Genomic DNA, 72,089 nt, shown 5'->3' on the forward strand with positions numbered 1-72,089 from the left:
CTAAACAACAGTGACTTCAACTCAAGCACATCTATCCAATTACAAATAACCTACAAATTACAATAAATTAAAAGAATTACAAATAAAAATTTGTTCGAAATTAAGCCAACAGAAAATCAGGACTTAACATTGTGGCTAAATTAAAAGAAAACCCAGTGTTGAACTTGATGAATATGAGCAACAAGGTATATGTGTTGAGTTTTTTAATGTTCATTAAATGTTAGATCTTTCTGACCCTTATAGCAACTTGGGGGTGTTGTTAAAACCCTCTAGCAAAAAGGGAAAGTCTATTTTGGACATAGGATTTATTTGCCAAACAACTTGAGTTTCTGATTATCAAAAAAAAAACTTGAGGTTCTGGGTGGTGGGATTCATAAGAGATCGGTCTAGTTTAATTTGCACTTCAATCCAAACAAATGAAACAATCTAGTTCAGTTCAGTTTGTGACTATAAAGAGAATTATGTATTTTGGAGCTACTAAATTTGTGGATAACAATCTAGTCAGTTCAGTTTTTTACTATAAAGAGAATATTATGTATTTTGGAGCTTCTAATTTTGTGGATTCGTGATTTTTTTTTTTTTTAGTTGCTAAATATGTGGATTCATGATTGTTAGCATTAATTGTGATGAAACTATTATTTCTTACAAATTCGAGATTGTAATAATAAGTTTTCATTTAGCAAACATATAGACATAGTCTTCATTGTGTCATTGTTAAAAACTCCTCATTGAAATTTGAATAATAATAAAGTTAACCTTCTAAAATGTAGCTAACAACTTATAAATGCATCATGCCAACATTCAAACACGATTGTCTTCCCTTCAAAAGAACTTTCAAAGATGTTATAATTAGGGGGTTATATAATTAGTTATAATTTAATAGTTACAACAGGATATAACATATTTAAATTCTAAATGTTTCATTTGAAAACAATAAGAGATGTCAATCAGTTGAGTTACAAGGCTCTTAGTCGGTTATAATTAGTTCAATTTGATAAAATTTATTGTTGTCAAATTAAAATTATAAAATCAAATCTTTAACAATATTAAAAATAAATTAAAAGTAATCATTATGAAATATACGTAATAAATTCAAATACAATCATGTCTATTAAAAAAAAATATATATATATATATATATATAAATAGTGATCATAGACAATTAAGTGGGCCATCATGTTAAATAAGAGCCCTAGTCTAGTATGAAATTGGGCCCATTAAATGGATAACATACTTTTCACTGCCTGCGTGTCTACTCCATAAACAGAGCATCTAGGTATTTCTAGTTTCTATCATTCATTATTATTATTATTATTATTCATGCACTAAATTAAGGGAGTACAAGGTTTTAAATACCTTTCTTTCTAAACTATAACCTTAATGGGTTGTCTTTTTTTGGTGCACTAAATTATGGGAGTACAAGGTTTTAAATACCTTTCTTTTTAAACTATGGGTCTATTTGGATTGAGTTTATTGTTGTTGAAACTGAAAACTGAAAACTGAAAGTACTGTAGCAAAATAATTTTTAAATGTGTGAATAGTATCGTAGGACCCATTTTTAATATTTTTAATACGTGAACAGTACATAAACAGTATGTTAACAGTACGTGAACAGTGAACCCATGTGAGGTTACTGTTCACGTGCAGGAAAAAAAAAAAAAAAAAAAACGTGGAACTGAAAACGCAAGAATAAGCACAATCCAAACGCTCACTATAACCTTAATGGGTTGTCTTTTTTTGGTAGAGAGGAATAATCATTAAAAACTTGTGGGGCCAAGGAACTTATGATCCGGCCCACGCTCTATTAGGGCTCAGGGCCCATGCCGAGGAGGGTGTGTGCCGAGGACGAATGGGAAAAGACTGAGGTGTCGAGGGGAACAGCTGAGGACGACCCTATCCTCGGCACTCCAGGACTTTAAGGGGAAGAGCAACGTCTCGATGAAGGCTACCCCCAAAAAGCCCCCTGAAGGGGATGCGAGTAGAATGGGACCCACGTGGGGGTACGGTGCAAAACTGGTTCAGGGTAAATACGTCCCCTCCGCATTAAATGCACCCGCCAGCGTCCTGACCATGTTAATGAGAAAAGACGCCTGGACAGGGTGACTTCGATCATCGCAACTAACAGAAAGCAAGGAGGGACAGCTGATGGGACGGGTACAGAAGTAGGCACCTGCCTGACCAACAAGTGGAGGGCTAAGATCAACCAAGAAGGACTATATAATGTGAAGGTTAATGCATCAAAAGAGGCTGGCTGGGAAAAATGGCCAAAAACCAGAGCCTCCCAGCCCGCCTCCAGGAGAAAGACTCCTAGGACGAACACGATTTAATTATGTATAAACACCACGGAAAACTACTATCTTGTGACCAAGGCCTAACCTTTCAAATCCACGCTCTACAAATGATATTATTTGGGCCATTTTACGTGCGAACCCAACAATATTATGGGTCGTTACAAATCATGTCCTCACAAAACTAAACTCTACTTAATTGATTTTTGGAGTTATATGCTAATTTAGTTTTTTATTTTTTATTATTTGGTATTGGTATTGGTAAACATGTTTGAAAGTTTTAACTTCATTGTAATGTACTACAATTTTTTGTTTTTTGTTTTTTTTTTTGGTCTGCTTCAATTAGCATGATTGTTGTTTAATATTACTTTATAATCTGGTTTGATATATTCCAAGTTTTTGGATTTGTTTTGGCAATTTTTCAACTAATTATGGCTGTTACAGTCCAATATCCTTATGTTTTTATTATTTTGTAACATTTTATAGATTTAAAGATTAATTTCTTCTCGAAATCTCTTGAATATCACATATAAATAATGATTTTCCTGGAAAAATGATATTGGATAGAGATTTTGGATTCCACCAAACAAACCAATTTGATAATAGTTCATACTTCAAATCATATGAGTTTTTGGTTTTATTCATTTTTTTAATTAAAGAAACTGCTTTTGGCCTATATCGTTGTCTTGCTATAATTTTGAGTTTTGATTGACTATTCTTGCACACGGGTACATGTTGAGTGACTTGAGTCCTAGTGACAAGGGGATTCAGACAGCCATCAATCCATTCCTTACCTTTGCCTGTCAAATTTGTACGATAAGAAAAAGAGGAATAGGGAGGAAATTGACAATTTACTCAAAGTTGAATCTACTATTAAAAATCTGTATAGCAGTTGTGAATATTTTTGCTTCTATAGACTTTCTCAATTGAATATATGAGTAACCATTTCTATGTGAGAAATATACCTAACAATCTAGGTATTAATTTAGACTCCAAATTTCAAAATTTATGGCTTAATCACTTTTAAGCTACACTAACCATTAACCAATTCAATATGCATGGACATTAATACAAGCAACTAAAGTATACAGAGCAGCAAAAGGAAGCAAACCACAAGATGACATTGAATGTGTTATCAAAGAAGACTAGAAAACTAGAAAACTTGTATTAATAGTTTAAAGTAAAAGAAATATAGTAAGCTCAGTGACCAAAAAATTTACCATACTTAGCTAGGAGTTCTGTGGAATATCCTGAAAGGGCTAAAGGGTAGACCAGAAGCATTCGAATTCTTTATTGAGATTCTGCCTGTGTTAATGTTGCAGTCACTCTTGGTGTCAAAAACTGGCGATACCACTGTCAGTTGTTGCTACATGGATAAGTTCTTTTGCGGTTTGTCTTGTTTATCATGGCATTGTTAGTCTTTGTTTTAGAGTGGTTAATAGTAGGATACTTTATGGCTCTTTTGGTGAGAACCCTTCCACCCTTTCTAGTCTCTCCCTTGATTACATAGATAATTTTAGGACAGATCTCCAGTTGTATCTCACCCCCTCCTTTAAAATAAGTAGTTTCACATCAAAAGAAGCAAAAATTGTGATAGTAGTTCTGTATGAACTTGTGAACATTTGGTAAGATGTTAAAGTATATTCACAATATTTGAACCTTTGGTTTTGTTAGTATTAGATTATGTGCAACGAAAATAGATGAGGTTGTCTGGTGAAATAAGTAATGATGTCCATCTCTACGGAAAGAATTTGTCTTGTCATACCACCTGAATGACATGTACTCTCCATGTTGATGACACCAACCTGGAAATTACATATTCTTAGACAAAACCCCTCTTTAGAAAGAGAAAAGGGAAAAGAAGTAGGTCTTAATATGTTTGTTTGTGTGCCTGTAGATGTGAAACAATATGCAAACTTGATCAAGACTCTTTCCTTTCTTCTCAAAAGTTACAAGCCCAAGGATAACAAAGCAGTTCCACCGATGGATATTGAATCGAACGGTAGTACAGTAATAACAAATCCTGTGCTTATATGTAATAGAGAATGAAATTGATAATCTTGCTGATATTTTTATGCCTACTGGCAGCAGCAGGGATCAGGTTGCCCCGGCCAGCATTTTTAATGAGCTATTCTTCACTGGTTGTGCTGATGTTGGTCTTGAAGCCGAGGATATAGGATCCTGTGTGTATTGATTGCATCAAGCCTAGGCATACAGCTGTTTTGGAGACAATATAAAGTTAGATTTAAAAGCTGATTCTCAGATGAGAAATTACAATTGAACTGAGTTGATAGAGGTCTAGATCAATGCCGTAGTCCATTAACCAGAGAATCCTTCATCAGACTAGGCTAAGGCTGAAATTTGAACGCATATGCTTCTCCTGAGAATTTTAAGAAAAGAAAAAAATTTTCCCCTCAATTATGCAAGTAGAAGATCCCATGGGAGTGTTTTTGCATTTCCTGAATGACCGTCATTTTTGTTAGAATTTTTCGGCTTCATTTTGTATGAACAACCTTGCCACTGTTTTTGCAAAGTTTAACCATCATTAAGGCCACATAAATCTTGTAATGTTTTCTTATGAGAGAGAGAGAGAGAGATAATTGTTGATGGGGATAAGAAACTGTCTGATGGCTAATAAGTTTTTTTTTTTGCCTTTTTTTTTTTTTTAATTTTATGAATTAGAATTTTATTCAAACCAGATGAGACCTGCAAACAGAACACGAGACAAGGCAGCAAGCTGCACCCACTCAAACCAGCAACATAAAAACAACTCACAATGCTAAGAAAAAACACTTAACATAACATGGCAGTACTAGAAGAAAAATCAAAACACAGAATGGGGTACTTTTTCAAATCAGTCAATCTACACCTCTAGTAATTTGTTGAATGTGAGTAATCACATCAGACCAAGCAAGAGCAAATTTCCATGGGTCATTATGCAAAGTTCTTAAACTTTAGCACTACCACATCAAAGTGTACTCTTGTGCCAAAATTAATTGGGCTTATTTGTTCCAGGCCCATAAGGGAAAATAAGATTCGAGTGTCATAAAATGTGTATAAACAATTAAACAGGTAGGATTTGATTCAATTCTCATGTCATACCATTAATAATTTATTGTCTTTGCTCATGGTGGTGTTAAGCTGTTAGCTACTAGAGTAAGAAGCACAAATTTATTGCCTAAGAGCACTTACATTAGTGTTTACAGTTTATATAATAGAAAAAGTACCACATTTTAACCAATCAAGCTCAAAATTCATTCACATCAGATCATGTAAAGTTGTATAAAAATATGTGTTTGCAATAGTAATCGTGTACACTGACATTATTCATTTTGTATTTATTTATTTTTATGTGTGAAGAAAGAGGGAAAAAAATAAAAATAAAAATAAAAAATAAAGAAAATTTGATATTTTAATGAAATGTAGTGTAAAATTGATAATCTGATATATGGTGTTTTGAAAAGTATGTAAAATAGAAAAAGTAGGTTTGTATGCTAAAATAAACCTAAATTTTTGTATGAGTTGATACAAATGTTCTTCACTGAGAGTAGATAGTAGATACAGAAAGAGAGAGAGAAATAGCTTTTCTTCTCTCGCATTTACACATGCACTCTCTCTACCCATTGGACACTCAAACCCTATTTATAGAATTTCACATTGGTAGTTACAAGAAGTTATGTATAGATTGGATCGGACTCGTTGTGGACATACTCATTAGGTTGTTTTGATCTCCAATTCAAAATTTCTTACAGTAATAGATAAGAAATTAAGAATCAAGTAATAACTTCCAACCGATTATAAATTTGATCCAAGCCACCCATAAAAACCCAACCTTAGCAAAAGGTGCCATAGATGCCTCAAGATTGCTTCCTATTCCAATTAACTCCATTTATAATGCCAAAAGGTCCAAAACCACCCCTTTCTTTGGGGAAACAAATTGCCCACCAAGCCACCTTAACATTAAGGAGTTGGTGCATATGTTGTGTTGTGTTGTCTTAGGGCTATATTTTGGGTAAATTACAAAGGTGGTTTCTGTCTTTTATACCATATGTCAATTTGGTCCCTAATTTTTTGATTGGGTCAATTTGATCCATGACATTTTCAGTACCGTGTCAATTTAGTCTATGCCGCTATATCCTTGATGTGTCAAACAGAATAATAAAAAACTAATTTTCATACCACATCAACTGCTAACTTTACTGCCACATCATTTTAAAAAAAAAAAAAAACTCAAATTACCTTAACTTTTCAAATGTTAAGTTTCTTGTTTTGTTTGCCAATTACCATTTTCAGTTTGCTTTTCATATGTCTTTCGAAAAGCAACTGAACTTTTTCTTGTGCAACATGCATGTAGTCATGTAGAGAACTTCAGATTGACCAAAAAGTTGGCTTGAAGTATACTTAGAAAGTGAAAGATTGCCTATTTAGGAACTATGAACTTCTCGAACACACGACAAGATCCACCTGAATGAACTTATATTAATTAAGTTCTGAACCACCAAGTACATCCTGTATGTTTTCATGAGCTTCAATAAATTGGCACATATCAACCATATCATAAGAAACTGTAGGTAATATCTACAAGTTCCAGAAGAAAGAAACATTAACACCCATAGCTTGCTGCAGGCAAAAATGTATGGATCATTGAGCTGTTTTTTCTGTTTATCTTCACACTTTTAAAATAAATAAAAACCTTAGCCCCATACTAAAAGGAAATTTCGTGGAATGAATTGGCTTATTCACATAAGAAACTTTAGGAAAGAAATATTAAAGGCTAAATAAATGGTCAAAACTAGCATTTGTAATAGGATTGAGAAGTTCAGTTATAGTGTGAGCATATTGAAACCTTAAAAATATATTTATAAAGGCAAACTGCCAAACAGTTAAAAGGTATACAAGCTAGCTTTTCAAAATTAAGTCAAAGAAAATAAATATAGACTAAGAAGAGTTTATTCCTCGAATTGAAAATTATCTAACATACTACGAATCAGTGACCAGTTATTTCTAATTTTCTCTTCAGTGAAAACTACTTCAATAGTCAGGTTCTTCATTTCTTCTTCAGATCTAGAAAGAGACTCGGACTGTCTTGACACTTCTTCATTCTGTTGGAGCAGTCCATCCACAAATGCCTTAGCCTCATTCTTTTTCTGAACACATCTATTGACTTTGGCTTGAGCCTTGCAAAGTTCTTGTTCTGCTTGCATCAATTCATTTGATGCAGTGGTCAAATCTTGCAAAGCATCAGCTACTTGAATTTTGAATGCTGCTCTAGGATCTGGAGTGTGAGAGATGATATGATTAAGAGCTTCAATTCTGTCTCTTCTATCTCTGATCTGAGAAAGGTCTTTGACAGAATTCTCATATTGGTCCATGAACATAGAAAGAATTGGACCTTCAATCCCATCTTCTTTATGCATGTAGGGGAGTATGGACTGACAGAGTTCATAGAATCGACCTTGAGCAACATCATCTAGGAGAACTTCATCTACAGAATTGACCAAATAAGAGCGAATGCACAGTAAGGTCTCATTCAGCTTGACGGAATCCATATTTGATGATGCTGAAGGTATGCTTGTTTCGAGATTCTCAAGTACAGCATGAGCCTTGGCAAATATGTCTTCATCATCCCCTTGTTCTTCAGCTTCTTGCACTCTTTTTCCTTCATCTTTTTCTGTCAAATTCATTGAAGCAAAATCCTGAAAAAGGAGAAAATTGATTAGAGAAAAATGTAAACTTGTGAGAAGATTTAATAATAGCTTGACAAAGAAGACATTCTGAGTTGGAACCAACTATTGGTATACTACATAAGGTATCTAGTTCAACATCTATGGAAGGATCCATTGTGGTTTCCTGAGATGTAACTCAACCCCATTAAAGATATATTATTTCTGATAACATCAAAGAAAATATATCTGAAATGATCCTTAAACACTTGGGCCAGGTATCCAACAAGCCTTGAAGTGCTTCAGGGGTGTTATTCAGACCACCTCCAGAACAACTTCAATTTAAAAGATTCTGTTTGAGCTTCATCTTTGGAGTTCAAAACATTGATCTCATCCATTTTTACAGTTCCTCTCTCATGCCAAGGCACATTGCTAGTGACAATAGGTGGGAGAGGAATCAGTTGCTCAAATACAAGTTGGCGAGCAGCAAAAGAGGGATTATAAGCCTCCAATGAACCTTTAACTCCACTATTTACAACCAAATCACGAGCTCTCAGTATACTTGCCCAAATAGCACTGTTCTCTTTGTTGGCATAGTTATCATTCTTGAGATCATGAAATCTTTTGAGCCATAGTCTATACTTTTTTTTATTTTTGTTAAACACATAATTATACAGTTCTCCACCTTAAACCTCTTTCAAACCATGCTGCTACCACTGCAATGTCCTCCACCACTGCTAACTCTATCATCACAGCTGTTATTGTTAATGTAACACTTTATTTACATATGGGCTGACCAACTATGATTTGTTTAATACATTGAAACAAAAGGAAAACAAATAAATATTTGAAGTTTAAAAAATAAATAAATAACCTTTCAAAAGGCTTAACTAATTGATGCTTCACAGAATCTTACCTCTGTGTTCTGTGGTGAATGTGAGAACGTGTTTTGTTCAGGTGATGATTTCATCTGGTGCAGCTTCAATGAAGGTGGGAAAGAGGCCTGAAAATGATTAAAAAAAAAACTCATTTTTGCAAGTCTTATTGCCTTCTTCAAATTAATAAATAATCTCAGTTGCATGTTTTTGTATTATGATAGTCAGCCTAGGTTATTTTAATTTAAGCTTTACATCAGAATCCCTTTAAATATGTTAAATTTTTTTTTTTTTTTGGGGCACTTTTAACATTAATATATCATATCAATATATAATTTCATAATAATTTATGTTATACTTTTCATCATTCCATTAAGACTAAATAAACAGTATTTAAAATTTTATTTAAATAAAAATCTCATGCATTGTATGGGGTTACAAGCTAGTTTATAGAATACCTGTTTGTCTTGAGCTTTAGGCTGATTTTTCTTGTTGTACTGACACTTTTCAGGAAGCAAAAGTTTAGTGCCTTCACGGTTCCTCCTATGCACCCTCTTATCCCTTTCAATTTTTTGTTGCTCTTCCATATCTTTCTTCTTCTTCTTTTCTTCTTCTTGTACGAGCCTGATCTGCTTGGCTCTCAACATTTCAAAACTGCTTCACAAAAAACAAAAAACAAAAAAAAAAAAACTTATGACCAAAATGCACAATGCGCTAAATTTGCATCACCTAAATTCCCAAGGGCTAAGTAAACAACTTGTGTCAACCATACTAAGCCATCATGATACATAATAGAGTTCTTCTTATGAAAGTAAATGCACTGGTAATGTGAACAATGCCTGTAATAACTACTCATTAAAGGCTTCATTTTCTTGCTAATTGAACTGCTAAAATAAATATCTAGCTCACGTCCATTCATGAAACTACTAATATTTTAATACATGAGGCCTACTGATTTAAATCTAATCAAATTGCAATAAATTGAATATCCCTAACCTAATTTATATGTACAGAATTTTCTTGTGCTAGAGGCTTGATACTCAATATTTTTATAAATAAATGAGGCATCAAGTTACTCTTACAGGTATGGCAATGAGCCAATGAGTACAAGTAATTAACCAACAAGAAAATCTTTAACTGAACATAACATAAATCAACTAACTCTTACATCCAGGTGTGTGGAAGTCAGAGACAAAATATAAGCAATTAACATAGAAAATATGGAGAAGTGACACAACAAAAAATAAGAGCCAAGTTGTCATATATCTATAATGATAAATTTTACCTAACCGCACCTATAAAATCTCTACCACAAAGTCGTTACGAATTGAATGCTGTCACCCCTTCTGTTCTGGTCAGGTCATGCAGCAGCAAGCTTCTAATTCTTTTCTGGAACTGAGAGAGTTAGCCACCTCCATACTTGAGTGTGTTACTCAACCTACATCAACAAGTTATTTATTTTCACTAGGCTTTCACAGAAATTTAAAATTTTTAATCATATATTTCACAAGTATTGCAGCTTGTGCTACTCTGGATTGAATTAGAGTCTGCCATAGAGTAGAGATGAAACAGAAAACAAACTTCATTCAAAGATTTTCGGGGGAAATAATCACTATCTTTCATTAAGTAATGAGATTTCTCTCTATCTTTCCACATAATATGAAATGGGTGCCACTGACAATTAGATCTCCTTATCCCAGCCCTTCCTTGCACCAGATTAATGTGAGAATTTCCCTTTTGCTCTTCATGACTGCCTTCATAATCCACCCAAGCCAACACTTTTCACCAATAATCTCCATCTCCATCACAGCAAACCACACTTTAAAATCATCTTTGCCACCACTTACCTCTAGCCACCTACCACTGTCACTGCCAACCTTGTCCTAACTTCAGTCATCACCATTGATGACTCAATAAGCCAATAGAAATTGTAAACACATCACCATCAAGCTCACCAAACCATGCACAAAATCAACACTGAAACAAAGAAAAAACCAATGATTGGAACCAACCCCCACCTTTTGAACTTGATTACTCATCAATATACAGCTCCATATCTAATAAAAAGCAAATCAAGAAAGCGAAGAAAGCCCAAACAGATTCTGTTTCATAATTTCTGACAGTATTTTGTTGGCACTTTTACCATCTGTTTGAATGAGCTTATATTCATGGGTTTATTTGTTTAAAAATAAGTTACATAAAAGTAAAGCTATATCTTAAAAAATGAGGCTTTAAAAATTTGTACCTAGCCAAATAAACAAAATAAGAAAGAACAAAAGAGACCCTTGAATTGCAGAACGACCCTGAAATAGTGCTTTTTACATAATTGCCAAATTGGTGCTTATGTGCAAAGCACTTTTGTCTAATGAGGCCCAAAAGTGATTTTGGGAAAAGGTTACCAAATGCACGCTTGCACCGGCAGGTCTGTGCACTTAAGTGTGCTTGACACTTCTGCCAAGCAACTATGATAGGGGGATAAGGTGGAAAAAGAAACAAGTCAAGAAACTATGGTAGTAAGAAATACTATATTTTCCTAAACCAACTTTTTACTTCCCTTTTTTTTGTGGATAGGTAAGGGGCTGTTTGGATTGAGTTTTTTGATAACTCAATTCTCTGTTTCCATAACTCATAACTCAAAAATGATGGGACCCATAGTAAAAAGGTTGTTTGGCCAAACGATAACTCTGTTTCCATCACTCAATTCTCTGATTTTTGAGTTATGAGTTATGGAAACTGAAAACAACAAAAGGCTGTTTTCAGTTTCCATAACTCATAACTCAATGGCATTTCCGTAAATAAACACACATGAGGGACCCACAGCCGCAACTTTTGACCACCTTTTGACTTTTTTTTTTTTTTTTTCTAGGTTGGCGTTGTTCTTTTTTTTTTCTTTTCTTTTCCTTTTCCTGGGTTGGCTGTTCGGTTTCTGGGTTGCGTTGTTTTTTTTTTTTTTTTTTTTTTTTTTCCTGGGTTGGCTGTTCGGTTTGGTTTTAATATATATATATATATATATATTAGCTTCGGTGAGTTGGGTGCTAAAAAAAAAAAAAAAAAACTGTACTAGCTGACAGGTGTGGGACCCATGAATAGTGTGAAAAAATTGAGTGATGAAAATAAAAGTGATGTTGCCAAATGAGTGTGAAAAAATGAGTGATGAGTGATGAGTGATGAGTTATGAGTTATGAGTGATGAGTGATGAGTGATGGAAATTGAGTGACGGAAATTGAGTGATGAAAAATCATTAACCAAACAGGCCCTAAGCTTTTTGCTCCCCTTCTGTCCTTCACCTTAACAAATTTAAAATTAAATCAGAAAAAGTGGGGAGAGATTGGGGGGGGTTGTGAGGACCGCTTCCTTTCCTTCTCTTCTATCCTTGCCTTTCACCCTCTTTCAGTTTGCATTAACAAAACAGAGTGTAAACATAGCAATTATAGATCTCATTGCAACTTGGGGTTCTTCAATTTGTAGGATATACTACAAACTACAACAAAGACTAGCAAACAGTAGGCAGGTAAAAACAATGAACATAACTATCATTCTTGTTCTTGTCAAAGCAAATTTCCTAATTGCACTAAGCTTTCTATCTAAATTGTTCACCCAACTTTGAAAAGCCACCTACTGTGATTAGTTCTGGCCTTCCAATTATCATAGTTGGAGATGGAATTCAGACTAAGACATCACAAATTGAGGTGGACAACCAGCACAGTACTATAAGGGTCACGCATTTTATAACTTTATTATAGCCCAATCACCTCCATATAAGCATGGATTTAATGAAATATTCCTTTCAACTTTAAATCTTAAGGACATTTCATTACTAAAAGTACCTATCCTTCAAACCAATAGAAAACTAATACTACTGTCAATATCATATAACCTAGGGTCAAACTCATTGGAGGGATTTTAGGCAACTTATCTGATTCCCACTCATATTAGTCTCTGAAAAGCATTCCTACTCATATCAAAACAAGTGCACTAAACATGGACTGAAGTAAAAGAAAATGAAGTAGTTTATTTGTTCCCAGTAATAAGAGCCACAGAGGACTACTACAGGCCTTGTATGATGCAAATATGTGAAAAATTGAAGTCTGACGAAATAATTTATGACAACTTCTAGCCCACAAATATCCATTGTCCACAAGTTAGTTCCTGGAAATTCCGTCTATTTACAACTTAAATCTAAACTATTAAAGCTAAAAACTAATTATCCTCCACAAATCTCTTATTCTTTGTTTTCCTTTTAATTTATTTTTTATTCTCTGGGTAATTTCCTCAAGCACTCGGCACACATACTCTATGTCTAGCCTTGCACAGACCGGTTAAAGGATAGTAAATGTTTTCCACTTCAAAAGTTAACGCAGCAGTTAGGAAATATCAATTTAAAAACATATGGCTCTATCAAAAGTTATTCTATAGTTGAGGAAGTGTTATCATTGACTTCCTCATCACATCATGATGGGTAAGTTATCTAAATCAGAGTTGCCTAATGCCTAACACAACTCCTCCTATGAGTAGTCTGCAATTAAAGGAGATAATCTGAAGCCAAAAATCTGGGATGCACGGACGCGGCATCCAGCCCAGCGCACCTGCGTCCGATGCGGCAGGACGCGGCGACGCGGGAGGGACGCCGCAGATCGCGCGTCCGTGCCGCGTCGTGCCGCGTCCTGCCACGTGGCAGCTCCCGAAGCGGGCCGACGAAGCTGAAATCGGCGCCGATGCGGCCCAAATCGAGCAGACTCAGTCCGTATCGGCCATATCGGTCAATATCGACCGGCGACCAATACGGCCGAAACAGGCCGAAATCGGCCGTGAAAATCGTCGGAGAGGCCGAAATTCTGACCTTAGATGCGTTTCTTGCCTTATTCTTTCTTTGTTTTGTGAATCAAGTATATTAATGTGTTTTTTAAGAATATTTTAATAGTAAAAATATATAGAAAATATAAATAAAAATATTTTTAATAATTTTTTAATCGCCGAGTCCCGCCGCACCCGCACCCTACTTTTTCAAAAATTGCCGAGTCCCGCACCCGCAACCGCACCCCCACCCGAGTCCTGAAACGCACCCGTGCTTCATAGCCAAAAATCAAAGTGAAGGTAAAAGGCATTTTGCATTTACATGAAGGAACATCAATGTTTACCTCAAGGAGTAAAAGTCCTATGACACCAAGTATAAGCCCTGTGCCTCCAACAAACCCAATGGACACACCAAATATCAAAGATGCTAGTATAGCCACTGTTAAAGATTGAGAGTCAATTATTTGATCATAAACTAGCATTTCCATTGGTCAAGAAAGTCAACTTCAATGGCGGTAAATAACAATTCAGCCATTTTTGTGATAAGTAAGAGTAATTATATTAATAAGCAATAATTCTAGATTTGCAGTTACAAAAATTTCAAAATCAAAATCAAAACGTTTATGCTATCTATGGAAAAACAAAGAAATACAAGATTGAAGGTTAGGTTTTCAAGGAGAATGTGAAATTGGATTCATCAATGTATAGAAGATACCTAATCAAAGGTTTGGATAGGGAAAAGTGTGAATGTATACAAGATTTGGATGTAATTGTACCAACTTGGTGAATCTGAAGCAAAGCAAAATCAACCAAAGTCAAAAACTCTGTTTAGTTACCGAGAAAATAACAGAAAAACACATAAGGAAGGAAGAGAGAGAGAACCTGTGAGGAGCTGAGAACCTGTGTTTAGGACCTTAGGTTGAGAGAGATGTGAGCTAAGAAAGAGAGAGGGAGCGGGAGTGAGAGCGAGATACAAAATTTATTTTATTTTATTCAAGTGGGCATGGATTGGGCTGGTTGGGTTCAGGTGAGTTTTTGACCCAACCCATCGTGTAAGTTCAACTTAACCCAATTCATCACGTAAGTCTAATTCAACCTGACCCAATCCAATCCTTAAGTTGTATTAGGTTGAATCCATGGGTTAGACAATTTTTTTTTTATTACTATTATTATTAAATTGAGTAGAAAAAAAAATATATCACATCTGTCACCGATAAACAAAATATAGATTAATATATTAACTAATATTTCAACTCAGTTATACATTAAAATTTTTTTATTAATTATATAATATATTTTAAATATATTAAATATATGGGTCGGGTCGAGTCAAGTTGGCGGGTTTAGAATTTTATGATCCGAACCCAACCCGACCTGCTATCAAAAAAAATTGTAATCCAACCCAACCCAGCAGGTCAGGTTGGGTTGGGTCGGGTCAGTTTTGGCAGGTTGGCTGCACACTCCTAGATAAAACTATTCTCTATTTAATCTTTTTTGATGCCCTTTTACCACGATGCTTGAAGAAAAAAAACTAAAAACCAACTATTTTTTAATACTTATTTCAACAGTTATGCCCATTGCGAAAATAAGTATATGAATTTCCTTATTTTTACTCTACAGTTGTACTCAATTGTAGAAAATTAAGCTTTTATTTACATTTTTTTACTGACAATGAATAAAAATATGTTGAAAAAACTCAAGTTTATTGTAGTGTTTGGGCCCAACAAAAGGCTACATTTGGTTGGAGGTGAAATAAAAAAGATAGAAAAGAAATGAGAGAGAACAGGATTTTGGGTTGTTTGGTAAGAAGAGAAAAGTGGATGGATTTTGGAGAAGCCCAATTATTTTCTCTCTGCCCATCATAAATTGATGCAATTGGTGTTATTAATTACCCCCAATCAATGGGTTTTGGTTGGTTTATTTTTTATTTTTTAAAATTAATTGTGGCTTTTTTTTTTTTAATTAAATGGTGGTTTTCACTTTTAATACAAAAATATATTGTATATGTAATATAATGAAAAAGTAAAAATTTTTATTATTTAGTGATTAAAAAATATTTTTTCTAATATTATATAATAAGGACATAAGAGTACATTTATATAAATTATATATTCTATCCCTCCACTTTTCTATTTTCCCAACCAAACATTATGAGAGAAAACTAAAATATTTTCTATCTCTCAACTTCTCTATTCCTTCCCTATTTTCTATCCTTTCACTTTTCTATTTTCCCAATCAAACAAACTCTAAAGAGACCCACGAGGATGAGAGTCTTTACCCTAGTCCAAGAAAGTCTAATAAAGGTAATGTAGAGACAAAGGGTTGCAGAGAATTAAGAATTTAATTACCAATGTCAATTATGAGGTAGGGGGCTCTAGAAGAAAAAACAAACACTAGTGGGAGGGCAAGTGCAAATAGAATTATGTCTTTGAAGCTTTTATACCAGAATGTAAGAGGGCTGAATGACACTTCCAATAGATTGAGAGTCAGTAATTTACTTTAAAAAAATAGAGGGCGGATTTTTGATATATGTTTACACAACAGAATTGCAGAACATAAGTAGAGGTTTATTGAGGAGTTTGTGGGGAAGTCATCATGTAGATTGGCTACTTGTGGGTGCTATAGGGGCCTCAAGGGCTATTTTGTTGATGCAGGATAAGAGGAAAGTGGAGAAAGTAGATGAAGCAGTAGGAGATTAATCTTTGTCTTGTCATTTGGTAATTGTGTCTCTAGGTTTTGAGTGGGCGTTTTCTAGGTTATATCATATATGGATTATGGACCCAATCGTGATTATGGACCCAATTGTGTGTTCAATTCGTGAGAAGTACTACCTTGGTGTGTGGGGGGAGATTTCAATGTGGTTCGCTTTCTTAATTAATGAATAGGGGAAAATTTGACCACCTTAGTAGGCGGGATGGTTTTGTTGAAAGGGTGAAAGGTTGATGGCATTTCTCTCTTATCTCTCTATCTCTCTCTTCAAATCATGAGGTTTCAAATTGGGCATGTATGTCTTAATAGGTCACTTAAAATGGATTAGTAATGGGTAGATGGATTTTTTAACCAGTCAGATTTTGTGTTTTGATTTTTAATATTAAATTTGTTGCCACGTCACTTAAAAATTTGACATGTCATAGTTTTGTTAGCTATGTAAGCATTAGACTAATGGTTATTAATAGAATGATCAATTGCGCTCATTTTTTAAACTTAAAGGGCCAATAGCGCTCACTTCAAATTTAAGATACTAATAGCACTCGGTAAGTAAACTTTAGGGACGAATATTGTAGTTTTGCCTTTTAAAAACTGAAACAACAAACAATATTATTGTTATTGATATTTTAGAATAAAAAACATGTTTGGTAAGCTAAAAAAAATCATGTGATGAAATTTTTTTTTTTTTTTTTTTTTACTAAAGAGTCCTTGTGAACCTCACTAGAATAATTAGAGAGCTATGAGCATAACTCACATAAATGCAGCTTTGAACCAGCCAAACTTGCAGTCGTATCAGGAAGGTACTTCATTTGGGATAATTCTTTTTGAATATTTTTTGTGCATACTACTCTTACATTATAATTGCAACCAATTATCATATCTACTAATTTTAATATTTCAGGTATGGTAGATGCTTTTTCACATATAATCATACTCTATATGCTTTTACATAAGTAGAGGTTTATTGAGTATTTTGTGGGAATGAAATACTCTTCTCAACAATAGTAACTTTAGCTCAAGTATATCTACCCAATTACATATAACCCACAAATTACAATAAATTAAAATAATTACAAACAAATTGGCTCGAAATTAAGCAGACTTAACACTGTGACTAAATTAAAAGAATACCCATTGTTACCACCTTGCACTTTGGCACATTGGTCATTCTACAAGTATAAATGTTTGTGGGGTGTGGAGGGGCAAGGGCCAGAGTTTAAGTCTCCAAGAATGAGTTTCATACACATATATACTTAGATTAAGTTAGAATAAAATTTTTATCTTGTAAAAAAAAAAAAAAAAAAAAACCCAATGTTGAACTTGATGAATATGAAAAACAAGGTATATGTGTTGAGTTTTTTAGTGTTCATTAATGTTAGATCTTTCTAACTCTTATGGCAACTTGGGGGTGTTGTGAAAGCCCTCTAGCAAAAGGGGAAAGTCTATTTTGGACATAGAATTTATTTGCCAAACTTGAGCTCCGGGGTGGTGGGAACGTGGGATTCATAGGAGATCCGTCTCAGTTTGATTTGCACTTGACATAGCAATCCAAACAATCTTTTTCTTTTTTTTACAAGAGTTTCAACCTATGATATTTGCTTCTGATAATAATAATTTATTATCAGACCAAGATACCAGTCGATTTTTTGGTGTAGGCGATAATTGAATCTCAGATTTTTTATTAAACTATCAAAGATTTTACAAGTTGAGCTAACTAGAACCCCCAACAATCCAAAAAATCTAGTTCAATTAGTTTGTAATTGATGGAGTAAAAGTTAGGACCACAATTTAAGCCATAACTAGTCCATGTGTTGTGTTGTGATTGACAAAATAAAAATGGTGGGTCCACAAGTTCACCTCTCACAACTTGCCATGTGGGTAAGTTATAAAAAAATTGTGACTTTAGTTGTATTCCTAGTATTACTGTTTTGGAACTACTAAATTTGCGGATTCATGATGGTTAACATAAATTGTGACAAAAATATTAGTTCTTATGAATTTGAGATTATAACCATAATATGTATATAGTCTTCATTGTGTCATCTATCAAAAAAAAAAAAAAATGTCTTCATTGTGTCATATGTGTTTAGGTTTATGTATATCATTGGGTTCTATAGTTACTTCAATTAGTAAAATCATATTTCACCAAATAAAAAAATTTGTGATTCGAACCCAACTATACCAAAATCCAAATGGGTCCCTCTATATTTTGATGACGTGGCAAATATGTAGGTGGGTGAGCCAATATGCAACAGTGCACTCCTCCACACCCAACACGTGGAAATGACTAACATGCGCCTATGGTGATAAATACCACCCACTGGCCGCTCCCAAACTCTTCTCAAATTTTCTACACCCTCCCTCTTTCAGATCCTCTCAAATCTCAATTCTACCCTTCTCAATTTCCTCAAATTTCTAATCCCACCCCCCAGATTCAATTCCCATTTTAATTTTAATTTCAATTTCTAGGGTTTCGATAATCTCACTGGTGAGTGAATGCAAACAAAGATGGAGGACCTTCCTCTTCCAACACTGTTCGAACAAGCTCGTAAGATCCATTCAACCGCCACAGACTCTGGCGCCGATCAGGTACACTCAATTCTCTGAAAATTGCTTTCAATTTTAAGATATTTTTTGTTTTGGGAATTTGGGGTTTTAGGGTTTTGAATTTTGTGGGAAATTTGGAAAAAACTGTAGGAGGTGGTGAAGAAGGGTTTGGAGGCTCTGGTGAAATGCGAGGGCATGGTAAATAAACTTGGGTTGTTCTCAACTAATGAGACCAAGGAAGATATCAGCACCACCAATCTCAAATATCTCCTGGTAATTCTTGGTTTTTAGCTTTACTTTATTGAATTTTAATTCGTGGATTGAATTGGGTTTTTCTCTTTTTCTTTGTAGAGTTCATAAAAGAATGAAATTTAGTGAAATGGGATATGGGATATGGTTAATTTTCTTTTAGGGTGTTTTGGGAGTTTATAAAAGAGGGAATGAATTGGAGATAGAAAGATTTGAATTGGTATTATCACTGCTTAGCTCGTCATGGGTGAAGGTCCCTTGGATTACCCGGCAACAGGTTTTGGCATGTGGGGCCGGTTACCCGTGCTAGAGGCGAGTCCAAAGGGCTCTTCTTTCGAAACAGTCCTTGCATTATATATTTTATTAAAGGAATGATTGTTTCTCCCATTATTTAGGAGGTCCTAATAGCCATTTAATTCCTTACTAGTGTTAAAAAAAATCCCTTTCAATCTATTCTGTTGAATTCATTTCCTCACTCCCTATGCACTGTTAATGAAACGTTTGATTTATCAAAAAGAAAGGGTGGGTAAAAGGGAGAAGAGGAAGAAACTAGTGCTATATTTGATTCATGAGAAAATGTGAAAGGAGAATTAATCGAGAGGGAAAAAGAAAGTGTACTGCTTTTAATTTGGAAAAAGATTTAATTGCACTCTTAATATTCTACTAGAAAGAAATGAAGCTAAAAAAAAAAAAAAAAAAAAAAAGCTTGGTTTTTTTCTTTTGATGAATAAGAGGAAAGAAAAAAGAAGTTGATAAAATGTGAAGCTTTCCTAAATCAGCCATTACAGGATTTTTTTTTTTATTTTTATTTTTTTTTAGTAAGCTCTCCATAGGGTACTGAGAACTGAAATTCATTTTTAGTTTGAACTGGATTTTTGAATTTTGCTGGTGGAACATTTATTTATGGAAAAATGTTATACTTAAATTTAGATTTATGCTGATGGTGACTCTGTTGTCATTAACACTGAATTTGGAGGAAAAATCATTTACAAAGAAGAAACATAATCGTTGTGGACTGGTTTTGCATTTGTAAGAAGGATGGGGAATAAGTTGATCATTTGCTTCTATACTGTGATACGCTCATAGAGTTATGGTCTTTAGTGTTATGTTTATTTGGGCTGCAGTGGGTCATGCTTAGGGTGTTAATTGATATGTTGGCTTTTTGGAAGTGGCGATTAGCTAGACATTGAAATGGTGATATTTGGAATGTGATTCCTTTGTGCTTAATGTGGACTAGTTAGAAAGAATGAAATCGACTAATGATTGAAGGATTCAAACACACTATGATGGAGCTTAAGCTTTTTTTTTTTTTTTTTTTTAACATACTTTCTTTGGTTTGATGACTACTTTAAGTGGCCATTCTTTCTCTAATTAACTCGAGTTCCTAGATTATTTCCCTTTTAGTCGAATTTTTTCCATTAAGTACACATTCCATATATTCAGTTGTAATCTTTGGTCTAAATAAAAATATTACTTTCCTATCCAACAAAAAATTCCATTGCATGATTGAATTGGTCATCTGCCAATTATTGGCATAAGTCTGAATATTATCATTTTGAAGGATCCTTAAGCGTTTCTATCATTGAAGTGGTCCTACAACAGATCTTGGCATAAATACAAACATTGTCATTCTACTGGAACCTGCAAGTATTTCTATACCAGTGATTGAAATTATGGAACTGGTCATCTGCTGTGGCTTTATCCTTTTGTCTTTATATATATAGAACCACAATCATTAATCATTTAGGAATGAGCAACGCCTTTATTTAGGAGATTTAGATACGATGAACCTTCTTTGAATTTTTTAGGTTCATTAGTCTAGGAGAAACGAAAAAATAACTTTGCTTCTTGGTGCATGATTATGATCTGACTGACATGAATTTTTCTTTTCAAAAGTTGTAACTGAGAATGGGGAAAATGTTTTTATGGGTATAATTGGACTTCAGTGCATCTTTAGAAGGTCATCATCACAATGCTGAAGATAGTGTAGTTGCAAACTTGGTAGTTCTCAAGTTTGGTTTCATTCATATGGAAGCTCTCATGAATTTCTCGCCTTCAGGTGCCATTTTATCTTGCTGAGTTGACTGAAAAAGTTGCACAAGATGACAGGATACAGATTCTTAAGGCTTCCCAGGAAAAATTAAAGGTGAATGCTTTTCATCACCTGAAGAATAGTTCAAAGCTTTGTTAAATTAAAAGTTGTTATGTCACTGTTGACACTAGGCAACATTTTTTTTTTCAAGGAATTTATATCACTATGTGAGGCAATGGAACTTGTACCAAAGGAGGAATTAGAAGCATCTACGCAAGGAGTTCCAAATTCACCTGCTGATCAGAGGGCTCGCAAGGTAGGTTTAATTTCTTTTTTAAATTGTTCAATATATGAGAAGCACAAATTTTTATGTTATGACTCAAACCCCCAAAGGTTCAAAGCCTATGTGATTTTTCTGTTCTCCATTTTGTAATCTCCCAAGACATGAATGTTGCATCTGCAGCATATTATGGTGGTTAAAAATGTGGAATGGAAGCTTCTTCTTGTAATATAGTACTTACTCTTCTTGTGCCTGTATCTAGATTGCTCGGTTCAAACGCCAAAAAGCTGCAGAAGCAAAATTGCTGGAAATAAAGGAGCGGAAGGAGCGGCGTGGACGTTCTACCAAAGCAGCTGCCTTATCCACTCCTGTTGAGGCAGGAGAGGAAGATGAGCTGGATGATGATGGAGAAGAAGAAAGAGAGGTTAGCTGATTGGTCATTTGTTTAGGGTGCTGCTATGTGTACTCTATTGTTATTTTTTGCTTCATATCGTGAGTGCTGGGATGTCCCTGAAATGCAGAAAGTCAACTCTAGGAAACTTTATTTTAAACTTTTATCAAAGTCGTTGTCTCCCCACCTTCAGGAGAAAAAAATGTTACTGATTTTAATTGTTTTTGAAGATTTCCTTTTGTGATTCTGCCTGATCAGGTCTTGTCCCAGAGTATGTTGACATCACCTTACACCTCACTGGTGCAATCAATAAGATCTAAAAGGTTTTAAAATGCATTTACTGACATTTGACTGGATCTTTTGTGTATTGACAATTTTTGAGATTGCCATCAGCAAATATCATAAGCACCAATTTGTGGTTTTTACCCAATGAAATGCATTCCTTGGTCTTGCAAATGTGATCTAAATGTTCTGTTCTCTATTAATTATTAAGAATGATGGTTTTTTTTTTTCAATTTAAATCAAAATGGTTTCAGATTTTTTTTCTTTTTTCTTTTAGCAAAGAAAGTTACTTTGCTCTCTCTACTCTTAACAGTTTCAGGATAAATCTAATTATATGAGTAATCAATTAATCATGCATTGTGAAGGCTTAAAATTTTATTCAACTTATGCCATCAATTATGCCTGGTTTATTTTGTTAAAATGTCAATTTACATTTTTTTTTTGAAGCTATTGCAGTTTGACTGAAATCATTTTATTCTCCTTGTGCAGGCCTGGCTTACCACCATCTCTTTGGCAATCTGTAAGGTTAGTTATGTCTTCAATATAACCTGCTAAGTTCAAGGTTTATTTTCTTAGTTTAAGATTTCATTAAATTTTTATGCCATGTGACTATTTTCAGACCTTCGATCTTCTGAAACTGCTGAAGGAGGAGGAAGAAATTCTCTGTGCTGTAAAGGAAAAGAAATTGAAGGTACTAATATGGTTGGTGTGAGTTACCCGGTCTGTATTTATACATAAGCTTACTAAATGATTCTACTAGATAATTTGCTTTTCACTCAAGACTGTAAATTTGTTAGTGGTGTATGTGTTGCATGCTGGTTCATGGTCTAGTCACATACACTTACACTTTAACGCATATATATGGTTGTTTTTGTTTCTTTTTATTTGTTGGTATTTTGTAGTAATAGTTGGTCAAATTGATAGATTATTAGCTTTATGCAGTTTATGGCAATGCATTTGTATGTCTGTTGAAATTTGTACATACAACACTTCTAACTTGAACTCTGTATGATTCAGGAAGGGGACAAGGAGTTCTCTCGAGATGTTCTTGATAATCGCACAAAGACAGTAGAAGCTTGGCATCGTGATGCTGCAGTCCGAGCTCAGTATACTAAACCAGCACAACCTATCACATGCGCTGCATTTGCTCAAGATGTTCTAGAAGGTAGAGCAAAGGTCTCTGAAGTACATGACCACAAACACCAGCCAATGATATTTGGTCCAGCGAGTGTTGTGGGTGGAGGCTTTACAAGTGAAAGGGAAAGGATGGCAGCTCAGGTTTTTCAACCTACTCACAGGTATAATTTTATTGCCTAATAAATATATACATCTACAAGGAAAGGCAAAGCCCGGTTTCTTGTTTTGCTACGTAGAATGAAAATGATTGCTAAGATCTCTCTCTTATGAAAATGAGAGAATTTATGGAATACTAATCTTCTACTTAGAGGAAGCAGTTCTTCTGTTATTTAAAACACCCCATGTTTAGATGCTAAATCGAATATTTTGTTCAAGGTTGCCAACCATGAGCATAGAGGAAGCTGGTCTAAAAGAGATGGAGATAATGAACAAATGGCAAGAGCGGAATGTAAAATTGATGGAGGAAGCCAATCACTCATGGTACAAGGACAATCGAATGCCGAGGCCAGGTGAAGAGGACGATGAAGATGATGATGCTGTCGTAGAGAAGGCAAGAAGATGGGATGACTGGAAAGATGAGAATCCTCGGGGTGCTGGTAATAAGAAGCTTACCCCTTGTGGATAAATGTGGCACAGACCGATTATGTATTCTCATCACAGCTAATTAATACCCTTTTTGTGTTCCTTTTTCTAAAATTTTGGCTGACTGATACTGGAATTACAAGTCTTGTAGTTGGTGTGGTCTCCCTGTATCTTGATAGTTGAACAGTTTTATGTATAATAGACAGATGATCATTAGAAAATAATTTTCCCAGTTTTTTGCAAGTTTTTGTTGTTGGAGTGGCTTTGCTTGGCTGAGAAGTTAGTAAGACTTAATTAATGGATAATAGAATGGAGTCTGATCAATGATACACATACCAAGGAATTTATCAATTATATAAAAAAAAAATCATACAAAACTATATGTTGGATGCTCTGCATGACAAATGCAAGAGACCGAGTGGTACATGTGTATTGATAATGAAGTTTCCACGTCATTGAGCACGGAAATTTTGAAAGAGACATTTTCCAAGTTGCTTTATCAATCTTCTCATAAAAAAAAAAAAAAAAAAAAATGGCTTTATCAAATAATTTCATTTTTTTTTAGAAATAATTACGATATGTTGCTCTCCTTATACCTTCAAGCTTTTTTTTACATGGGGAGATGCCAATTCAGTTACAAAACCTTTGGCTTATCAAATAATTTCTAGTCATGAGTTATGACCATCTTCCATTTCTTTCAGCTCTTAACCTCAAATTAATGTCTAGCAAATTATACTGCACTAACCCTACATTATTTGCAAGTTTTGCTAATATTAAAATTTTTATTAGGAAAGACAATTAGAAAAATAGAATGCTGGCCACAGAAAATGCTAAAATAAAAAGGAATCATTCTGTTTTATTTATTATTATTAAGAAAAAATAATAATAATATAAACAAAATGAAATTATTCTTTTCTTTTCTTTTTTTCTTTTTTCTTTTTGGATAAGAAAATTTGTGAAATAGGCTTCAGTTAGCTTAACCGATAATTCTTTTGTTTTTGAATAGGAGGTTAGGGATTCAAACTTTGCCTACACCAAAAATTATTTAGTATCTTGACAAAATGAAATTAAGAGCAATCATCATAAAGTGGACGTTATAAATTGAAATTCTATCGATATTTATAAAAAACAAAAAATAGTGAAAATGAAAGTGCCCCAAATTAAAAGGAGAAAGTGTTTTTTTTTTCCTGGTTCTTGATTAAAAAAAATAAAAATGATTGCTTCATATTTTGGCCTCCCTAGATCCGGCCCTAATTTATAAAATTATCTATAATCAAATTAGTATTATCTTTAACATTTTCCTTTCTTTCTTGTCATCTCTACTGATTTGTCTAATATCACTAAGCCACTGCATGCCCCTTAATCCTAATGCAGTTGCACTTGATTTTTCTCTCGTTGTTTGTATTCCAAATTGAAAAGCTTCAGTTCCAAATTCATTGTCTTCTATTTTTCTTTCAAACCATTTGGTTTTCCTTGCATCCAACTTATTAAACATAATTTGTGGTGTATTCAGTGGTGATTAGCTCATTAGTTTTCTTGCGCCCCTTTAATGGAACCGTGGACAAATTAACTGTTTATATATCGTTCATTTGTTTGAACTTTGAACAAGATTTTTCCTGTCTTGTAAGTTGTAAGCAAGTGGAAACATCTGAATCTCTATCATGTAAGGTTTAAGGGGTTAACGGATATCATCTAAATTACACATACATGGTGGAACCAAATTCCTGATTTTTCTTTCGAAAGCAAAGTTATATTTAGCAAAATTGAGACTTTAAAAAGTTGTAAATATATTAATAAGCCAACGGAAAAAAGCTAATCCAAACATACTTTCAGCAAAATTTTTTTAGTTTTAGCTAAATAAGCTGTTCCCAAATGGGCACTTAATACAAAACCTCCTAGCTCCAAACCTCCAAAAGCACATTACCTCGCATATCTGATAAAATTTTCTAGTTCCTAATATTAGTTATATGTCTCCTTTTCTACAACCTAACTATATATATCTATTATAAAGAAAGCAGCATTAGGCATAGTCCATGCATAACTGCATTTATATGGGATTCCCTGATCACTTTTCTTCACCTGTTATGACACTTTGCAAGCAGTTTTAGTCCACAAATCACTAAAATTGGAAAACTTTCCTCAGCAAAACACATTTAACCATTAAATTTTGTGCACATCACCTGAAGCTGCCAGCTTGTTTTAGACACATTTCCAGAAATAGGATATGTACAGCTAATTAAAGAAGATGGATCCAGTCAACAATCGTTAGCTAATTCAAGTTTAGTATACGTAAACTCTTATGCTTGGATGGCGTCGGGACAGATTAAATGAATCTAAATTGTAATCTACTATCAGATATAATCAAAGCTTTAATGTAATACCAAAAATTAGGTAAAAATTCTAGACTCCATTATGTGCTCTTCTAGCACCAATCAAGATACCATGTTCTTCCTAAAACACAATTTCTTCATCTCCTTATTTGAAATACAGAGAGGGAAAAAAGTCTATCATCTTCCACCTCAAGAAATTATCTAAGCACAAACACAAAATCCTAAGCGTGTCAATGTTTGGACACTCCTACATACATGCATCCAGATTTTTTTTTTTTAAATCTTTATTTGATTTTATACATGTTTTTCAAGATTTTAACAGTTGTTATTTGTTTTGTAAACTTACAATAAACATAATACATGCCTAAAAATTAATATAATTAATTAATTCATACTAATTTTTCAAGAATTGTCATGTTTATGTCTTAGGATATTAATAAATTCAGCTAACAAGTGGAAAGTACATAATGAAAGACAAACAAGTGAAACAGACAGGGTGAAAGTGGGGGCAGTCAATAAGATTTCTAAAAAGCATGAAAATAAATATTTATAACTAATCCTATATGTAATTATGTACACAATGGCATAAGACTTTTTTTTGGTGGGGGAGATAAGGAACCAAAAGATTGAATAGAAAGGAAGCTTAAGCCAGCTCGAAATGTACTTGGCTTGTGTAACAATTTAAATATCAAAAGAAACCTCTCCTGCACAAGAGAATGCCACCTATAAGCTTGGAATTAGCTTGTCTGTCATTTCTTCAGGTTACAAATACGCATCTGATTCTGATATGCATAAAGAAGGTAATCTAGAAGATTCAATTGTACCAATGACACGGTTTCTACTCCTATCACCAGAAACCAACACTTAAAAGCAACCATCATAAAATAAAAGCAATTGAAAGAGATAACATGCATAGGCTATTTGAAAAGATGAAACATAACTCTGATACCCTGTTAGAAAAGGCAAGACATATCGAAGACAACATAACAAAGTGTATGAGAAAGAATGAAGAACAAAATAAAGAAGAGAATTGAGAGAGAACACGCCTTCATATCTTTAACAAAGGCAATGCCAGCACAAGTAGTATCTATAGGTATACAAAATCTAATACATTACATAAGATCATTGCCATTGTGAACCATATAACAAAAGCTATATTACTTGTCTTGAAAATCATACAGAGATTTCACATGATAAACAAAGAAAAATAAGCAATCAACAAGACTTACATATGTGCCCCCATTGTACAGCAGTCACAAAGTGTAAGTCTTTGTCATAAAATTCTCATCCAACTCCAGAGTATAGCGCCAAATATACCCTCTTCCCTTCCAAGGTACACAACAAAATACACCCTCAACTCAACTTTCAACGCACTTAAATCCCCTGCAAATGCACAACCATATCACAAACAAAACCGAGCACACAAACAAGTCCAGCAACAACACCACCCACACATGTTTCCTCCAAATTTGCTTCGACTTTTGCCGATCATTGGCAAAAACCTTTTGCCCCGGCGACGAAAAATCCCTGCCATCAACATCATCAAAAACATCCACCTTTTTCTCCAATGTACCACTTTTACTATCGCCATTTGCTATTGCACTACCTGGCCTCTTCTTCTTCTTCTGCAATCCTTTACACGGCTTGGACCCGAGCAAAGGTGTCATCACAACCTTCATCCCTTTCGTAGAGTCCATGCTCGGATTCCTACTATCCTTAGATTCACTACCTGAAGAATGCAGCACCCTCAAATCCAATGTCATTGCTTCCAAAAAAATAGGATCACATTCCTTTTGAAGGCAATAGGGGCTAAAAATATGAACACCCTTTAAAGTCCCTGCTTCAATAACCTCCTCAAACGCGCATTTTATGCGGTTTAGGAACCAAATTTCCTGTGATTGTTCCATATTCTCATCGAATATTGCGAAATACACAAAAGGGTCTTTGATTAAGAACGTGTAGGTCCTTTTTCTAATGGTATGCGTGAACATGGAGTGCAAAGGTGGGGTCTTTTCAATGCATTTCAGAGCTACGGGTTCGAGATCGGGTTCTCTGATGAATTGGGAGAGAATTGTGGTTCCTTTGGCAATACAAACATATTGGATGAGTTCTGGATTGGTAATCATTGATTGGGTTTTTTTTCAAGGAGGGAAATCAATTGGGGTTTGAAAAAACTGAAACTTTTTAATGGGTTGGGGATGGGATTTGGGAATAGAATCGAATTTGGGGAAATGGGCATTGAAAATCTGAGCTTCTTATTGGGGCTCCTCTCAGAAAGTTGATTCCTTTATAGAGGAATTCCCAATTCAACAACCAGAGACCAAAATCTTCAAAATTCACCTCTCAATGAAACTCTCTCTCTCTCTCTCTCTCTCTCTTTGGAACTTTCATAATTTTTTTCCTTATTTCCCAAAAATTTAATCTCACTCTCTCTCTGCAGGGTCAAATTTGGGTTTGCAGTTTGCAGCCTGGTTTTTTGTTTTTTGAGCCAATAAAATGATGCCACGTGGGAGGAATATGGTGGGTCTTATTAGAGACAATCAATTTTTCTTTTTTTTTTTGAGAAACTGTTAAAGGCAATCATTGGTGGCAAGAAACTATAAAATATGTGGGGAGGGTTTGGGATTAGGAGGAGCTGAAAAAGGAAGAGGAAAGAGCTGGATCCATCGGAAGGAAGAGAAGGGAAAGGAACAAAATAACGATTCACTATGTGGAAGTGGAATGGGCCTTCTTGGACTGGTGATTTTAAAGCTAAAGGGTCAAATTTGGGTTTGCAGTTTGCAGCCTGGTTTATTGTTTTTTGAGCCAATAAAGTAATGCCACGTGGGAGGAATATGGTGCGTCTTATTAGAGGCAATCAAATAATTTTTTTTTTTGGAGAAACTGTTAAAGGCAATCATTGGTGGCAAGAAACTATAAAATATGTGGGGAGAGTTTAGGTGTGATATCTCTGACAAAACAAAATGATTGTCCTAGTTTAATATGCTTTTAGCTTAGTTAGTTGTCAGAGAATCGATACAGACTACATGTTCTTGGGATTGAGATGTATTGCATCTGAAGCATTTCACCTACTTTCTCTCACAATTTTTTTTTTAATATATTTTTTACTTTAACTTTTTAACTCTCTTTTTATATATTTTATTTAATGGATGCAACTAATTTGTATCTCTGTATTTGTTAATGAATGCAGCTTGTGTCTAGTGGCCAATACTACTTGACACGTTACGATTTAAACACATGTCTAAAATTGAACACATGTCCGTATCCTAACGTGTCCAATAATCACTTGTTACTCGACACAAGCCGTTCCCCTTGTTAATTGATGCTATTTAGTTGGAAACTTGAAAATAGATGGTGCGGGAATAATGACTCTGCTAAGTTATTAATAATTTTATTTTATTACCCAAAATAAAATAAAATTCAATTCCTTTGTTGATTTGAAATGTGAATGCTAATATGTTATTGGGTCCTTTTCATTTGGCATTCAATTTGAAAACATTATTGCCATCTATGTCCAAAAAATAGTTTTATGGAACAAGGGTGATATGATATGATACCCACCCGTTGTGAAAGAGAGGAAATATATATATATATATATATATATCTGGTGCAGGGTATATTTTTTCCATGAGACTCTGGCCATTCATAGGGTCTAAGAGACCCTTAAGATAGAAGAGCCATTATAGGCAGACCCACATAAGGTAGTTACAATTAGATCACATAGCCATACCCGCATACCAACTAATCATGTATTGTAGTTCTTGTTATGCCCGTTCCTTTGGGAATGTCAAATATCAATTCATACCTGACATTGTTTAACCTTTTTGATGAAGAGGGGTGGACACAGTAGTTTTGAACTTTCAATAGTTATTTTGGTTTCTCTCAATAGTAAAGTCTCTGTAGATGGAAATTTCGGTTCTTGTTTCAAATGTGATGGAAAACAGATTGCAAAATTGTTTTGTCCAAATGACTCATGCAGAATCCTTTCTTCATTGGTAAGTGACTAATGCAAAATCAGATCAAAGAAACTCAACCAAAGTCTGATAAGTATATCTTCGAAAAAAACCCAATAAGCATGTGTTCTTAATTTCGGTCTAGTTGGAACCATTTGGAAGATCCAAAGAAATGGCTGCAAAAGTCATTTGCACTGAATTTCGTGTATTGATTCATAAAACCAATAGCAACGCATGAAACATAAAGTTGCCTGAGATAGTATAAGTTCTCCGTGTATTTTCTCTATATATAAAAAGACATATTACAACATATACTATACTATATGGAAGAATGAGTGCTAATTGTAATATTAGTTATATCTTCTAAACAAAAATAATGACCAAAATTATGGTAAAAATTCATACCCACCATGCAAGGGGGAAGAAAAAAAAATGTTTCACTAGTGTGATCTCCAAGCTAATATGACACAGAACATGTCCCATATAAGTCTGAACCAATTAAAATGTCGAACTTTTGTCATTGTTCTTCCTTTGTTTCTTCTTTTTACACGCTCAGCTGACATAAGGTGGATCAAGGAAGGCCCATTCGAAAACCTGTTCATATTGGATAGCAGCATTTTCCCATGTGTAGTCCCTCTGCATACCTCTTTTCATCAATCCTTCCCAAGAAGACTTGTGATCTCTATAAGTCCGAGTAGCATTTCTTAAAGCCTGCAATTTATCAATCAGTGACATTAAAAACAAGTGAGGATCTCCCCCCAAACACACCCCCCCCCCCCAACACACACACACAACACACACACTATCAATGTAGAAAACCCACAATAGATCCATTTGTATGATTTTTTGTAGCCATGTGAAGAATAAAAGTGCATGAAGAGTTTAAAACTCCAATTGAAGATCCATAAGCACCCCCCTTTGCTTGACATGGTAATGACTAGATGGGATCCACAGGAAATAACTAATGAAATCAAATTTAGCACTGTGTTGCTGACTTGTCAGGTCATAGAGTCGGATGCCAAAATCCAGAAATCAGTCATCATCACTTGGATATATTCCATTGGACATATATTACACATTTCTAGACTAACCATCAAGTCACTTTTACCCATATGTAAAATTATGAAGCTATAATGATTAGTTATTGTCATACACAAAAACTTGTTTAAGTAAAAAAATAGAGTATGCAGGAAGTTTGTGCACAGTAAATTTAACTTACCACCAACATACTCTCTTTTGTTAGTGGAGAAAAAGTCCACCTGCCAATGCATTCCACAACAACATTATAATTCAGCCTTAGGAAGCTAAACATTATTCATGACAAAGTCATAATGAGATTGAGAGGAATGGAAGCTTTATCGATAGCATTCATAATAAGATGCAGAGGAAATAAAGCATTACCCACAGTACTGTTGTAGTTCTTATACTAGTGAAATATTTTCCACAAAAAGAAATTGCTGAAAAGTAAGACTATCAAAATGAAATATTAACCAACACAACAAATAAAGAAAGGCTCATCACAAGCTTCCAGAGTTGCTATGTCATAAAGCACAATGGCAGCTTCTTTGATACTATGCTGCGTCACAATTAGCAATGCCAGTCTTAGTGACATCTATTTCTTGCCATCATAACAATTTCTCAAAAAGGTGAACATCTTTTCATAGACAAAATGATTTGCAAGCTGGAAGAAATCACCAGTTATTGTTTATTTTTAATTCTTCTCTGATCCATGTTACAAGCAAACTAGATATGCATTAATTTTGTGCAATATTGACATCCTCTGCAAGGTTTATTTATGTTCCAGGCATACAAAGTTCTTTTCGGAGACAAGATGGTGATATTTTTTTAACACCTCTCCACACTATTGAATGCTTAGTTATCTCTCTCTCTCTCTCTCTCTCTTGACAAGTAAATGCTTAGTTCTCTCTTTTAATAAAAGATCTTCAAGAAGTGTCTTGCTTCAGGGATGCAGATCTGATATTTACAGTTATACACAGGTTAAAGGATCCATGGCCCATCATTATGCTGGTGTCACATCCCCTGAAGTAGAAGCAAGAAGCTGAGATTTTCTAAAAATTTATGAGAAATTACCGCTAATCCCAAAGGGGTAATAGGGTTTGAACTCAAGACCACATGCTCTAATATCATGATAAATTACCACTAGTCCAAAAAGCTTCAACTGTTAAAAAATGATGAGTTTAATTATTTAACCATTATTCTAACCATATCTATGACATAATCATTCCTGAATTTTTTTCATTGATGAGGAGATGTTGATGAAAATATACCCAGACCAAGAGGTCAAGGAAGACTACATACCCTGTACCTTCACCATGGCCTTCCTGAACAAATGGATTGAAATTTTCTACGGTATCCTGACATACAAAGAACAAAAGGCATTAAATAGAAATAAGCCATATAATGAACAACTGCATTTGATTTCTTAAATCTTTTAACTTACTCTGAGTCCTCCAGTGTCATGAACCACTGGCACAGTTCCATATCTCATTGCATACAATTGATTTAGTCCGCAGGGCTCAAACCTTGAGGGCATCAACAGTATGTCACAGCTGATCATTCCAAAACAAAAGTAAGTTGGGGCCATCAATTTTTTTAGGAACATGTAAACCATGAAATACAAATTTTGAAATACCCTGCAGTTATCTTATGAGATATTGGAACATTAAATCCAACCCAACCCCGAAATTTGTCTTTATAAGCAGACTCTGTTGCTCTCATCCAGTCTTCAAATTCTAGATCCCCAGATCCAAGCATAACCTGAAACATATTTGATAGCTTTACTTATATAAAGGAAAATAATAACCTTAATGAGACATCCAGATAAAAGGGACAGAAAGACCACACTATAGCACTTGAATGTATTCCTTGATGTAGACTAGAGCTGATATCTTTCACACCCATACATTGAATACCTGTCTACTGTGGTCAGGTTTCAGGGAGCAAAGATTCTGAGCAAATTCTAATAAAACCATTAAAGATGCAACTAATTTTATCCATCTTATATTAATAGCAGTTCAGTCTAGATATATTCCTCACAATAGAAAACAGGATAGATATTTGGAAGCAATGTAAAGGGAGCATGACAGCAAGCAGTAAAATGATTATTTGACATTCTTCACTAATAATTAGCTTACAAATTGTACTTCATCTTCCATTATTTCTGGAATTGCTGACCGGATCAGGTCGATGCCTTTCTGGTAGTCCAGTCTCCCAACAAATCCAATCTACGAAGTTTAACATGAACCAATAAGAGAAGGGAGCACAAAATTTTTCTACCAAACCTGTGTGTAAAAATACATTAACAACTTACCAATGGGCAATCAGGCCTAACGGGAAGACCCACTTCTTTCTGCAAAGCAATTTTGCATTGTGCCTTCACCATAAAGACAGTTGAGGTAAGAATGCTAGGGTTTTGTATAATAGCAATTTTAAAACAAAATAATTAGCCACCTTTCCATTCAGATTTTCAGCAGAATAATGGCAAGCAATATGCTCATCTGAAGATGGGTCCCATTCAGCAACATCAATGCCATTTGTGATCCCTGGTAATAAGTAAAAATAATTAGTTTGAAAGTTAAGTACCAAACTAAATAATTTAATTGTGCAATACTTTCTTCTATTTACCAATTTTTCTTTTTATTAGCTGACACAAACACATGTATAAGGCAGAGAAATGGAAATGATATATCATTAATGATGAAATTGGCAAATCCCTTCAAGCACATCCAAATCAAAGGCAACTCCAAAAAAATTTCAAACTTTGTCAGCAGAAAAATTTAAAATCCCAATTATTTTTGAAGTTTGCTAAGATTATAAGAGTTTTGAAGATAATATACATATAAACCACGTGTGGTAAGAAGAAACTAAACCACCTCACTCTTCAGCCAAACTAGTTTGACACAAAGAAAACATGTAAAGTTTCTCCCAAAAATAAGAAAAACACAGCTGGCGAAACAAATATTTTATAAGAAAGGTACTTAATTTCAATTGGTTTCAACCAGTCCACGTTGCTTAATGCAAATACATATAAAAACTTGATTTATATATCAAACAAAAAATCACTCTTTTAAATTCTTGAGTAAACTGTCACTTCCTAGATGTAAACAGACTCAAAAGTCAGTTAGATAATTGCTTAGCATTTGAAAAATTTTAAACTTTGATAAATAAATCCAATAGAAAGATTGTTCAATTATGTGATTCAATCTGCTGAAGGGCTGATGTTTTAGTAATATTGCTTGGTTTAGATGGGAACTCTTCACTATAGATGGGAACACAGTGTATTAAAAATGTCTATATCAATTGTAAAAGATATATGACTTTGGGACAATATCTCAAAATATAAATTATATTTAAAACTTTCTCTGAAGCAGTGTAAAGTTCCATCAGAGGATAACAATTAGTTAAGATGTTAAGGTTTTTGAATTAGTTGAAAACATAAAATGGTGTCCAAAGATTTGAAAATTTGATAAAGATTATAAAAATGACAGGACATGAAAAAACATTCCACACCTCACCATCAATATGATACTCTTAACTCTCTTTATCAAGAATAATTCTCCTCTAGCGCAGAATTTGCAAAGGTATACTTTAAGCTAAATAGCTAACACATACCATTAAGAACACTCCTTCGACTGCTTAAAAGCCCATTTAGACCATATCCACCTTCAGCTGTTGTTATTTCCCAGGAATACCCCTACAATAAGAAGGTACTGTTTTAACATAAAAAGCACCATATCATGATAAAATATATCGCATTTATCTAAAAGAAACATTGTTACTATACCAATACTCTTAAAACACAACCGATCTAAGTGTTTATTCGTTTTGCTTTTTGAAATAATTTATCTCCTACATGAGGCCAATCAAATATGGTTTCTAATCCAAAATTTTCAATAACAAAAAATAATTCTAAAAAATAATTCATCATTTACTGATCACTGCACAAATGCTTGATATATCATTTAAAGAGATGCCTCACAATAGAAGTATGCTATATAGCATTTAAAACCTGGCTAACTGTCAGTAATCGATCAGCTGTCACAACTGCACCCTTCAGAAGATTGACTGCTTGACCTGTGTCTAGAGCATGTTTCCTTGCCCATGTTGGAAACACCCATTCCACGGCTCCATACCACTCTGGAGGTAGTCCCAAATTCATGTATGTTGTTGCTGGTTCCACTCCCTTGCATATGCAAGACATTAGTTTATTAGATTAGTGTTGACTTAATAGCCAAAAGACATATTTACAAGAAGTATACCAATCATCAAATTGTACTTATGAGTGAAGATTGAGTTGCTTATCACCTCTTAAAGGTGCATGCAATTCACGTAGGAACTCTCATAAATGGAAACACTTCATGTGTTAATATTCTCTACAGTTTCACAAGGCAACAACCTTATACCCATCAAGAGTTACATAGAGGAATCCTTGGGGGCATCTCAAGGGTGTTCTAGAATGCATAGGAACATCTTCCATGTGTTCAGAGCCCACTCGGACCATGGTTCCATGGGTCCATCCTTGTAAGGAAGATTAATTTGAGATGTTCTAGAAAAATACAAAATCTTAAAAAAGAATAATAGAGAGTAATTTATAAATCATGCCCCAAGAAGTGACATACTTAGAATTTCTTTATAAGTATCAAAGAAAAAATGTAGTTTTTCATTCTATTTTCTCTAGCATTTTCACTATAAGGGTCACTTACAGATGGGCGTTCATGTCAACCAATTCTTTTTGGGAGTTCATGTCATGCTATGTTGGGTTAAACAGATGTAATCACAAGCCATTGGATATGCTAATGTTCTATTGTTTTCTTTGAAAAAACAATAAAATCAATTAAGAAAAAAGCATCTACCTGATGTGACAGGTTATGTATTACAAGAATGCTTCGGGCATCTTTATAAACTCCATATGGACGATACTTGGCTGCCAAAAGTCTGCATCACAAGAATTCTAAAGATCAATCAACCCCCCTACCAGTCTTGTTAACTTTTACTAAAGACAACTACTACAATAAATCAAAGAAAGCTCCTAAATAATAATACTATGCCTGAATAAAGCATAATCTGCAGGGGGGGAAAATGTACAGCAATGAACTACCCAAATCATTATCATATGGCAAGAGCATTAGAGCCAACACAGTAGCAAGGAATATCGCATACATAATATTCACTGGCTGATTAGTAACTACTCCCACATCAGTAAGGAAATGAGTACTTAAGGGCAAAACAATTCTAGCAGAGTAATCTATAATGCCAGAACAGTAAGCATTGGGGGAAAAAAGTGAGACAATAAAGCTGCAAATACATAAACAGCAGAATCTAAATCTTAGGAAATATAGGGAATGAACAAAGTAAGCAAATTGTCAAACATATGCAGAAATTAGCAAAGACCTCTTACACTGGCACAAGGCTTGCATGCCAGTCATTGACAAGGAACAGACATTTCTCCCCATAAGTGAACCCTCCCAGTGGAAGCACTAATGGAGCTTCACATGCTGCATGGCAAAGTAAAGTGAACCGGAACTGTAAACCAAATAAGAAAAAGTTGTCATTAGTTGCAAGTAAAAGAATGTAGAACTCTATCAATCCAACCTTATAAATTTAAAAATTTAGAAACATGCCTGATTATCACCAAAAGCACCATATATATCCCCATATGGATTTCCAGGTCTATGGTATGAGGGGTGGTCAACAAATACCTAAATGAGAACAGAAAGAGCTATCATTATCATAAAGATTCTCCCACTGTTGTGCTATATTGACTACCGAATGAAATAAGAGTTCTTGGCTAACATAACTATTCAATAAAGGCACTTGGGTTTAAGCGTATAAATGATTCAAACACCCCAAAGACTAATAAATAACTGAGAAGCGTGCAGAACTTCTTACCCAATCAACACCATCCCTATACTCATGGAAGAAGCCAACTTCCTGAACCCCTCCAAAGCAATATACTTTGATGAGGCAATCTAAATCAACAGCATTAGCAAATTTCTTATCTGCAGGTGTACCGTTGATATATCTAGGAGAGACGACCATTACACGGTGTCCACGAGCTGCTAATGCTATAGGCAAAGAACCACAAACATCTCCTAAGCCACCTGTCTTTGAATATGGTGCTGCTTCAGAAGTGACAAGAACAATATTGTGGGTTACTCTTGTCTTGGCATTCTTTTCTCTTCCTATGTCCTCAGAGTCTTCCAGGCCATTGGTAGTTGTTTCTTTGGAAGAGTAATTGACCCCATTGAATTCAACTTTACCTTCGGTTCAAGAACATAACATTGGCAGTCAACTCTTAGAAATCTTGATAATCAGTATAAATTTAAAAGTTGATGAATGGAGAATGTGGGGGTTACTCAGAATCAAAATGATTGATAACCAAAAATTATTTAGTATAAAAAAAATAACGAATATCATCCTTGTAAGTTGTAAGGCAAAGGAGAATGGCAAAATAAGCCCAAATTTAAAAACAAATCAACAAGAAAGTCAAGATGAACTGAGGAAGACTGTGCATTACTTTAATAAATAAATAAACTGGAAGAAGGGAAGAATTTTAATTTATGATTGCTTATCACAATTAATACATCATACGAGATTAATTGCGACTGTATCTTCCTAGTGAAAAAAAAAAGTTACATGTTCACTAATTAATCCAATGGTAACAGAGTAAAGTATAGTTTTCAGATGATCTTTCCTCAAATATACAGGTCATAAATTAGCCAGGCAACTGATAATCAACAAATATTCCAGCATATACTTTTGAACAAGATTCGGATCCAGTTTTCTATAGACATGTCACTAAGGTTCAGAGCACCTTGCACTTGAATTATATGTCCACATAGATATGGAAAATGAATCCAAAGGGAACAACTTTTATCAGGACCCATCAATCAAATACCAGTCTCCAGTAGAAGTTGTACACCTCAGAATTAGTGTGGTCTAAAACATCTTATCATCTGAAAAGTTGACGTTTTCTCCCAAATCCCACTCGACCGTCCACTTGATAATATCTCTTTCTCAAATGGCCAGGATAATCTAGGGCTAAATTTAGAAATACAACAGAATCTAAGAGTAAAGTTGATTATAACAGTACCCCTTGATCTTAGATCATCTTTTTCATAATTAGAAATGATTGTATAAAAATAATAATTAAAAAAAAGTATAAAACAATCATTAAAAATTTAAAACAACATAATACAAAACTTATCAACAATTGTAAAATAAACCCAGATTCCAAAATACAAAACTAAACCAAATACATAAGTAATACAAAGATACATACCAGATTGAGGAATCAAGTTAAAGCCAACAACAGAGCCAGAGCCATCCATCTCTGTGCCCAAAAGAGGTCCCTTTTTTTCCTCCTTTTCTTCATCTTCAACAGCAAAATTCCCATCTTGTGAACTGCTACCACGCCCACCACCACCACCTGAAACTGATGCTCTAATCCTCAAACACCTACTTCCACTTCTTCCCCTCCAAAAAGGAGCATAACCCACTTGCCCAACTACTGTAAAGTTGCTAAATTTAGCTTGCACCGGATTTCTAGAAGATGGTATGCATGAAGAAACCTTGGTGGTCAATTGGAGAGACTCCATCTCTCATAATAGAGAGAGAACAGAGAAGTCCAATGTAAGACGAAAAGGATCGTGAGTTGTGGTTGAGAACTATAAAAAAAAGATAGAAAGAAAAAGAGAGAGAGGTAACAAAAAGAGCAAAGTACACCCGTTGGTTTTGAGAGAGTGAGAGATTGTGTGTGTGTTGTGTATCAGATCCAGCAAAAGCGCGAAACTCGAAAATGGACCCTCAGTGAAGTTTCATGTATCTGTAAGGAAATGGGATCCAATGATAAACTGCCACGTAATGGTTTTGTTTTACATTGGAAGTGATGTCACTTCATTTCGAGTTTACTGAGGTGGCGCTGTCCCGATATGCCATTTTGAAAGTTTGTGAAATAAACAAATGCAGAGAGGGGCGTAGCATCACATTTAATACAAAACAATGACCATGTTGATCAAACAAAAAAAAAAACTATGACCCGTGATATACATAAGAAAAGTTTTAATATAATAGTACTAATGTAATCATAGGCATTTATTATGTTTATGTATATGATTTTGTTTGTATATGTATAAGAGAGACTTTTCAAAACTTGGATGTGGATAAGTATTGTAAACCTGAGATAGCAGAAGAATCCAAATCAGTGAGTTAAGGCAATAAGGTTGGCCAAGCAAGAATGTAACACCCCATCATTTTGATACCAATTAAATTATTATACGTAAATTTTTAAAGGAAGCCTATAATTAAAATTGATTAAATTAATTTGGGTCTAAGATATAAAAAAGAAAATAAATACCATGGAATATGAAGCCCAAGTAAGGTGACATAAGTACATATATGGGCCTGGAAAATCCTAGTTTTTTACCCGTTAAGCTACACGTGCATATTCTTATAAGGTTTCCTTTTTGCTTCAGCCGCATCAAACTACTGAACTTTGCTTTTCTTCACTGTGGCTGTGAGTAGAGATTACATGTACAGTTTTTATGATTATATTAATAGAGAAAAGGCTCCTAGAATTGTTATTATATTTGATTAAGAATTGTATTATGGCCGTATGTCAGGAAGTCTTTGAATTGAACCAATAGAGTTTGTGGTTAATTTGCTTTCACACTAAGCCTCAATTGTGGTTTATTTGCTTTCACACTAAGCCTCAATTGTTGACCGGTTTATATGCATTCACACTAGTTCAACCGTGTAATAGATTTTGGGTCTTTGGAGTGATGATTACAATATTATAATAGCAATTGTTTATATAGCCGCAATGGAATAGTAGTTCTAAGTCCAACATTGAGGCTGAAAAACTATGAATACTGAATATATTCTAACTAATTGTCATGCTATTGCCATGCTACATCACGTATTGTCATGCTATTCACTACAAAGTATGGTCCAAGCTTTGATTGATTATGTAGTTTTTACTTTTGTTTAATATATATATATATATATATATAATATTAAGGTCAGTAGATGTCCAGCGGCATCAAGAGATCATTCTAGCACTAGATTAATGTTAAGTTGAATATATATAGTTATATATATAATGTTAGAGTCAATGGACATCCAGTGCATCAAGTAAATTGGATAGTTAAGCAACAACTTAAGGCAATACGTTACTTCCAATAGTAAATTGGATAGTTACGTGAATAAATGGAGAATTTTAGATATATCATTATTGTCTAGGATAAAACCGTTTAAGTGTGAAAATAAGTTTTGAAGTGGGAAATTGTGTATTGATGAACCTATTTTTGGTGTTGCTAAGTTCTAATTCTACTGAATTGTTGTGATTTAAGGGAGGTTGATTTCCTTTATTTTTGCCACTAAGAGGTAAGTGGTATTTACTAATTTTGGGGGATTTTCCCAAAAAGTGTTGGTTATTAAACTATTTTATATGAAAGAAATATGTTGATATTCTATATATAAATGAATATTTTACAAATGTTTGATGTGCACATTAACTATTCGTTTTATGAAAAACTTGTGGGACAACCTAAATTTATTTAAACTTGTATGTGTGAATATGTCTTTATATTTTGAGAAGTATGAATGGATTATTTTGTGAGCACATTGAATATGTTTTGAAAACCTATGGCAAGTCGTGATTAGAAGCTCAGTATGATATTTAGTCCTTAGTAAGGGACAATCATACTGCAGCTAGTCCTTAGTAAGGGACGGTCCTAGAAAAGGGGACAGTGCACATTTGATAGCTCCTTAACAAGGGAGTATACTATTGAGGATCCAAAAAGGAAGCTCCTTAGCAAGGGAGTGCACCTTTAGGTTCCAAATGAGCATTCCTTAAGAAAAAGGGATGGAAAGGAGGTTCTAGTCCTAAAAGGGGATAGCACAACCCTGTCAACGAGGCGTAAACGTTGACCATGAGAAAAGCCTAGGAAAGTGTTTATATGACGGTATATATTATGATGGCTCACAATATAAAGATATTATTTTCTTTTACATGAAATATTTGATGACAAAATATTGATGAGTTACAAGTTGTGAATTTGTTGAAAGAATTATTTATTTAAAAGGTTTGTTTTCACACCCCAATGTTAGTGAATTCCACTTATTGAGTTATCTCACCCCCCTTTATTTCCCATTACAGATACATTAGATGGATTACTAGAGTAGAGATTCTTGGGAGACAGAAGTTACGAACTATTTTTGTGGAATTGAGAATTTTATTATTATTTTAGGGCATTAAACATTGTATTGGAGAATTATCTTTGAGGATGTTTTGTATTTGGTGAATTAGAGCTCTGACTCTTGTGATCAAATTCAAGGTTGCTAGTTTCTTTTATTTAATATTTTTATGGATTATTCAGATTAAATAGGCTTTTATTGCTTATGATTTTGGGGCGTTACAAAGAAGGCTTTACAGCACGTAATTATTGAGAATGACTCAAAAGTTATGCATGAAGAAGCCTCTTGAGTCTTAAGTTCCTAGGTAAACAGCTTTTGGTGTGAATTTGATACGTTGCTAGAGAACATTAGGTGTGACTGGATGACAGGATTTTTGTACATAGATTAGATTTGGATTTAGGTGATTAAAATCCAAAAATATTGTTTGAATAATTTAAAAATGGTTATGGATTTGAATTTGATAAATTCATTTAGGATTTTAAACCTTAAAATTCTTGAATTTAAAATAACTTTTAAACCCATAGAATTTTAGAAATACATAAGACAATATTTCAATATTTATAGATTTGGAAGTAAGGCATTTAAAATTCATCATTTTAAAATACAAATCTAAATTAAAGTATCCAAACGCAGCCCAAAAGTATTATAGCAGAGAATTATATCAGTGCTCATTTTGTTAGGTAAACAGAAATTCTAATTGTGTAGCTCATGACCTATTGTTTGATGGGCCAAAATGAAGTATTTGATCAGTTTTGTTCCTTTTTTTGATTTCCCTCCCAGTTTGTTACAAGTGAACTGGTGCTAATAATTTTCTAAATTATGGGATAATTACACTTTACCCACCTGTGATTTGCCTCTAATTCGATGTGCCTACCCGTGGTTTCAATTTTGACACTTTACCCACCTGTGATTTCCTCCGTTAGTAATCCGTAACCCACCTCTGTTAAAAAAGAGGGGTAAATAAGTCTTCTTACACCCATTTTATGTCTTTCTCCTCCCAAAAAAAAAAAAAAAAAAGAAAAAAAAAAAAGAAGAGAAAAACAAGATTAAAATATGGTATTGGTTTCTCATCATTCACAAGCATGAAGAACATGCACAAACATGAAGAACATAAACCCAGAAAACTAATACAAATCAAATGAAGCAAAACCATGAGAGAAGAACAAACTAATACAAATCAAATGAAGCAAAACCATGAGAGAGAGAGTTCTTTGTCTTCTTCCTTATACTTATTTTTTGTGCCTGTACTAAGAAATTTATTAAAATCAAAGCGTAACACAATTTACAACATGAAGAACATAGACCCAGAAAAATCAAACTCAAATCAACCTCCACAAATATATATTTGCCTTGTTGTCTCTCTTTCACCACAATGGTTACTAATTTGTTCAAAGAAAAAAAAAATCAAATGGCCGACCACTCACACTTGTTCTTCTTCAACAATCTCTCTCCAAACCCCAAACCCAACCATAGCCAACCACTCACAACTCATCTCCGCCGCTCCAATACCACTTTAGATGGTGGTTCTCAAGCTTGAACCTCCCTCTCACCGGAATCTCTATCCTAACCCGATCTCAGCCTAAACACCTCCCTCTCTCTTCGATCTTTTGGAATCTAAAAGAATTGAAGCTTCCAAGCTCCTTCGCGGCAAACCCCAACCACCACCATCTCTCCACTTCTCTACCCGATCTTTCCGAACCTAACTCTCAAACTCACTCTTCGATCTACCATAGTGGTGTGGAGGCCCTGCACAATCAAACCTAGGCTCGATGTAGGAAATCGTTGACTAGTCTGGTGGCAGATCTAGTGATTTCGTGGGTTCTGGGTTATTGTTTGGCTTTGAAATTTTCACTTTACTTCTATTATACCTAGCAAATCAAGTAATTTTTATTCTACTGTTCACGATGTTGTGATTTTTTCTGGTGGGTTTGTTGTTTGGCTTTGAAACCTTCCTCTCTCATATCTCTATTCCCTTGGTCAAGCTTTGCCGATCCTCCCCTTAGCTGCTGCTAATGTATATACAGTGGTTTTGTGTGAGTGAGATATTGGATGTTGAAAATCAAAACTTTAGAAATTAAGTGCCGGAAATTGTTGATCCTATTTCTCTTGTGTTTTTAGTTGTATTTTGATAGATCTGTGTTTGTACTTTGATGGTATTGCTTGATTTAATTTGTATTAGTTTTCTAGGTGTATGTTCTTCATGTTAGTGAGTGAGTTTTGGGAATGAGAGTGTTTTGATCCGTTTGGGGTTTTGTTTTTTACATATTTTGTGTTAGAGTAACGACTGAGGGAGAGGTGGGTTACAGATTACTAACGGAGGAAATCACAGATAGGTAAAGTGTCAAAATTGAAACCACGGGTAGGCACATCGAATTAAAGGCAAACAATAGGTGGGTAAAGTGTAATTATTCCCTAAATTATTCAATGTGTGTTGGCATGAGGTTTGCAAAACTCAAACAGGGAGCAGCCACACAAGATTTAAGATTTTAACAACAAAGGGTGGAAAACCCAGAATCAAAAATTTATATATGTTTACTGTGCCTTTCAAGTTTTTCAAGTTTCTGATTAGCAGTGCTTTGCTCCTATCTTTGTATTTCTGCAATGTAAAGTTTCTGTCTGCAGGAAAACCTGTTATCAAATGAATGTATTTTTTAACAAAGGCACATCAAGAGTAATGTAACTCAGCGAGTAATGTGACTCAGTGATATTTTCCATCACTATTGTTGATTGTAAACCATTAAAAAAATGCACTACGAAATAAGAATGGGTGATAAGAAATAAGTATGATTTGTAGTGTTAACTACTTAATACAATATATAGCTTAAACATTTTTTGGTTTCTGGTATGCACTCTTGTTAGGGGTGTAAATTGTAGTAACAAAGTTGAACATATTCACCACCAACCTTGCAAGTAACACCTAATTTTAGCCGCTACAAACATAAAATGTTGACATCACTAATTAATCTATAGTCTTCTATGCCTCTATGAAACATAAATTTTTGAGAAATGATATATTCACAACATTTTCATAATATTTTTACAATAAATCCTAAGTGATAGATTGTTACTGGTAGTTATTGTTGGGGCAAAAAAGTAATCTTAGTGTTAGATTCAAATTTGAACCAATAAGTGAAAATGTTGTGGGCGTAGTATCTCTCTAAAATTTTATTTAACCCAAAAAAAAAAAAAAAAACTTATATTCAGAATCTCAGGGGTATAGGGGGGAAGCAGATTAAAAAAAGAAAACCAGATCCAATCGCAACTGCATTCAGGTCAAACAATTGCTAATTGGCCTAAAAGTATGGTATACATATATGTAAAAGGCACTCCAACACAGCCACTTAATAATAATATGTTGATTTTCCAATACACAATACAATACAACTTAAAAACTCTTTTTTTGGGGGGGGCGGTGGGGGTGGGGGTGGGGGTGGGGGTGGAGGAAGGGGAGATAAAAACACAACTTAAAACTTGTCACGCCTTCAAATAATCCAGGCACGAAAGCAGAAACAAATTTAGTTTCAACACCATTTGAGTTCCATCACTGGTTTGGTAACTTCATGAGAGCTCACCATATCCCGCTCTGGCATTTCTGAAGAATTCAAAAAAAAAAAAAAAATTGACTTTAAGCAACTGAACCATCTCATTATGCAGAGTTTTACGCAATAGTCTCCTCTGGCAAAATACGAAATAGCATCAACCAAATAAACAGCAAAAAATTGATCCAATATTACCAATAAACAATACCAAAGCCAACTCTCATCATAATACATGGTAAACCAGACAATGAAACATTCATATGAAAATAATTAGATTAAACATGCTGTAGCCTGTGTGTAAATTTCCATGTAACTTATTCCATGTAATTTTTAATGTCAAAAGGTATTTTCTTCAGTGTTAATTGCCCAATACTAATAATTCCAAATCCAAAAGAAGCTCATCATTAATCAACCTTTGGATCCATTGGACCTTCGAACTACTTTACAGCCAAACATACAGCAATTATTTTTACAAAAAAAAGCCGCCCAGGCATGTAGCCTTTGCCTATAAATGATGGCAGCACATAAAACATCTTTAAAAAAAATGCCACACAAAGTGAACGTAGCAGTGAAGGCTGAAGAGGTGGCATGGTGATGTCTGAGAAAAATGCAAGTATTGGTGGCTATGGTAGCAAACACATTATTGGTAGCCACTTAATACTTAGATTCACCAGTCTAAATTTAAACCAAAGAAAATATGCATAAAATATTAGGCCAATATCTGCACTCCAATTTTTCTCCCCTATATGAGGACCAAAACGTTTTTATTTCATTCCATCTTTTCGGATTTTATTTTGTTTTATAATTCAAAAATATAATAAAGTTTGATTCCCAACCAATCTCAGCATTCTTAGATAAAATTTCAAGAACCTACAATTACATCACATAAATCCTTGAAAATATTTATTTATAAACAATACATTGTATAACAAGTACTAACTTTCCATGAGAATTATATTGGTCATGACTAACATGCTTTGCACAACACGTAGAAAATTTAATTTTAAAGGAGAACACTGACTTAAACCGTGCCCTTTTATGCCTATATCTGCACTCCAATTTTTCTCCCCTATATGAGGACCAAAACGTTTTTATTTCATTCCATCTTTTCAGATTTTATTTTGTTTTATAATTCGAAAATATAATAAAGTTTGATTCCCAACCAATCTCAGCATTCTTAGATAAAATTTCAAGAACCTACAATTACATCACATAAATCCTTGAAAATATTTATTTATAAACAATACATTGGATAACAAGTACTAACTTTCCATGAGAATTATATTGGTCATGACTAATATGCTTTGCACAACACGTAGAAAATTTAATTTTAGAGGAGAACACTGACTTAAACCGTGCCCTTGTATGCTTTCCCCAGTTTCAAGATTCCAGAAGAAGTGTGCAGGAAGCTAGACTCTGTTATGAATCCCGTTTTGTGAGTACATGATATGGGGCAAGGAAACTCCATATGATAGGCTGGGATACACTGTGTCTACACAGATTGCACCAATGTGCAAGAATTTGTTTGACAAGTTTAGCAAGGATAATGATGATAGTGCCACAACCAAGAGCTGCTCTAACAGGAAACCAAAGATACCATGGATTGGCAAGTCATACTACTAGTTGAAGGAATTGGGAAGCAAGGAGACAAATGGGGTGCGGGAGGCTTTGTAATGAAATCAAGACAAGTTCAAAGACATTTTGAAAGTAATGATCTTATGTAAATCTATATAGAAACCATGTAAGATCCCCCCCCCCCCCACCTCTCTCTCTCTGCTTATGTAAAAATTTATCAGAGGAGAAAAGAACACCAAAATTATAAAAGCACAAAGGCTAGTTAGGCCAATTCAAGCTCTTTGTTAGCAAACAAGAAATCATGCCTTTATCTTGCAATCCAAAAGACCCAATTTTTAAACCAAAGTTTCAGCAGCAAATTGACAGCAATAGCAGAGGTACATATATCTCATACAACCATTTCATAGCATATTGCAAAAATTGTAAAAGAAACTCAAAAAAGTACCATGTTTAATACCTTTCCAAAATAAACTCTAATAATCCTCATCATGACGGCGTTTCCTGCTCTTCGTCTCAGATCGCTTCTTGCCCCTACCAACCCATGAATCATCTGAGCCACTTGCATCAGAATCAGATGGTGAGGAGGGCCTTCTGCTCTTGCGAGTTCGCTCTCTGCGAGAATCATCAGATGCATCAGAATCAGTATCGTCAGAGTGTCGGTGGCTTCTCCTCCTCCTCTTCTCCTTCCTACTCTTCCTATGCCGCCGCTCACGCTCATAATCATCATCTGATGACTCATCCCTCTTTCTCCGCCTCTCCTTTCTCTTCTTCTTGCCTCCATCTGAGTCATCCGATTCACTACTTCCTCTCTTCCCACTCCTCTTCTTAGACCTCCCTCTCTTCTTCCTATCCCTAGAATCTCTATGCCCATCTTTATCCGAATCCTTCTTTCTCAACGACCTCCCCTTAGTGCCAAGTTTTTTTCCACTTCTTTCAGCAATAATCCTCTCAATCTCTGAATCTGCATCAGAATCTGAATCCTCGCTGTCATCCTCTTCATCACTCTCCTCTGAGCTCCCAACTGCATTTTTTCTACTTTTCCCATTCAACTTACCTACATTCCCCTTCAACTTATCCAACTCAGCCAAAGCTGCAGCCTCAATTGCCTCTGGGTCTTTATCCTTATCATCCTTCACACTCAAAAAGTTCCTGCACTGAAATGTGAGGTGTCCAACACGACCACACTTCTTGCATGCCCCACGAGCCTCATTGGCATTGGACCCAGTTATACGGGCAAGTGCAAGGAGGCCTTGGAAACTTGCATACGCATTCTCAGCATCTGGTTCAGAGTTTGCCGACGCATTTGGCTTTGCAGAGTTCTTGCCATCTTCCTTGTTGGGCGCATACGGGTCATACCCAATCGCACTCTGCCAGATCCCATGGGTTTGGAGGGCTGCACTACTGTGAACTCTATTGTTCGCAGGCATGCGAACCCTCCCCGCTGTAGCCGGCATCTTGAAATCCCGATATCAAGCTCTGCAACAAACAAAATTTTAGTAACACTTTCCAAACCTTCAATTCGATAACCCACAACATAAAAAGGTAAACAACATGAACAAATGTAAACCACCCAAATATTCAACATGCTTCTGTAAGTGCCATATAGTTGCTTATTTCTTTACTTCTGAGATATTTACCTTGAGAATTAATATAATCTCATATCTACAACTAATTTGCAGCTAATATTATCATACCACCTCAATTTTGTATACCATTAGTTGATCTGTCTGTCATGTCTAGCATTGAATGCGTTATGGTACTTTACCCAATATCTCATAGAAACTTCAATGGTGATTATCTTAACAAACCCATATGTAATAACAAACCCATACGCACTCAGAATCCATTAATATGGTATTTCTATCCAAACAAACAAACAAACAAATATATATATATATATATATCAAAGATTAAATTTTTATTTATAAAAAAAGTAAATTTAATGTCTATAACAGATTGGAGACCCAAGTTCTAAAAGATTTAACTAAAATCACTTCTTCAATTACAAACAAAAAATCACGGGTTTCAATTCAAGAAAATCAAGTTAATTTCACAATTTGAAGCCAAAATCTAAATCCAAATCAAACCCATCACTAATTCAACCTCCAAACCCCAAAATCAATTCGAATCCTAGACTTTTTACGAATAGAAAGGTTCGGAATTCAAAATTCTAGGGTTTGGAGCAAAACCCTAAATTTATGAACAAAAAAATTGAAAAATCAAAAATCAAATTCGTGAGGGAAAATAGTTACCAGATACGAGTTGAAGCGAAACCTGTGGAAGAGCAGAGCAAGACCGAGACGCAAAGCCAATGAATGAAGAAAGCAATTACAGAGAGAGAAGAGAGAGAGAGAGAGAATTTAAATTTGGGGATTTTGGTTTCTTTTACAGGAGAACAAAGTCAGTTTGCTCAAATAAACAAAAGAGGGACACGAAGCATTTAATATATATATAAAAAAAAAAAACAGTGTCTTTATTATCTTTCTATTTTAGTAATGTTTGTGCACAAAATTTTTGAAAATATATTTTATGCATTACTAATTTTAGTAACAATTTGTCATTTAATTTAATTTTTTTGTAAAATTATTGTAAATGAAGCATTACTATTTTTTTTTTTTTTTTTACTCTTTTACTCTTCAAATGTACCCATTAGTTCTCATTTTTGTTGGGTGAATAGAAAGAATAATACAACATCCATAACATTTTAGTAATTTTTAACGACAAATCTTATGTGACAAGTCATTACTGATTGTAATCTGAGTTCATTGTCGAAATTATTTTTTTTTCTGTCAATAACAACTTATTACCTAAAATTTATTATAAAATTATTGTGAAAATATTGTAAACCTAACATTTCTTAAATAGAAATGCAAATTAGTAATTGTGTACCTCATGACCTGTTGTGTTGATGTGCCAAAATAGACTACAATTGTTTGACGTGCCAAAATAGACGACAATTGCATTGGTTAGTTTGTTTTGGATAAAGTTTTTTCTATCCGAAGGGGACATCAACAAAAACAAAAAAAACAAAAAAAAACACTAGTGATAGAAATTGAAGGGTTTTTCCAAACTTATACGTAAAAACCAACCAAGTAGGTGGGTTTTGCGTATATATCTTATGCCTTGTTAAAAAATGGGCTTTAATAAAATATTTAAATTCTTTTTCTAATAAATTATTTACAATTCAAAGAATATGCTTAAGTTATATTTCAATTTTTTTGAAAACTAATTTTTAAAATAACAAAATCAATGAAACTAACAAAATTTAAAATAAGGTTAATAAAATAATTTTATGTTTGTAGTGAGTCAAATTAGGTCCGATGGGTTTAAAAGACTATCAACCCAAACTCAACTCAACTCATGAAAACTAATCCGAGAGATTAGCTTGGATTGGGTTTGATTAATTTCATCATGTTGGTGAGTTTGATGCATATCCTAGTTACTCCATCTCAACTCCTCATGTTTCATCACCTATGGATGAATACACAACAAAGCCTTAGCCCCAACATTTTTTAGGTTAACTACAGATTCTCAACAAATACACACACATATTTATATTTCACTATAATATTATGTTCAAAGTTATACTTTTTCTTAGTTTCTTAATTAATATATCATTTTTTCACAATTTCTACTAGTATTATTTTTTATCTTCCTCTATCTTTTTTTTCATATTCTCAACTTTTTTTTAATGAGAGTTTCAACCTATAACGTTTGCTTCTAATAATAACTCTTTATCATCAGACCAAGATACCAATCAGTTTTTGGCGTAGGCGGAGATCAAACCCTAAATCTCTTATTCAACCATTAAAGACTTTACCAATTGAGCTAATTGGAACTTATTTTATATTCTCAACTTGAATCAACTTACTTTTTATGATTGGTGCATTACTAAAATTAAAATGTACCTTTAACACATGCAAACTTGATACAAATAATTACCAATGCTTTACTATTCATAGTGGTGCTAGACAAATTTCAATATCCCAATGATAATATTTTTTGTTTCAATACAAATTCATTAATCCTTCACCTATCACAGTGTAGCAAAATCCTATCACATCTCTTGAATTAGCTAGGGTAAGAATCTCTTCTCATACACAACGTTCTCGTCATACATAAATCGATGGATCCCAAATTGAAACACATATAAAAAGAATTACAAAATACATGTTATCACATAGCCCTGAAGGAATATTGTTTATAGCATCATTCAGATAAATAAGTAAAAGTCATTGACAACATATTCACAAAATAAGTTCTTACCCCCACATTATATGGAATAAATATTCAACATCATCAACCAAAACCTGTAATTTTTTTTTTTTTTTTTTTGGGTGTGGATTTTTTGGGATGTGAGAAGCATCAACCAAAATCATGTCTCCAAGCAGGACCACCTAGTGGCCAATCATCCATGCCATTAGGATTTGGACTACAGCTCGAGGCCCGCCTAGAATTTAATCGGGCCCCATTGCTCTTTGGGCTTGGGCTCCTTGGGGCATGAAAGGTTGTTCCTCCACCTGAACTTGAGGAATCACAACCTGACTCAACAGCCAAGCCTCTCCTTGTTGATGGGTTCCATTGAGGCCCATATGGCCCACGCTGTTTGACTGTGCCTTGACCCTTCACCTTGGCCTTTGCTGACTGAGTTGGGGCCATGTAGCTAGGTCCATCATTTGAGCCCATTTGTCTTTGCTTAGTTGGGTATGGGCTTGATTCGATTGAGTCCCGATTTACTAGGCCCATGTTGATGTTACTCAAGCCCGCGTGCGCAATGATATCCATTTCTACTGTTTTCTCGGACATTTCATCGGTGTTGGTGGTGGTGGTAGGAAGTGTCATATAAGAGTTTTCTTTCTGGCCCATTTGACGGGCTTGATGTGGTTGTGACGACATCCAACGCTCAAGCCAATTCCATCCCCATTGGGCCTTTTCGCGCTCATCAACATGTGGCCCAATTTCATTATTGTTGAGATCTGGTTGAAAGTGTTGCTGCTCTTGCTATTGCATTGAAAAAAGTATAGTTAGGACAATGTCATTGGAACTTAATAGGAACATGTTTTAGTTAGGTACACATCTTGTTTTTCATTAGACAAAATGATAATCAAAAGCTATTCAAATAAGCAAGAGATGTAATAGTGTCTCACACTAACCTGGTAGCTAAAAGCATAAGCAAGAGCTCTCTCCCTTTTCATCACAGCATCATGTCTCCTTGAAGCATTTTCCTTGATTCTCTCAGAACTCTGATGCCTATTATCCCAAGCTCCAATATCATTGCTTTTAAGAGGGCTCTTGGGCTTTTGATCGACCTCTTCTACTTTCTTTTGAAGCTTATCATGAGTCAATTGGAGTCGGCGTGCTCGTACTCTTGCTTGTACCCGTACTAATGCTTGCATGCAACGCATTGTCATTTGTGCTTGCTTGCGTACATTATGACCCCTCACTAGTGCTTGCAGCCTCACTAATCCCTTCAAAGCTCGCAGAGCCCTTCTAGCCTACACAATAAAGCACACAATAGTTAGTAAAATAGTAAAATTTTGGCAAAGTTTTCAATGATAGCATAGCATATTGCAATATTGTGATGACAATGATGTACCAAAGAAAAAGTGGTGCATTCAAACACACTGTATAACACCCCTTAGCATTGATTATGACCACTAGACTTGGTGCAATCAGGCTCCACAGAGTCAATATCTAGTTCAGTATTAATTGGAATGTGGACCTAAATAAGATGCCTGGTAGACCTGAGTTGGGACCTGCAAGAAGTTGAGCAATGGGCCAAACAATGAATGTCCTCTACTTTTCATTCATCACCTTCAATAAAAGCCATTGCTCATTGCCTGTCGTTCATTTCTGAACAATCTTTGTACTACAACTGCAAACTTTTTTTTTTTTAATGAAAAGTACTATGACTGCAAATATTTCAATTGTATGCCTATAATTTATAGTCCTTTTTTTGGGTAGAAATAATTTATAGTCCTTATTGTATGCCTAATAAATTATAATCCTTACCTGTCCAATAGGCAATGGCTATTGGGGCTTTCTTAAGTTTAAATAAATTGGTTTATATGACTTAGAAAACCCATATCAACCATATAAGTTGACTTGGGTAAATTGTAGTTTCCGTCCTCAAATTTGGGGCATGCATGATTCTGGTCCAAATTTCAAAAGTATAATAATTTAGTCTTCCTGTCAATTTTCCATCCAAAATTTACTAACATGCCTAACAGTAAGTTGATTTGGATGCATACAAATTTTGATAGAAAGTTGACGCCATGACTAAATTGTTACACTCTTGAAAGTTGAGTGATTAAAATCACCCATGTTCCAAATTCAAGAAACAAACATGCAATTTAGGCTTGACTTTTATAAGGCTTCATCTTGAAACATAAGAAGCAGAAAGTTCAAATCACTCTCAGTATGTGAGAGCAAAAGAAAATCTTACCAGGTAACCCCTATAGTATGCTTGAATGAGGGTTGCAGCCCTTTCTTCCTTAGAGTGGCGTCCATAACCAGCCAATCGAACAACTTTGGCAGCGGCTTGAGCAGCTGCAACAGCAGCTTCCGCGGCTGCAGCAGTTGCCACTGCAACAGCAATCGCATGGTTTCTATCTTGATTCACAGGACTTGATGCAGTGCTCTCATCATTTGTGATGTCCGCTGAACTTTCTGTGGGGAAATGTTCAAATGACACAACCTCTGGAGCATCATATTGCCATTTCTCCCCATTGTCCTTCTGCAAAATTATGTAATTGCTTAGCATTAACACCTAGAAATAATACTTGTACACTGACTTGTGAAGAGATAGCAAGTAGCAATTATCATTCATCTTAAAGTGATTTGAGATTAGTTTGCAATGTCCACTAATGACCATACAAATATAGTGTCAAAATAAATTAGTATGTACTGATATATCAAAATTAATAGATGAATTGTTACTAATTTGCAATGTCACTCCCAGTTAGCTCACTAATTTATTGATTGTAACAGTGATTTTTGAATGGATTACAAATTTAGCTTGAATTAAGATGTTAATTGTAAAAAATTTATGGTTTTGGATGAATATTGTAAATCATTCATAATTTAGATGGACAATTATAATTAACCTAAGTTTTCAATCTTATTCAAGATGTAGTAATACATTTTGATAAGAAGAGAAGCTAGGGATCCAAACACTCTCAAGTCTCACTTGTGATACTCTTCTCCCTAAAAGCTTAACCAAAAAGAAAAAGAGACAAGAATCAATTGGGTGTTTGGCAACATAGGGATCTAAGGTAGCAAGCACATGTTGATGAAGATGGATGATGTGACAGCATAGGTGGCATGATAATTATAGGTCATAAGCCTTGTAACATTATTTGGTTATGCTGTTCGGGACTTAGGGGACCATATGCACCTATATCATGTCACTCCCCAAGCCAAAAATAATAGAACCATAGAACTGATCACCATAAGAATGGTCACGATGATTAGATTAGGCAAAATTCACATATCAACAAAAGAATTAAAGAGAAAACTAATTGTTATTCAAATGTGAATTTTTATATTGTTTAATGGTCAAATCTATTTATAAATCAAACCAAACCCATTGGATAGTTTAGTTGCTTTCATGTCTCTCTCACATTAATGTTTCTTAATAAGAAAGCATTGTTTGTTTTGATTTGATCTAGTCATTGTATTTCTTTGTTGCAAATCAATAGAGAAGAAAAATTCAGACATGTTGTTATCATGGAGTAATCAATTCATTTATTCATTAGGAAACCCAGTACGCATCAACAAATTCAAATTATAATAAAATTTAAAATTTTATAAAAGCATAATTATCACTTATTTAATTGCCTTAAATCCTTGATTAGTCTCATTTATATAGCTGTTACCTAGCTAGTGTAAATGCTAGGCAATTGCTGTCAATTAAGTATGCATCATATCACCATGTAAGGTTAAAAATGAATGATTGTGATACCATCATTTTTGGATCATGTGTATGAAGTATTAACTTTAATTTAGGTGTACCGTAAAAATCAAACTTAATAAGAAAAAGAAAAATTGGAAAAAGTAAACAATAAAAATCACTAAAAAGGACCACTCAAATAATTGTCAATGACTTAAAATTACCTTTTTGTCCTGCAAATCCTTAGGAGATGGTTTGAAAACTTTCTTCACTGATGAGAACCAGCTGCTTCCTTTCTTTCCCATCTCCGGCCAAAAGATTGGTTTCTTATCACAGTCATATATTAACAAAATAAGCCATATCTGAAAGTGGAATTTACACAGTTCATTCAGCCATCCAAGAAAACAAGAAAAGAACATCATGAACATAGGCTACCCAAAAGCAAAATCCAATAGTATATGAAAACACAGAATTAGGCCCATGTACAAAATCCTAGAGATCTAAAACAAAGAAATAAAAATAACACACATATATGTAACCCATGATGAAAAGATATCATCTTTACAATCTTAGCCATATAAATAAATCAAAATGTACAAACTTTAACTGTATGGTCATCTTTAACCTCAAGTACAGCAAGTTAAGGTTGTGATTACACACACAAACACTGAAACACCCACATGCATATATATATATATATATATATGTAAAAATATATGCATGAATGAATGGATCAAGACCCATGAAATGGTAACCAAACCTGAGTTTACAATGGGAATTTGGATGATCACTTGGGTTGAGCTTAATTTCCCATCTTCTTCTTTTCATTTTACATGCATCTCAAACAAAAAACTCTTTGGTTATGAAAGCTTCTTCAATTCTTAGCTAGCAACAAAATAGAGCTGAGACTGAGATATAGAGACAGAGAGAGAGAGTGAAGAACAAGGTGTGTGAAACTTTATAGTATTAACTGCAAGCCCGCGAGTTTGCCGTTGGTATTTATCAAATTCACGGGGGTGCTACCTCGTAATACTTAATACGGTTGGCTCTCGGTCCAATACATTTATGACACGTCACCTATACCCTTTCTTCTTTAAGAAAATAATTTACAGGCTTTCTTTTCGGTTGGGCTGTAAATTCTATACATCTCCACCTCGTCCTCTCTACTTATGTGGAAAAATTGAACTTTTTCTTTTCCTTTTTTTTGGTTTAAAGCTACAAAAATTTTCACAATTTTTTGCCACAATTTTAACTTTACCTAAAATAAAATGACGGGTTCATGTATAAATAATGGCTAACCACTCATAGTCTATCATGTCAGAATTTTGATAAAAAGTTGTGATATAATTTGTGATCTTAAAAACTACTTTTTATTTTATTAAGACATAATTAATTATAATTTGAGCCACTTTTTCAAGGGGGTTTGAAAATGGTTTTTGTCACCAGGGGAATTAATGGGCCGTTGGATTAGTCAAGATTTAATTACAAATTGAATGCTGAGGAAAATATTAGAATAAACTTTTGAATCTTTAGGAGTAATGTTTATGATTATAAAGTTAATTAGTGGCTATTAGTTAATAATGAGGTGTAAGGTTTGAAATTTGAATGCTTATTCTCTATAATAACTCTATTAGTTATGTAACATAATAACATAATTAAAGTGTTCTTTCACGAAGGTGTGACTTGCCCCACCAAAAAGATGAGAGTGTATATGACCAAAGAAGTGTAAGCATGAACAATCACAAGAATGACATGTTGATGGTCCCATGCCTTATATACTTGTCAAAATTATAAGCAATTGTTAAATTCAAAATTTCTACTAGTTTTAAATATAAAATATGATTTTTTTTATTTTTTATTATTGGTTGTCCCTTTAGTTTCCCAAATCCCGTTTATTTTTAATCTTAAATAAAAATCCCACTCTAGCTTAATCTAAGTATAAATGTGTGAAGTTCTTTTTTGGAGACTTGAACTTCATCCATTGCCTCCCATCCCATAAGAACTTGTATTTATAGAGTAACTATCACGCTAAGGATACTTAGTGATTCAAAATCTCATTTACAACTACAAACTAATATGAGAGAAGCATTATGAAATTTGAAAAATAAATACTAAGCTTCAATGCAATAAATTCGAATAAGAAATTTACTCACAATTTCTTTATTTTTGGTTATAAAAAATGGTGAAATTGTATATTAAGCTTCACATTTTCTATTTTTAATTTGATAGTTTGGAGATGTGCGATTTGAACCCTAAATATCTATACTAGAAATCTCATATAAGGCGCCAACCAGTTGAGCTTAGCATTAAAATGAATGATAGATTTGAATTTAAGCTTCACATTTTGTTAAGTCCATTTTTTTCATTAATGAGTGTAGTTTTAATGAGAGTGAATTGCTTATCAAAAATTTATTAATAACAAGATTATAGTTTAGGTATTTCTTCATCTAATCATCTCTATCTCATTCCACCCTCCTAACATGAAGTATAATTTAATTAACTAATGTTTTAGTGAAGAGAATTAATGTTGCTTCACGTGTTTGCTTTACAAAACAAATTCAAAAGTGTGCATGTTGGCCCGTCTTTTTGTGTCTTCCACTGGTCCCACATTTTGATCAGCCTCACCATCAAAGCAGTAATTATCACCTTATGGTTGCACCTTACCTACTTAATGCAAAATTACACTTGTATCACTACCTTTTCTTATTATTATTATTATTATATATTTTTCATAAAAGAAAAAAAAAGAAAAAAGAAAAAAACATTGTATGACAAAAGAGAGCTTTGCAATAAGAATTCCTTTGTTTACTGAATAAGGCAATGGTGATAGCATTTTCATTATCTTGTTCAAATATACTAGCACAAAATAAATGTGAATGATATTAAACATAAATTGAATCCTAAAAATACTTGTATTTTACTATGTGGTCTGCTTAAACTTAACAATAATATTAAACATAACATTAAAGGGGCGTTTGGTTCACTGCGATGTGCCCTTAATGTAATGGATATTATGATAATGTGACATTAAAGTTTTTGGTTTTTTTTTTTTTTTTTTTAACATTACTATAATTTAAAATTTCAAAATATATCACATCATCTTAATCTCATTACCTTTCTAAATAATGTAATATTGTATTATTGTATTGAGATTATATTAATGTAAGATTATAATAACCAAATATTATGGCGTAATGTAACATCACAGTGAACCAAATACACCCTAAGGGTCTTGTAGCTGAATTGACACATTCTCATGCACAAAGTGTTTGAAATTTAGGAGGAAAAGAGTTCGAATCACAGGGTTATCAACGTATTATACTTATCTATAAAAACAAATATTAAACATAATCAAAGAATTCAAGGCTGAAAAAATCAATGACACGTGAAAAGCTATTTTCAATGCAAGTTGGAGCCTTTTCCATTCATGGTTTTGCCTTTTTCCTTTTGGCGTTTGGTATTTGAGCTTATGTTCAAGTTGGGGGAAATTTGTTTCTCAATTTTTTTTTTTTTTTTAGTTGGGGGATATTTCATAGTTGTAAAAATAAATGTTATGAAGACAAAATTTCTTACAATCTTTTTATTACAGTTGATATTGCAAGTTATAATTTATATACATATATGTCATTTTTACACGTAAATCTATTACTGGTACCATTTTTATTAGCACTTTTACAACATACTATCTCCATGGAGACTTGAGACTCGTCAATTATGAAAAAAAATTGTGAAGAATTTGTTTCCGAACTTATTGATTTGTAGTCAAAAGCCTTATAACCCAACTGACATTTCTGGTGTTTCCAGCCCTCCAGCGTTTAAATCATCCCTCCCAGTTATAATAATTGAATTATTTTTTAAAAAATTATTAATTTGTAAATGCAAATTTGCGTTGTTCTTGGGACTCTTGTCTGTTTCTATATAGGAGCCTGTTTGGTGGCAATGGGAAATACCTGCATGTCATTACTCATTGTCTATTCCATGCTCAAATCATCAAAACCTGTCACCACCCATTTTACACAGCATAAACATCTCACATGCTAGAGAGACCTATAGATTATAGAGTAAAGACAAACATCTCAGATTCTCACCTTTTTTTCTTCATGGTTATTGACTTCATTGTCATTCTATTTTCAATTTTCTTTAGTTTAGAGGATAAGCCTATTTTAATTAAAGAACTCAAATTGAATACTGTTCCGTTACCTCCCATCAAATTAATAAATACATTGCTTGCTTGATGAGCTGTGAAGCTCTTTATTTCACCCACATTTTGCAGACCCAATTACCCTCTACATACGGTTGAGCATTAAAAAAAGAAAGAAAACAAGAGGTTTAGCTAAGGTAGACTATGTCTATTGCTTGCATTTAAAGGGAAACTGAAGCAAGATAAAAGAAAGCATTAGGAAGGAGCGGAGTCTTAGTTGTGTGCCTCCTTTTGATGGGTTTAATTTGGTTTGGTGAAATGCCCCTTTCAAAGTATTTATGTTATTGTGTTACGGCTTTTGTTTTATTGGATAGGTATGGTGTATTCGTGTTAGAGGCTTTATTGTAAGCCCTACGCATATACACACATTTATAGGGGCAGTGGCAGAGCCAAGATTTGACTTAAGGAGAGGTAAAAATTACATTTAACATCACATTTATGCACATGCAAGCGAACACACACACACACACACACATATATATAGTATTTGAGATGAATTTGCAAAATAATCATTCATGTGTATATTAAGCAATATTTGAATGCAATAAAATTCAAAATAAAACAACATATTCATTATATTATTTATCTATTAGGGGTTTATTTACATAAAAAAAATCATTTTGAATTGTAATTATAAAAAATGGTATATTAGGAGGGTTTTGTTTTTGGTTTAAAAAACCATCCTATTTATTAACCATTTATTTATATAATTTTTAAATGCATTTATTGTATTATATAATATAATAGAAGAAATATTAATAGATTTTTTAGGTGGGGTTGACCCCCCTAGCTCCGCCCGTGGCCGGGGGGGGGGGGTGTTCCTTATTCTGTACGAATATTAACGAAAATCTTTGTGAAATTGGTTATTCCTATGGGTTCAACGGTGACACTCTAACGACAAAGTTAAGTTAGTTAGGTTTAGCTCAACAAATTAACGACAGTTGTGGGAGGTGGAATCCTTTGAAGTGGAAATGTAATGGCCCTCAAAAAGTCAGTCAGTTTTAATCTGCATAATTACTAACAAAGGTTTAATTTAATAGAGTAAAAGAACTATTGTTTGGGTCTCAAAAATCATACCTCTCTACGATATTGGGAAGGCTATTTAAAGGTGTTGATTGTTCCATTTTCCCTGCTCAAACATATCCCACCAATCTTGTTTTGAGTTGATATTACAACTATCACTCTGACATACCAAAATCTGTAGGGTACAACTAGGCAACTAGATTACCAGATAAATGAACATCTTGCATCACAGTAAATACGATGTAAGGTAGTTGTGACGTAATAAATGCAGAAATGATTGCATCTGAGCTAAGCTCATCGGCATGATGTTGGAGATCCATGAAGTTGTCATTTTATGCTTTTCTAGTTCGGTTTTCTATTGTTTTGCCTTGGTTTTGGTTTAACACCAAAACCCCACCCCCCCCAAAAAAAAGGTTTATCATTGATAAAGCTATCAATCATTGCTTAAGAGTACCAAAATTTGGTTCATATTACTCAATTGATTTATGGAAAAAGTCTGGCTCCAAATCTATTTGCAGTTATATTTTTCCAATCCATTATATAATGTTTGAAAAGATTGTTTATGCGTGGTTATAGTCATATGACTTTTTTCAATGAATCATGATAAGCTAGAAAAAAAAAAAAGGTTCAAAATTAATTTGGAGTCAAAATTTTGTCATTGATTTATTCAGGAAATAAATTAGTTTATTGTTGAATATAGATACATACATGTCACTTTGAATTTGTGATCACGGAAGAATTTGCTAGGACAACAATGATGATGATACTATTAAATTATTAATTTGACTTTCCCTTTAGCAAAATAATAATAATAATAATAATAAGTACTCTTGTGAAGGGCTAAAAAAATCTCCCTTCTTTTGTTGTTGTTTTTTTTCCTTTTGTTTTTAAATGTATTGATAGAAAAGCTATGAATTGTTAAATGACCGGAATGCCTTATAAAGACAAGGACATAGTCACTTTAACCTTAGCTATTACAAATGTGGATCATAAGCAACACATGTGACCACCCCATCTATCTATGATCTAACCTCTATTATTAGCAAAGAAAGGAATAGAGATTATGATTTTTGGGTCAATCAAGCTACCTAAAATGAGAGATCTCAACCACTTATAATTGTAATCATGAGACATAAACATTCCTTTACATTTTGTTCAGGTTTGGTACAACCAATCTAATATGCCACTGCTTTTTTTTTTTTTAATACTAATAATAATTTTATTGTTATTATAATTTCCTCAGATTAAATTACTAGGATAATTTGATGTATGATAGAATATAAAGTTTAGTTTTTGTTGTTTATTATTATTATTATTTTTTTAGAAACTTCTAAAATTGACCTTTATTTCCTTGTTTAAAAGCGTCTTCGTAAAAATTGGATTGTTGACGAAAATTGTTAACCAAAGTTTAACAATAATTGTTAATTTATGTTTAACGAACGTTGTCATCTTATGTTTTAACAAACGTCGTCAAATTATGTTTAACAAATATTGTCAAATTAGTCAAATTCATCAAACATAATTTCACCCATAGGCCTTTTAGCATATGGGTTTTATTGATGTGAGTTGTACCCATTCAAGATAATGTATCTCTTAATTACAATCCCTTGTTTCAAGGGAAGACCTTTTGATTCCAATCATATCATCTTTATTTATTTGTGTGTTCAAGAGGACATACGTCTTTATTTATTTGTGGCTGCACCTAATAATTTATTTAGGTTGCCTACGTACCTTTGGCGGGGATCAAGCCACTTCGTAGTTCTTAATTTGAGGTTTTAGCTTCAAAGTTTCAAATATGGTTTTGTTCCCATTTTAAATGATGGATCTTTAAGTCAATACTTTGGCTTTTAATTAAGTATTGGGTGAGATAATTGGTTTTAATCTCAAGGATAAGTCGATGACCATATTTTTATGGAAATTGATTCAAGGATAATATTTTGATTGAAGTTTCCAAATTTAATTAATGGAAAGAATGTTCCTTTGAAGCAATAATTATTTTTATGAACATTGAGAATTAGAAAATTTCCTTTAAGAATTACTAACTTTGATCTTGTTTAAAGAATTAATAATCCTAAAGAATTAGTCACAATTAATTTGGTAGAATTAATGCCTCCATTAATTTGATGATGGAGTCAAGAACTTCATTAAAATGGTAGAGTCAAGGACTCCAATTATTTGATAGAGTCAAGGATTCCAATTTTAATGGTAGAGTCAAGGACTCCAATTTTGGGGTAGAGTCAAGGACTCCAATTTTAAGGGTAGAGTCAAGGACTCCAATTTTGGGGTAGAGTCAAGGACTTCAATTTTAAGGGTAGAGTCAAGGACTCCAATTTTGGGATAGAGTCAAGGACTCCAATAATGGGGTAGAGTCAAGGACTCCAATAATGAGGTAGAGTCAAGGACTCCAATTAAGAGGTAGAGTCAAGGACTCCAATTAAGAGGTAGAGTCAAGGACTCCAATAATGGGGTAGAGTCAAGGACTCCAATTTTAAGAGGTAGAGTCAAGGACTCCAATAATGGGGTAGAGTCAAGGACTCCAATTTTGGGGTAGAGTCAAGGACTCCAATTTTAATAGAAAAGACATTACAACACAAATTGAGAGAAATTTTATTTGGTAATTTTCAAATAGGATTTAAGAGTCAGGGACTCTTGTATAAAGCTTTATGTATGGAGTTAGGAACTCCTCATGAAACCCAACCCTATTTGTTTTCCCAAACAGAAATTATTTGAAGAAGGTTGAGAGAAAGATTTTAGTAATGAGAGAATTTTTATTTGGTAATGTACAAATAGGAGTTATGAGTCAAGGACTCATATTTAAAGCTTCATGTATAGAGTTAGGAACTCCCCATGAAACCCGATCCTGTTTGCATTACCAAGTAAAAATTCAAGTTTGAGAATGAGGGAGAAAGAGATTTAGAGAAGAAAGGGACTGATGTAAAATCCCATATACGAACCTATGCTGCGTATTTCTCCTCTGCTTGATGTTGCTCTCTCTGTCTGTGCCTCTCTTTTTTGTCTTCTCTCTATGCCTTTGCCGTGTGTGTGTGCACTTCTCTCTTTTTGTATCTCAGCTTTCTTTCCTTTTTTTCCTCTTTTTTCTCCTCTTTTTTTTTCTTGCGTGCCTCCCTCTATTTATAGAGATTTTTTTTTTTGCCTGCTGAAGGCTCTTTATTTATAGAGAAATTTGAGAAACTGTTCCCTCCTTTTTTGTTCCTCAACTGACCGGTTAATGGGCAATTTCATGGACCATTATCTTTTTTACGTGCTCATGCCATCACTTACTTTTCAGCCTTTTGGTTTGTTTTGTTTCTAGAATTTTCTTTTCATAGGTACTAGGCAGTTCACGTGATCTCTTTTTTTTTTTAATTCAATTTTTGTTCCTGCCGTGGCCTCCTTTTCAGCCCTTATCCCTTTTTTTTTGGATAATGGCAGACTAGCTTTCCTTTGACTCCTTATTTTTCTCTTTTCAATCCTTTCTTATAGGTAATGGCAGGTTAGGTGGCTTTTTAGCCTCACGTGGACTCCCTTTTTTTTATTTTATTTTTATTTTATTTTATATATATATATATACTATATATATATATATATAAATACTTTTTGGTCTCATCATATTATTTAGTCCACATTGTGAAGGTGTATGTACCTATAACACTTTTTATGGCACACATTTTTTTTAGTTTCAACATGGATCATTATATAAAAAGGGAATTTTTATGTTCTATTTGAGACTAAAAAAAAAAAAAATTTATAATTGCACCTCTTTTTTTAAGTCTAATCTAGTCCTTTCCATAAATTTGGGTTTTATATGGTTCACAAGCCACCCAAGGAGGCTAGGACTTCTTTCTATAAAATGGTTGTTGTAATCCCTAGATGTTTAGGCTTTTTGATTAATAAAATTATAGTAAGGTTTTCTCTTATTCTTTCTTAGATGGATTCCAAAACCATCTTTGTGAATTTAAAGAATCTCTTTTAAGATTTAGGCTTCATTCTTAAGACAAATATTTTTTTGTTAATTGTGACTATCCACTAAATCAATTAATATCAGAGTCTTGTCATTCTCCTATATTAATAGATAACAAAACTAAATGGTAGTAGTTTTGGCGGTAGAGATCTCAAAGGTTTTAACATGACACCCAATGAGTCATATATGATGCATCAATCACACACCAATCTCTTTACAAGGAAGACAACATAGAGGTAGGCAAGAACCATGACAACAACAGTCAGCCAATTCATAGGTGCATTCCTAAATACAACAAAACCTCGTTTTTTTAATTGGATTATGCATGCGCAAGTGGAATTACATTAATTGCATTAGTTATTTGAAGGAATATTTTAATTTTTGGGAGATATGATGAAGAAAATGTAATGCTTATGTCTAATAAAGATAAATTTATTGGGTACTTTGAGAGTATACAACCTCCCTCTCACATGTGGGTGGGCCCTATGATGGGTGAGACCAACTTTTATGTGAGAGGGAGGGAGTATACTCCCGGAGTACCCAATAACCCCTAATAAAATATAGAGTGATGTGACTGAACAACGTGAGACGACATACAAGATGATAGCGTGTGATGCTGCCTAATGTTTTCTTCCTAACAAAGAGATTGATGAATACTCAATTTCATGTGGACTTATTCGTGTCACATTGAAACTGAAGGAATTTATCTCTCACAAATAACTTTTTCTTAGAGAGCTCCTTTAGGGAAACTACTGCTACCTTAGCCATCATACATGCATGGGTGCATGTAAATAACTTAAGATTGCAATAAAGAAGTTAACTTTAATTGAATTTTGAAAGCAATAATACTCTCCTTTCTGTTGGTAGAATAAAAACACTCTTTTAGATCTCACATTTTAGATTTAGTAGATTATTGTTTTAAAGACCAAGTCTAGTGTAACTTTCTAGCTAGGAACAAAATAATTCTACAAATAGAAAAATAAAAGTACTTATAAGTATGAAAAATAAATAAAGAAGAAGATTGAACCCAGAAAAAATCACATGACATCCGAGTACATAAAACATATATATAATCTTACCAAATGGAACAGAAACCACATGTGCAAATGGATAGTCTCAAATCATTTCTCACTTTTTTTTCCCCTGAGAATTAATGAGACATGGCTTTTTGTTATAAAATAGGCTGGTAGGGTGTTAATCAGTTGGGTATGGGCGTGTATGACAATGGTGGAGCCAAGATTTCAGTTTAGGGGGGAAGATTAAAAAATTAAAACAAAAAAGTGCCTAAAATTATTAATCGATATTAATAATAAAATTATAAACAACAATAATTGTCATACAAAATTTATTAAAATTTAAATAATTGTAAAATAACTAAACAATTGTAAAACATTCTTAACAATCAATCATCAAAGTAAGAAATTAATCTATAAACATCAAGTTTAGACATTTAATTTGATTCCTCAAAATAAATTGAGAAAATAAATTTCAACTTTTCTTTCTCTATTCTTCTAATTAGTTAAAATTTGGATTTATGATAAAAATCAAATTTTGAAACTATGAAAATGCAAGAAATGAAGGAGAAATAAATAATGGATGTTTTACTGCTTTAGTGCCATACAAGATATTATTATTATTATTATTATTATGTGTAAAGTTTGAGTTCCACGTGGTTAAATTGAAATGAAAGGAAAGAAATTTGGATAAGTAAAAAGAAAAAGGATTGAAATTGCCAAATTGGTCAAAAGTCTAAATAGGTTTGGTGGCAGTGGCATTTATTTTGCGTCGGGCTCATTGTTTAAAGTGGAAGGAGTTGTTTGAGTAATACCACAAAACTTCACAATATTTTGATAATAAATTAAAATATCAGTATATCATTGGTCAAAATAAAAATAAAATATATCTATTCTGAGATGCAACTCAACTAAAAATAAGAGTGTTGTGAAAATTTGTTGTATTTTTTAACTTTCTCAAATAAAAATGTGTATTTTATTTTATTTATTTATTTATTTCATGTTAGGGTATGGTTTGCTTTATAGAAAAATATGAGGACTTTTTTTATGATTATGATCCAGCACAGCCCGGTCCTCTCTCCTTTGTTTTTTTTTTTTGGTTGAAAGGAAACATAGATTAATGAACGGTTCGAAGCCTAGGGTACATAGTACCCCATGCATTAGCTAAAAACTAAAACAAAATACAGAAAGGAGGATTTGAATACAAAACAAAAAGATCACTAATAGAGTTTCCTTCGTTGGTCAAAAGATTCGCGCTATGATTCCCTTCAGATATGAGCTTCATCAAAAGGTTGGAGGGGCCTGCAATCATAAATTTAAGCACTACAAAGGGTGAGTTGCTTCAGTCCTGGGGCAATGTGATGTTAATCTGCCAACAACTGATTATGCATCTATATCTCTATAAGGAGCTTTCAAATTAATATTGAGGCTGCCTGCGAGGGTAAGAGTAAGACCATCATGTAGACGGCAAAGTTCAGCTACCCTGTCCTCTCAGTTTTTTTCAACAAAAAATGTCTATTCCAAGCACCCCATTGAAGCAAAACATAGCCATCCCAAAAATTCAAATCTCTCTCTCAAACTGTCTCAAATTTTATGTGAGGGTTCTCACTTATTCTCAGGTTGTGAGTTATGAATATGTGTTCTATTATACGTAGTAATCTGTATCAAAAACTTGAATTGTTCAGATGAGAGACACTGGAATCTTATGGCATGTTTGATTGATGGAGTTCTTTGCGAAATTCTTGTATCCATAGTTCAGACAGTTTCTGCTTTAATTATATGTAAACATGAAATCATGGATGCTGCCCTATTGCTATATTTGTCATCCCCTCTTTGGTAAGTGATTTGCAGCATGATGAAACGTTTAGAATAGTACAAGCTCCAAAAGTGGCACCATGATCTTCACCATTTACAATTTATCTACAAAGATATATATTCACCTTTCACAACTGTGTATATATGAATAAAATACTACGTACGGACTAGCTAATTGATCAACATCTCTGACATGATTCTAATAATTTTGTATATATTGCAAGCATTCAATAACCTAAATTATGTGAAGAATTACGTTTACTTTTTTGAAAATGTGATACAATTTCAGTATCAGAGCCAGTCCAATATATATAGTTTAAGGTGTAAGAATAATTAAATTGGGTCTTTTTTTATATTTACTTAATAATTTTGTATCTCATTATAATATTTAATTGATTCTCACTTCTTTGAGATGAAATTTTTTTTTTTTTTTAAGTTTCGCTAACATCTTATTTCCAATTAATAATATCACCAATCCAATTGATCTAAAGTAAGATTTTTATAAATTTTGGATTTGAGGATTTTTTTTTGCAAAAACAATTATAATAAGTATTTTTAGCAAAATTATTTGAGCAATATATGTTTGGAAAATAATCAACTCTTTTGTATATCATCAAGATTTATTATATCACTCATTTGAATATCATTATAACTATTTTCATTGTTCAATTTCTCTTGTATATATTATTTCATTATCTTTTAAAATTTTATGGTTTTTTTTTTTTATTCATTTAAAATTTCTATTTTATATATTTTTCTATTTCTAAATAAAAAATTTATCAACTTCTTTGAGATTCAATTAATTTTTATATGATTCTTTTTTATAGTTTTTATTTTTAATATTGCAATATATTTTAGACATTTATAATTTTTTTTTAAAATATCTACAAATATATATGGGACCCTTTTTTTATTTTTTTACAAGGTCAATTTTTTCACTCAAATTTTTTGCCTGTGATAGCCCTAAGTCTTTGATTTAGTCTCAGCCAACACCACATATACACTGCAATAACAATTAGAACAGATTATATAGGGACGTTTAAACACACAGTACACACAATATTTACAAGGAACTCATCCCCGACCTTTATTACTTAATCTCAAGTACAAAGGAAACCCTTTTACAAGCCTGGAGAATTACACAGAATTTTCCCAAGGCCAAATACACTCTACTGCTGACACCTCCAACAGTCTTAGGATTAAATATACAGAATTAACTATTATAGTAGTTACTACCTAGTAACTGCTTGGGTCTTGGACAATTTGCCATTTGTGTTCTGACTTAGGACACCTTCAACTAATACTATCTTGGCTTGCTCTCCACGTTTCTAGCCTCTACAGAGTAGGTTTGATCATCAAGAAAGCTAGGAACTGCTTAATAACTGCCACTACACATGCACAACCCATGACTTAGTAGACCATGGGGCCTCTGCCCATACTCCAACAGCCCACACTACATGTTCCCACACGTTTTGGAAAGACTTGGCCCATGCTCAAGGCCTCCCACCAGCTCAACAGCCCATACAGCATGCCCACATGCAGCACATAAAGTAATTGCCATCAGCCCACTAGTACTTATTCATGCATTCAACCAGCTCTACTAGCCCAATGCCTTGCACACAACCTTTAATCATCACAACAACCTAGCCTTGCCTTACTCTCAAGCCACCAAGCCCACACACAAGGAACCAACAACTAAGCCACCAATGACATGCACCACCACATAAGGTCAGCACCACCTGCCGCTGCACATCACCAAAACTATCTCTACCTACCATGGCCTTCCTCTGCCATGGCCTTGGGGCATCATGTGAAGTAAGGTGCTTCCACATGCTGCCCCTCATTACTGCTCATCAATCCAACTCGAGTAGGGAGACTGGACAAGTCCCCCTTAAAGAGCCCTTAGGGAATTACTAGATAGGTATGAGGAGCCATGAGTGTGTTGAGAAGACATGAAGCCAAGTGATTGGCCTAATGCTGCCCAAGCACCCTCATTCCTCATGCCATCATCAGCAACACCTAATGCTCCTAACACTTGTGCAGTATTGTCAAGTTCCTTTTGGCCAGATGGTAATTCCATTCATGTCATCATGTGTGTGTGGGGTAGGGCCGAAGGGGACATCAACTTCTTCATAAATTTCTTTATAAAATTAAAAAAGAAAAAAGAAAAAAAGAAAAAGAGTGAGTCAAATTGAAGATGGTTAAATGCATTTCACTATTTCACATTTGTAATTAAAGCAAGAAATTATGTTTTTATCTTGTAACTTAACTTTTTTTTAAGAGAGTTTCAACCTATGGCGTCCGCTTTTGATGATATCTCTTTATCATCAAACTAAGACACCAATCAGTTTTTGGAGATTAAACCCCAGATCTTTTATATAACCATCTTGTTACTTAACTTGGTTAGTGAGTGAGTGAGTCCATGGATAATGTAGGAGAGTCCCCTAAAACAACCATTCAAATTTATTTAATTTAAGACAAAATTTAATTACAAAATTAGTTGTAGTTTTAAAACTATTACCTTACTCAATATTTTTTTACTGGAGTTGAATTTTGACAAATTCACCATTGGATTACATCTTTTTCTTATATCCTTATTGCTTGCAAAATTTCTAGAAAATTAAAGATCAATAGTTATATCATCAATAAATTACTTAAATTGCAAGTTTTTGTACTTTAAAATTATGTATAAAATATAAGCTTATAAATCATATAGTAAATAATATTCAATTGATATAAAATTTAACATGTATATTGAGAGCATAAAAAATATATAATTCATCGGTTATATTTTCAAAGTATGTAATAATGTTTATTTTATTTAGTAAGATTGTAGTTTTAGGTTACTACCGATTCTTTTTCCTTTAAAATTTATGAGATCAACCAAAAGTTAAACTTCTGCATATAAAAAGAAAAAAAGAGAGATTGGTCTACAATAGTGTCACTTCGACAGAGATTCGCAAACTAGTATCAAAGCTTTGAAATTGGGTGATATGTTCTCCTCATCCTTTGGCCATTTAATTAGGTCTCGTTTGGGAGGAGAGAATGAAATGGAATGAAATGAATAATTTTAAAATATTTTTCCCTCCCCTTATTTGGAAGTTTTAATGAAGGGAATGAAAAACTCATTCCCTTATTTGAGAGTTTAAGTGGGAGGAAATAGAATGGATAGGAGGGAACACTCATTCCTCTCTGTTTCCTTAAAACCTCAAATTTTCATTCTCTTCAAAATTGGGAGGAATGAGTGGGAATGAAATTAGATTTAATGATTTTTTTACTAAAACTCCCAAAATACCCCTATATATTCAACCATTTATTTTAAAATAAGGGTCTAATAGTAATATCGTCATAAAATGATTCTATTACATTCCCTCCATATTACTCCCAAACAAGATTACTTGCATTCTATTCATTTTCATTCCTTTCCATTCATTTATTTTAAAACATCTAATCAAGGTTACTTAATTCCATTTAATTTCATTATTTTCCATTCCTTTCCCTTACTTAAATACATTTCATTCCATCCCATTCTCTTATGATTATTCAATTTCATTCCCTTATAAACTCCCAAACAGAGCAAGACACTTTATTTTATGTTCACTCCATGAAGAGTTTTTCTTTCTCTCATATTGTTAGACAAGACAATGCAGTCGCACATGTTTTAGCTCAAAGAGCAAGACTTTCATTAGTATGGATGGAAAATGTTCCATCTGATGTTTTTGCTTTTGTTTCCAAAGATTTTCAGTCATTCAATAATATTTACGGGCTTGGTCCAGTTCCTCCAAAAAAAAAAAAAAAAAGAAGAAGAAGAAGAAGTTGAACTTCATTATCCCATTATATATTTTTTAATTGAGTTAAAATTATATTATATATTTAATCCCTCCATTCAAATCATACAAGAACAGATTTTCTTTAAATAGTATGTATCTATGCAAACACAATTATAATAAATGCCTATTAATAATTATCATAATTGTTAAATTTCATATTTAGACAAACAATAAAAGACAACAAAAATATAAATCTTGTTAAACTTTACCAAGCATTGCACAAAGTACTGACTAGTATACATCTTATTGCATAGAACTAACTGAAACATGGACATTTCTTAATAGTTGTTTAAAACATTCTAAAAATATGATCGAAAACATAAACTACATTTGGTTGATCTGAAATAAAGTTCTTGAGAATCAACAAGACTCAAATACAATATAAAAATTTATAGTATTCATATTTATCTAATTGATCCTAATCGTCTTGCAAAATCATGAACAAAAAAATTATGCATTGGTTAGATCAATTAAATACATGAAAAAATAAAGTGATAAATTTCCCAACACCTCTAGTGATTGTATTTGTATCTATCAAAATTAGGATTGTTCATCCAAGACTTGGACCTGACTTGTTCGACTTGGAGTGAACTAGACAGAAATCAACTAATTCGATAATTAATTCAGTCGACAACAATTCTATAATTCTAAAAGCTAATTAGATTAGTTTCAATGGCGATTTGATCAATTTGATTGAAACACCCTTCAAAGTCACAATTCTCCCCCCTTAAAGTCTTCATTTTTCATAGATCTGGCAAGATCTCCACCATATCTGAAAGATTCTAGCTAGAACTGGGGAGATCAAGATCAAATATGCATGAGCATTCACCAAATATGGAATCTCTATCATCATGTGCCAATGCCACCAACCTTTACGCAATCTCTACTAATCTGAACCATCTAGGCTTTGTGGTTAGTTGGTGGATTAACTTTAAAACCAATCCTAACCGACTTGTAGACAAATCTAATCAATACTAACATTTCAAGTCTCTAAAAGGGAGTTTCACATGCATATACACCTAATTTAGGTTAGAATAGAATTTATATTTCGTATAAATATATATATATATATATATATGAATGTATGTATGTATGTATGTATGTATCATTCACTTTGTTATTGATATGGAAACAATACGGTGCCGTTTGGTATGTGATTTTGAGTAACAATTTTCAATTTTTATATAACATTACACATATTTTCACACACTTTTTTACTCACATATATTTCCAAAAAAATACAAACAACATTACTAAACAAGCCCTAAATATCCCTACTACAAATTAGATGGAAAATAATTATTATATAAAAAAACACCGTACTTCCTGAAAATATGGTTAAATTCGGAACTTGGATTCCTTCTCATCCAAGATACAAATAATTAAAAAAAAAAAAAAAATCCTATAAAAAAAATAATAATAATAAAAAATTATGTAGAGTGACCAGTCAAATTTGATCGGACCCAATTGGCCAACCGACTGACACGTGTCACCTACCACTAGACTAGAGTCACTAGTATACACTTGTCAAATATCCTCCTCCTCACAAGATGTTCAAAAACGCTAACAAGCGCCTAGGTGCGCAATACACCCCCCACCCCCCCCCCCATTAAAAAAAAAAAAAAAAAAAAAAAAACCAATGGCCTTTTTCCCTCCCGTTATAATATTTCCAGTTCTCTCATGTTTTTACACCGATGAAAGACACGTGGCAAGCAACAAATCCCAAGGATATAAATAAGCCACATAATTCTCTTCTTTTTATCTAAAAAATTTCTGGTATTGCTTCAATCACCTGTTACGAAAAATGATCTTTCAAAATCATATTTTGATGGTTTCCACTATCACAAAATGATCAGCCACTCCAGACCCATATCTAGGAAGCTCAAGAACTCTTTCAAGAGCTTCAAAGTTT

At 33.7% G+C, this 72,089-nt stretch overlaps 6 protein-coding genes across 13 annotated transcripts; 1 reads left to right on the plus strand and 5 right to left on the minus strand.

Annotated features, from left to right (window-relative positions):
- Positions 1-7,192: 7,192 nt before the first annotated feature.
- On the minus strand, positions 7,193-14,599 carry LOC115959464. 8 transcript variants are annotated; one of them, XM_031077875.1, is made up of 8 exons: positions 14,503-14,598; positions 14,336-14,409; positions 13,965-14,059; positions 10,506-10,803; positions 10,122-10,264; positions 9,285-9,480; positions 8,868-8,954; positions 7,193-7,984 (listed from the first exon to the last, which is right to left on the minus strand). In XM_031077875.1, the coding sequence occupies exons 6-8, from the start codon at positions 9,471-9,473 to the stop codon at positions 7,238-7,240; spliced, it is 1,023 nt and encodes a 340-aa protein (XP_030933735.1). In that variant the 5' UTR covers positions 9,474-9,480; positions 10,122-10,264; positions 10,506-10,803; positions 13,965-14,059; positions 14,336-14,409; positions 14,503-14,598; the 3' UTR covers positions 7,193-7,237. The 8 variants fall into 8 exon arrangements, with proteins under 8 accessions (XP_030933735.1, XP_030933741.1, XP_030933737.1 ...); XM_031077881.1 differs by having other exon boundaries at positions 10,122-10,803; positions 14,521-14,599; XM_031077877.1 differs by lacking the exon at positions 10,506-10,803.
- Positions 14,600-18,640: 4,041 nt separating this feature from the next.
- Positions 18,641-24,072, plus strand: LOC115960415 (PP2A regulatory subunit TAP46). The gene is made up of 9 exons (XM_031079306.1): positions 18,641-18,918; positions 19,027-19,149; positions 21,185-21,271; positions 21,369-21,473; positions 21,700-21,861; positions 22,600-22,635; positions 22,730-22,801; positions 23,128-23,408; positions 23,623-24,072. The coding sequence occupies exons 1-9, from the start codon at positions 18,826-18,828 to the stop codon at positions 23,870-23,872; spliced, it is 1,209 nt and encodes a 402-aa protein (XP_030935166.1). The 5' UTR covers positions 18,641-18,825; the 3' UTR covers positions 23,873-24,072.
- A 3,117-nt stretch (positions 24,073-27,189) lies between these two features.
- On the minus strand, positions 27,190-28,590 carry LOC115958909 (phytolongin Phyl2.2). Its single transcript, XM_031077175.1, has one exon. It carries the CDS (start codon positions 28,283-28,285, stop codon positions 27,518-27,520), a length of 768 nt encoding a protein of 255 aa, XP_030933035.1. The 5' UTR covers positions 28,286-28,590; the 3' UTR covers positions 27,190-27,517.
- Positions 28,591-30,347: 1,757 nt separating this feature from the next.
- Positions 30,348-38,923, minus strand: LOC115959870 (soluble starch synthase 1, chloroplastic/amyloplastic). The gene is made up of 15 exons (XM_031078506.1): positions 38,415-38,923; positions 37,022-37,392; positions 36,754-36,831; positions 36,531-36,655; positions 35,986-36,067; positions 35,142-35,315; positions 34,745-34,826; positions 33,584-33,675; positions 33,444-33,506; positions 33,268-33,357; positions 32,766-32,890; positions 32,574-32,682; positions 32,432-32,487; positions 31,332-31,371; positions 30,348-30,823 (listed from the first exon to the last, which is right to left on the minus strand). Exons 1-15 carry the CDS (start codon positions 38,728-38,730, stop codon positions 30,665-30,667), a joined length of 1,962 nt encoding a protein of 653 aa, XP_030934366.1. The 5' UTR covers positions 38,731-38,923; the 3' UTR covers positions 30,348-30,664.
- Positions 38,924-44,568: 5,645 nt separating this feature from the next.
- LOC115960833 (CAX-interacting protein 4) lies at positions 44,569-48,866 on the minus strand. The gene is made up of 3 exons (XM_031079824.1): positions 48,696-48,866; positions 46,901-47,919; positions 44,569-44,921 (listed from the first exon to the last, which is right to left on the minus strand). The coding sequence occupies exon 2, from the start codon at positions 47,895-47,897 to the stop codon at positions 46,917-46,919; it is 981 nt and encodes a 326-aa protein (XP_030935684.1). The 5' UTR covers positions 47,898-47,919; positions 48,696-48,866; the 3' UTR covers positions 44,569-44,921; positions 46,901-46,916.
- A 1,732-nt stretch (positions 48,867-50,598) lies between these two features.
- LOC115960512 (protein IQ-DOMAIN 1) lies at positions 50,599-55,327 on the minus strand. Its single transcript, XM_031079444.1, has 5 exons — positions 55,095-55,327; positions 54,559-54,696; positions 52,889-53,179; positions 51,597-51,938; positions 50,599-51,444 (listed from the first exon to the last, which is right to left on the minus strand). Exons 2-5 carry the CDS (start codon positions 54,637-54,639, stop codon positions 50,809-50,811), a joined length of 1,350 nt encoding a protein of 449 aa, XP_030935304.1. The 5' UTR covers positions 54,640-54,696; positions 55,095-55,327; the 3' UTR covers positions 50,599-50,808.
- Between the last annotated feature and the right edge of the window lie 16,762 nt (positions 55,328-72,089).

This window comes from Quercus lobata, chromosome 9 (genome assembly GCF_001633185.2).
Source record: "Quercus lobata isolate SW786 chromosome 9, ValleyOak3.0 Primary Assembly, whole genome shotgun sequence".
NCBI classification, from domain to species: Eukaryota; Viridiplantae; Streptophyta; class Magnoliopsida; order Fagales; family Fagaceae; genus Quercus; species Quercus lobata.

Bases quoted from the DNA above. Each gene is read 5' to 3' on its own strand.
- LOC115959464 (XM_031077881.1), bottom strand. From the start codon at position 9,473: ATGTTGAGAGCCAAGCAGATCAGGCTCGTACAAGAAGAAGAAAAGAAG. The intron at 8,955-9,284 runs GTATTCTATAAA...AATCATTTTCAG, and splicing joins CTAAAGCTCAAGACAAACAG to GCCTCTTTCCCACCTTCATT. The intron at 7,985-8,867 runs GTAAGATTCTGT...CTCCTTTTTCAG, and splicing joins ATTCACCACAGAACACAGAG to GATTTTGCTTCAATGAATTT.
- LOC115960833 (XM_031079824.1), bottom strand. From the start codon at position 47,897: ATGCCGGCTACAGCGGGGAGGGTTCGCATGCCTGCGAACAATAGAGTT.
- LOC115959870 (XM_031078506.1), bottom strand. From the start codon at position 38,730: ATGGAGTCTCTCCAATTGACCACCAAGGTTTCTTCATGCATACCATCT. The intron at 37,393-38,414 runs GTATGTATCTTT...CTTGAACCGAAG, and splicing joins TAACTTGATTCCTCAATCTG to GTAAAGTTGAATTCAATGGG. The intron at 32,683-32,765 runs GTATTTCAAAAT...TGGAATGATCAG, and splicing joins TCTCATAAGATAACTGCAGG to CTGTGACATACTGTTGATGC.
- LOC115960512 (XM_031079444.1), bottom strand. From the start codon at position 54,639: ATGGGAAAGAAAGGAAGCAGCTGGTTCTCATCAGTGAAGAAAGTTTTC. The intron at 51,939-52,888 runs GTAAGATTTTCT...TTTATTGTGTAG, and splicing joins CATACTATAGGGGTTACCTG to GCTAGAAGGGCTCTGCGAGC. The intron at 51,445-51,596 runs GTTAGTGTGAGA...TCAATGCAATAG, and splicing joins CTTATGCTTTTAGCTACCAG to CAAGAGCAGCAACACTTTCA.
- LOC115958909 (XM_031077175.1), bottom strand. From the start codon at position 28,285: ATGATTACCAATCCAGAACTCATCCAATATGTTTGTATTGCCAAAGGA.
- LOC115960415 (XM_031079306.1), top strand. From the start codon at position 18,826: ATGCAAACAAAGATGGAGGACCTTCCTCTTCCAACACTGTTCGAACAA. The intron at 19,150-21,184 runs GTAATTCTTGGT...TCTCGCCTTCAG, and splicing joins CCAATCTCAAATATCTCCTG to GTGCCATTTTATCTTGCTGA. The intron at 22,636-22,729 runs GTTAGTTATGTC...GACTATTTTCAG, and splicing joins TCTCTTTGGCAATCTGTAAG to ACCTTCGATCTTCTGAAACT.